Source organism: Nicotiana sylvestris, chromosome 11, assembly GCF_000393655.2.
Source record: "Nicotiana sylvestris chromosome 11, ASM39365v2, whole genome shotgun sequence".
Classification (NCBI taxonomy): Eukaryota; Viridiplantae; Streptophyta; class Magnoliopsida; order Solanales; family Solanaceae; genus Nicotiana; species Nicotiana sylvestris.
The window spans coordinates 104,930,841-105,002,929 of NC_091067.1; the positions used below are offsets into that span (position 1 = coordinate 104,930,841).

Sequence of the window (72,089 nt, forward strand, 5' to 3'; positions counted from 1 at the left end):
AGACACTTAGGAACCCCTCCACATGAGTGGTGATACTCTCCTCGGGGGCGGGGATCTGTACCACAACCTCGTCCCCCCATCCATAATCTCTCTTCATGGCCTCAAGGTTTTTCTCCGTTATCGAGCAAATATATCTCGATACGTGCTCACATCGGCCAGGGATCAGGAGGATATTCTCGACTTTGAAGTCATTCTTTGTGACATAGGGGCCGGGGAAAATCTCATGAAGGGTCGGCGCTTTATCACCGGCCAGCCAGGAAGAAGAGGAGGAAGCTTTCTCCCTTCGAGGAACGGTTTTGGAGGCATTTGCCATTGATTCAGGTTAGAGAAAGCGGAAAGAGGTGGAGTTTGATATTTTTTTGCGCTGAAAGGGTTGGATCAACAGGTAGTGAAAGGGAGATATGAAGAGAGGAAGAGATCAGAAAAGTTTGAAGGTGGAAGCAAAGCTTTTTATTCAAATAAAAAGCTCTGCATTTATAGGCATACGGTGACGGTTTGGCGGCACTAGTGGCCGACCGCCACTGGCAAGCATTTAATGTTTTGGGGAAACAAACTGACGGGACGTTTCGGTCACCTCGAGTGCTTATGTCACTGGGATGACGTCACCATCAGGGTCTCCAGAAAATAAAGGTTCAAGTCATTTCTTATCATTTTATTCTAGGAAATGAGCGGATTATCTGTATACAGTGAAAATTGGGGCTACCCGATTTCGTTCTTTGGTGGAAAAGGTGATACCACATCGAGAGGCCAGAACGCCGAGCTCGGGGTCGAGGTTCCTTTCCAATATCGAGGTCGAGGTCGAAATCATTTGCCAAGGTTGAAAGAAGGCATACCTCGAGATAATACCATTATGATTCAATAACAGAAAGAGCGGGATACCCGCAACGCCCCGAAGATCACAACGGAAATTGCGGAATGGATTGACCCTTGGCGGTTAGACAGCTGTCAAATATGATTTCTTACTGTAATTAGAAGTGTACCTTATTTAGGACTCCCCTATAATATAAAGGGGAGCCCATTCATTTGTAAGACACGTTTTTTGACTGATAAGAAAATACACTACACTTTGTTCTCTAGCTATTTTATTCATTGTTCATCAGAGTTGCTTTGTAACTTGTTATTCTGTCATGCCCCAAAATCCGAGGAGCACGACCGGCGCTCAACTGAGTAAACCCGATTGAGCAAGCATGTTAGATTTCATTCTACCCAACCTAGTTCATGAATAAAGAGGGAATGTTATCCCATTTTATCAAAACACTAAGCAATCTTCCATTAGAGACTTTCATTCCATTTCCGTTAATGACTTCATTCATAGTTTACAAAATATTACAGGTTTACAAGTTTAATGAAAAACATGCTTATCAAGTACAAACTTTTCTAGTCCGGACATCCAACATCAACCACTACCCACAAACAGTCTACGGAGCCTCTAAATACAAGAGAAGAGTAATAGAGAAATGCCGGCAACAAGGCTTTGGCTATACCTCAAAACGTGATGAGAAAATAAACAAAAGATACATGACATGACCCCGAGATGGAGTGGGGCTCACCAAGTCTGTTGGGAAGGGAGTACCGCTATTACTGGTTGATGCCGCCGTTGTGGAACTACCTGTATTGTGAAACGATACAGCGCCCCCGGCAAAAGGGACGTTAGTGCCGTCAAATAGCACTAATATGTAAGGCTAAAAGTCCTCTTTCAAAATAGAATGTCCATATAAGCAGAAACAACACATAAAAGCAGCAAGTCATAATCAACAATATCCAAATAACTAATTGAAACATAACGATTTTCAAGTAAGAAAATAGTGTATATATATATATATATATATATATATTTGGTTGGGAGATCACTAGCACCGATATTACCACCGTCTTTGTTAGCACGGAGTACGATCACGCCCGATCGGCTAGGCCATCTCCCCATGGAACAATGTGGGTTGACATTGTGATGCGAAAGAAAGTTGTCACAAGAATAGTACCACCATGTGCACAACATGGAGTCTGATCTCCACCCGATCAGCTAGGTCGCCTTCCCACATATGCCGTGTGGGTTGGCTTTTCCTTTCAAATTCACAGGTATTGGTTTCATTCCACTTTGGGGGAATAGTCACAAGTTCACCAATATTTCAATTTCGTCCCAAGTCACACTCCTCTCCTACGCCGGCATGTGTAGTTTCAAGTGTGGGCCTTATGACCCACCCTTCCTCGGTATTGCTAATGATACTCCCAAAAATATTTTTGATTCGATTTAATATTGCACACAATTGTAGTATAAATACAAGTATACAAATATAGCATAAATGCAACCATGCTTACCTTAATACCTTTCACATTTTATAGTCTTTTTATTAATGTTCTCAATCTCTCCCGATAACAGTATCTCTTTGGCCCTTTGGGCCTTTCACAAGATTCATCTTTTTCATGGCACGAAGGCCGTATTTGGTTTTTCTACATTTGCATCCTTTTATTTCCAAGGATCACCAACCAATATCAATGTACCAAATATTCCGGGAATCATATATTTTTGAGTCAATAGTAATAGAATCATCAAGCACAAAGGATTCTTCCCAAAGGGGGACATGCCAACCAACAATTGAAATACGCATTAATGTTATAAGCAAGCAATCACCTCAATTATCCTTGAATTACCCCTGGTTCCATCATGACAAATGCAGAACTTCAACATCAGAATGTGTAAGGACTAGCATTACATTGAATATATTTATAAAGAAAAGCATTATCTAAAACAACCACTTGCGAGTATAGTTCAGGTACAAGGCCTTTAGGCCATTCTATTTTTGGAAGTTAGTTCATAAGAGTTGAGTCGAGACTTATTTCATAATTTGCTTCACATGTTGTCATTTCATAGGCATCACTAGGCACAAATATAACTCAAGTCCTTAGCACGTTTTCATTTTCCCCAATTCGTTTAATGCATTTTCAATCATCTTTATAGATTATCAACAAATAGACACATTCAGTCAAGGCATTTAGTACACATAAGAGCAACTAGGAGCATTTAAACAGATCGAATTCTTCTCACCCAATTAGTATACTAACCTTCATATAAAATGTGACTCAAGGCTATACAATCTTGGTAGGCAAACCACACTTAAACTTACAAAACAATATGGAATTCACTTCTGAGAGAGAAAGTTTAGCCTACATACCTTGTTTAAGCTTTCCTTAAGTTACTACGACGTTCCAGAAATTTTAGCAATCCCAATCTACTTTGAGACATAACAAAATTGAACACAAATTAGGAAGGTTTCATGGTTTTAGCTCATTTGAGCATTATATCAAATAATAGTTGAGCATCTTGATTTCAAATCTCTTTTACAAGATTTCCTTCATTCCCCAACCCAATCTTTACTCATTTATGTTCAACAATCTTCCCACAAACCTAATTTGTACATGCATGTATACATAATACTATTACACCCAAGAATCATACCTCAATAACCCATCTCACAATCTCTACAACACCAACACAACCTAGGTTAGGCACTTATGGCTTCCAATCACCATCCCATGAGTTCTAATGTATACATCATACATAAATAATCGCCATAGGGTAGTTAGAGATGATAGACATACCTCTTGTAGTATAAATCTTGAGAATCCCCACTTGTAATGTTCTTGATAAATTTAGGGATTTGAATGGGAATCTTGAATTTTTAAGATCAATACTTGTCAATATAAGTGTTTAGGAGTAGTAATCAACTCAAAATACTCCAAAAACATTACCTTGGATCATAGGAGGAAAGTATGGGACGGATTCTCCTTGATAGAGCAAGTCCTAGCTCAAAAAAATGACTTAGAGACTCTCCATACCCGATCTTGGGGTATATATAGGGCTGTCAGGCGCGCGACCGCGGTCAAACAGCGCCCGGGACGCGGTGGCCGCGCTCTTACTGCGGTCTGGCCGCGCTCGGAGGCAGAAATTATCAGTTTTCCCGCGGTCGCGCCGCGGATGCGCATCTGACACAGGTCCGGTAAAATGGTCATAGCTTTCTGTATACACCTCCAAATGGCAAACGGTTTGATGCGTTGGAAACTAGACTCAAAGAGTTTTAATTTGATAGGTTGTGCATCACACAACACCTTATATAACTGGAGATATGATTGTCAAAGTGAGGTCTTGTGCATACTCATTCACAACTTTAGTCCATTATGAAATTTTCCAACTTGACTTAGACTTAGGTCTCTCCTTAGACCCCAAATCACTTATAATATAACTTATACACTTATTAACATATCCAATTGATATCCATTATATCATGAATCCTCATTTGTACACAAAATAAAATAATTAGCCTACCTTGGCACCACGAAATCTTAAATTACTTAGCAAAATTTTCCGGGACCTTACATACTCCCACTATTCCACCTCGAGACTGTCATAGCTCGAGGTCGAGGTTTGGCTTGCACACTGTAAAACTTATTTTATTCTTTAATTCATATATTTAATTCCTTATTTATCAATTGATATTGGATTAAATCATATATTCTTAAAACTACAATATAAGTTTAATTGTTACTCGGATTTTAGGGTAAACAGAGAGACAGAGGGAAATTCAACCACAAGCTTTTGGATACAAAAATAAGAAAAAATTCATCTTATGTGTGTAAATATATTTTTCTAATGTTGACACAATGTGCCTTTATCAGTTGAAAATAATATAAAATAAAAATTAACTTGAGACAGGAAGTAAAGCAATGAAACCAATATAGTGAAAGCAGCATAACATACTACAGTCCAACACAATCTAATTTATGTACCCAAAAAAAAAGGATAACAGCTATTTCATTGAACACATATAAAGCACCCCAATCTCTGTGTCACGAAACATACTAGTAATGATACAATATCTCTTCCAAATACAAAGGGAACAAACAATCTGAAAAACAAATGTGTAGTCCAAGAAAATGTCCCTGGCGGAAGATATCATTACCTAGTAATTAACAGCCGGTTGTGCCACTGGCACATTGCCATGTCCACCAAAAGGTTGCCCTCTAAACATCGATAAAGTCTCCAGAAGATGATGCTTTGCTTTCTCAAAACTGATTAATCCCATAAACCAAAAGTCATGACCATCAATGGTGACAATCTGAATGTACCTTTCTGATGGATTTTCTCTCATCACTACAGGGTTGATAGTGGCAATGTTTGCCAATGGTATTGCAACCTATATACAAGCCAAAAGCACTTGTTAACTGAAGGAGCAACATCAGTAGTAGTTTTAACACGCAATTGTATGTATATCTCCCATGTGTTTAGTTTCTCTTCTCTTATTCATTTTCATCGCCGATAAATATCACACATAGATAGTGGCAGAGACAAGAATTTATACAAAAGGATTTGACAAAAAAACAAAATGTCATAGTTGAGATTCAAACATGAGAGCTAAAGCAACTTTTGAGCCCCCTTAACACTATACTAGATTATCCCGTTATGTTTAAAGGATTCAATAGTTTATATACAATAAAAAAATTAATCGTTATTGCCCTACTCATACAGTATATTTTTCGATGAGAAGGAGATTCAATTAAACCATTTTCCTCCACCTAACTCTGCCCCAGGGTTAGCACTTTCAAGGAGAACTTAATACAAATATACCCTTTTCTGGTGCATTTATAGTAAGAAATATTCAACTCATCAAAAAAAATACATAGTACCCCATAATGTATTGGCATTCAGTGAATTTATAGTCTAAATTTGCACGACTTAATTACCTTATAGTAGCTCCAAGCCTCCTGTCCAGATGGAGCTCCGAAAGATAAGGGACGATCACTACAGAAAGCCACTTTAGTAGATGATAGGTACAGAGTTCCAGCAACAGGGCCAGTTGTTGTAGATAGGTAACAAGCAAATGTTTTCTTCAACTGCTCATTTGGATCTGTAGCAAAATTCTGCTTGTATAGTGGCTCATATCCTCCCTCAGTTAAAGCCTTAGCTGTCAATTTAAGCTTTCCACATGCAGCTTCGGATACTGATGGCCCAGTTTTCACTACAACATGAAGAACATGCTAGATCTATCAACAGTTGTTAATTTGACACTTGTAAATATATTTGCCTGGTTTAGTTTGGCGAAATAGACATAATCAAATAAATAAATATTTGTATCCGTCATAGTTTAAGCTTTTCGATGAGGTGACAAGACAATATATGTCTCATCTCCACCTCTTACTGAATAAAGTTTCACATGCACTTGTCTAATGAAAAAGAATCAATCTCCCAATTGGAAAGGATGTTGAAGATATAATTAAATGAAGGAAAAGTACGTCTTCTATAGCGAATTAACTAGATAAATAACTATAGCGAGTTGAAGAAAGAAATAAATAACTAGATAAACCTCATGGTCTGAATTACATTGGTGCGATTATAGAACTTTTGAACCTTAGTATTCTTAAGGGATCTTTACATAAATAGCCGGTCATATTCATTTTTTACTTTTTATATTCATATACAAAGATTATACATTAATTATACACAATTATACACATATTTCCACCGGCTATTTTTAGTTTAAGCGGTGGGTGTGCAGTTATTTGGGTTAATTCTTCTATTGTTTCTTAACATACCATAATATTTGTGTGATTATAAAACTTGTTATTTGCTTTGTTATTAATATTAAATGGGAAATTTAAGTTTTTAACGGACTAAATAGGAGTAGGAATTAAGGTCAATCAAAAACGGGATAATAGTTCAGATGAGTAAATCACACAATTCAACAAACAGTTAGAACTCACGGTTATGCCAGACGTTGCGGGCGGTGGTCTCAGCTCTATTACTCCAAGAATTGAGCATATGAACAACAGGATCAAGAGGGTTGTTGCTCGGCCTTTGAACAGGAGAATACACAAGGTAAGGCTGTGGTTGAAAATCTTGGCGGTGATGGTCCTGATCAGCTCTCCATAAGGCAGCCTTCTGGTTGTCTGGATGTGTAGTTGGAACTGCTGGAGGTCCCATAATATGGGTACCCAATTTTGCCCGACCCATATCAGGTGATGGATCTTGTGATCCTGAAGTTGATGAAGGAGCTGCAGGGGGAAATGTTTCGTGGGGTTTTGGTTCTTTAGCTTTAGCTGGTATTTGGTTATTCTCTGGTGTGCTTGTCATAATCGATCGGTCAAAGAAAAAGTTTATACTGTCTGATATGCTAAAGATTGTGCTGAGAATCTGCCTTAGCAGAATGGAGAATTTTAAGTGGAGAAATGGTAATGGGCTATGTTTTTATATAAAGAATTGAAGAAGATGAGAAATAGGATATATTCTGTAAATGCCAACGCGTTTTCTTTTGCTTTGTTATGAAGATTATGCTGCAAATTAAAGCAGTTAGCTAGAGAACATCATCAGCTGAAAGAGACATCAAACTAGTAGAGGTAAGGCTAATTATATAAGATTATCTCCCACAAATATTTTGCAACATACCTTAATTTAGTAATTTTAAATTAGAGATTTATTTAGTAATGTTATATGTTTGGTTGCAATCTCTACCTTCTTTTTTTTTTTTTTTTTTGCATAATTAAAGAGAAACAAGGAAGGGTCAACTGGTGATCATTGGATTCAAACTGATTATTCTTTTATATTTTCTCGGTAGTCTACTCGGTTAAGAAATGGCTCACATTTAGTAAATTTCCTATGTTGCCAGTTTGCACTGTTTTTGTACCCAAATAATTGCTTGGCTTTCTCGTGGTTAAATAGTCTTATTTGACGATATACGACATTTAAGAATATTAGAAGATTTTTGACTTTTGTGCTCGAATAAAGGTGTCTATAATATACTATGTGTTATAAAATAAAAGCAATGCAGTAAAATGTAAACAAGAAGAAATAGAGAGAATGGAGAAGTGTTTTCTTCTTTCACTTTGGTGTAATTTTTCATTGTAATTACATGGCCTTTTATAGACATAAAAAGTAAAGATGATGGACATAAAATAGAAACTTTAATCTTTAAGTTATTCACAACATGGGCATCCAATGTAGCATTCAATGTAGTATCCAATGTAGTATCCAAAGTAGTATCCAATGTACAAACTATTCATAACACTCCCCCTTGGATGTTCATGTAAGATAATGTGTCTCATTAAAAACTTACAAAAAAAATATTGGGATGTACATAGTTATTTATAATATGCATTGCTTGCTACCTCATTAAAAACCTTACCAGGAAAACCCAGTGGGACAAAACCTTGGTTAAGGAAAAGAGTGCAGTGTGTAGTTACTCCCCCTGGTGAAAAATCACTTAATGTATCGAAGACGACGCATTCCAATCTTATATATCAGCTTTTCAAATATTGAGGTTGGTAATGCCTTAGTGAATAGATCAGCCAAATTATCACTTGAACGAACTTGTTGTACATCTATTTCACCATTCTTCTGAAGATCATGAGTGAAAAAGAATTTCGGTGAAATGTGTTTTGTTCTATCTCCTTTGATATATCCTCCTTTCAATTGAGCTATGCATGCAGCATTGTCTTCATACAATATTGTTGGAATATTCTCTTTCGAAGAAAGACCACATGTTTGCTGAATGTGTTGAGTTATAGATCTTAACCAAACGCATTCTCGACTTGCTTCGTGAATGGCTATTATCTCTGCATGATTTGAAGAAGTAGCAACCATAGTTTGTTTTGTCGAACGCCATGATATGGCTGTACCTCCACTTGTAAATAAATAGCCTGTCTGAGATCGACCTTTGTGTGGATCAGACAAATATCCTGCATCTGCATAACCAATCAATGATGGCTTGGATTCATTTGAATAAAATAAACCCATATCAATGGTCCCTTGGAGGTATCTGAATATATGTTTAATACCATTCCAGTGTCTTTGTGTTGGCGAAGTACTAAATCTTGCCAATAAGCTTACTGAGAAAGCTATATCTGGTCGGGAATTATTGGCAAGATACATTAATGCCCCAATTGCACTAAGATATGGTACTTCGGCACCAAGAAGCTCTTCATCATTTTCATGAGGTCGGAATGGGTCTTTCTTTATATAAAGTGATCTCACAACCATCGGGGTACTCAATGGATGTGCTTTATCCATATAGAATCGCTTTAAAATCTTTTCGGTGTATGTCGATTGATGGACAAATATTCCATCTTTCATATACTCAATTTGTAGACCAAGACAAAATTTTGTCTTTCCAAGATCTTTCATTTCAAATTCTTTCTTCAAACAGTCTACTGTTTTTGGAAGCTCCCAAGGAGTTCCAATGATATTTAAATCATCAACATACACGCTGATTATAACAAATTTAGACCCAGAACTTTTTATAAAGACAAAGGGACAAATTGGATCATTCTTGTACCCTTCTTTCAACAGGTATTCACTCAGGCGATTGTACCACATACGTCCTGATTGTTTCAATCCGTATAAAGATTTCTGAAGCTTTATTGAACAAGTTTCTCGAAAATTTTTATATGCTTCTGGCACTTTAAATCCCTCAGGTACTTTCATAAAAATTTCGTTGTCTAATGATCCATACAAATAGGCTGTAACAACATCCATTAGATGCATATCAAGTTTTTCTTGTACTGCCATATTTATGAGATACCTGAAGGTGATAGCATCCACTACAGGAGAATATGTCTCCATATAATCAATTCCAGGCCTTTGGGAAAACCCTTGTGCCACAAGTCGTGCTTTATATCTAACGACTTCATTTTTATCATTTCGTTTTCGCACAAAAACCCATTTATACCCTACTGGCTTTATGCCTTCAGGTGTTCGAACTATGGGTCCGAAGACTTCACGTTTTCCAAGTGAAGTTAACTCTGCCTGGATAGCGTCTTTCCATTTTGGCCAATCATTTCTCTGTCTACATTCATTGACAGATTTTGGTTCAAGATCCTCATCTTGTTGCATTATTTCAACAGCAACATTATAAGCAAAAATGTTATCGATAACAATATTATTTCGGTTCCATCTTTTCCCGGTTGAGACGTAACTTATTGATATCTCTTCATTTTCATTATTTTTAGGTATCTGAATCTCCTCTAAGGTCTTATCATTTGTTGCATCTTGGGGCTCTTTTTGAGCCTCTACCTCTATGTTATGTTCACTTTGATCACTTGCTCCTTTTCTTCTTCGAGGATTTTTATCTTTAGAACCGATTGGTCTACCACGTTTCAAGCATGGATTAGACTCATTTGCTTTAATTAATTGTTCTGTCGGGATATCAACTCGAATTGGAATATGTGACTTAGTCACCCTTGGTAGGTTAGTGAATGCATCTGGTAATTGATTTGCAATATTTTGTAAATGAATAATCTTTTGAACCTCTTGTTCACATTGATTTGTTCGAGGATCTAAATGAGACAGTGATAATGCATTCCAATCTATCTTCTTTTTCAGCTGCTTATTTTCTCCCCTAATGTTGGATATACTGATTCATTAAAATGGCAATCAGAAAATCTTGTCGTAAATAAATCTCCCGTCATCGACTCTAGATATTTTATAATAGAAGGAGATTCATATCCAACATATATCCCCAACCTTCTTTGAGGACCCATCTTTGTGCGTTGTGGTGGAGCAATTGGAACATATATCGCACAACCAAAGATCCTAAGATGGGAAATATTTGGCTCCTGACCAAAAGCCAATTGCAATGGGGAGACTTTATGATAACTTGTGGGCCTTATCCGCACAAGTGCTGCTGCGTGCAAAATAGCATGACCCCATACTGAAATGGGAAGTTTTGTTCTCATAAGCATTGGTCTAGCAATTAATTGGAGGCGTTTGATCAATGATTCTGCTAGACCATTTTGTGTATGAACATGAGCAACCGGATGCTCAATTGTTATCCCAGTTGAAATACAATAATCATTAAAGGCTTGGGATGTAAACTCACCAGCATTATCAAGACGAATTGTCTTAATTGCATAATCTGGAAATTGTGCTCTTAGCTTTATTATTTGAGCCAACAATCTCGCAAATGTCATATTGCGAGTTGATAGTAAGCACACATGTGACCATCTTGTAGATGCATCTACCAAAACCATATAATATTTGAATGGTCCACATGGAGGGTGAATGGGCCCACATATATCACCCTGTATACGTTCCAGAAATGCAGGGGATTTCATCCTAACTTTAATAGTTGATGGTCTAATAATTAATTTTACTTGAGAACACGCAGCACAAGAGAATTCCTTAAATTGAAGAATCTTCTGATTCTTCATTGCATGTCCATGTGAATTCTCAATTATTTTACGCATCATATTAGAACCAGGATGGCCCAACCGGTCATGCCAAATAATAAAATTATCTTGATTAGTAAACTTCTCGTTTACTACGGCATGTGTTTCAATCCTGCTAATACTTGTGTAGTATAAGCCGGAGGAAAGAGCAGGTAACATTTCAAGCACATATTTCTTACCGGACATTATTGTAGTAATATAAAGATATTCAATCTTTTCATCATTTGTAGTCTCAATATGATAGCCATTTTGGCGAATATCTTTGAAACTTAATAAGTTTCTTTGAGATTTACTACAATATAGTGCTTCATCAATAGCCAAATTTGTTCCTCCTGGTAGTAATAAATTGGCTCTTCCAGAACCTTCAATTAATCTTGTACTACCGGATATTGTATTAACATTCGCTTCTTTCATTACCAAATAAGAGAAATATCTCTTATCTTTTAAAATAGTGTGTGTTGTAGCACTATCCAGAAGACATATATCATCTTTATTAATCTTGAGTCCAACTGAAGACTGGGGAATTTTCATATTCTTCATAAAAAAGACAAATAATACATCATAAGAAATATGAAAGACAAGCAGGAAAAAAACATTAAGAAATACATTAGAAATGTAGAAACTAGCAACACATGATGCATTAGGAAAATACACTCAAGAAAAATAAACTAGTTGCAAACATAAACATAACAACTTTTATAGCTTCATTCCCCAGTAAGATGATTAGTTCTTCAGTCAATATCCTCAAAGAAGTCCCCAACTTCTAAATGAGTAATATTTGTTAGGCCTTCAAAATCATCATCTTTATATGCAAGATGTGCCTTAGAATCATATTTATTTGAGGGACCTGCTTCATCATCATTATTTTGAAAGGTCAAGTGTGCCTCCACATTATTTTCTTTTTTCTTGAGGGAGGCTTGATAAAGTTTGACAAAATGTTCTGGCGTACGACAAATGCGTGCCCAATGACCTCTCATACCACATCGGTGACACATACTAGCTTTACCTTTTGAATGATTAATTTGAGAACCCTTATTGTTCTCCAATTTATTTCCACCATAATGACGATAATTGTTTCGCCCCCTGCCACGTCCACGTTTACGACCATGTCCACGACCACGGTAATTATTTTGTTTTCTTTCAAACTTATCATATGTTGCTACAACATTCACTTCCGGAAATAGAGCTGACCCAGTGGGACGGGCTTCATGATTTTTCATTAATAGAGTATTATTCTGCTCAGCCACAAGTAGGCATGTGATTAACTCAGAATATTTCTTAAAACCTTTTTCACGGTATTGTTGTTGTAGCACCACATTTGAAGCGTGAAAAGTAGAAAATATTTTTTCCAATAAGTCCTCATCTGTGATAGTGTCTCCACATAATTTTAATAGAGAACTTACTTTAAAGATAGCAGAATTATACTCACTTACGGTTTTAAAGTCTTGCAACCTTAAATGTATCCACTCATACCGAGCTTTCGGTAATACCGTAAGTTTTAGGTGGTCATATCGATCCTTCAAATTAATCCATAATTCAAGTGGATCTTTTACGGTTAAATATTCAGTTTTTAACCCTTCATGTAGATGATGACGAAGGAAAATCATGGTCTTCGCTTTATCCTGATTTGATGCTTCATTTCCTTGTATAATAGTATTTCCAAGACCTTTAGCGTCAAGGTGAATTTCAGCATCAAGAACCCATGATAAATAGTTCCTCCCGGTGATGTCAAGTGCCACAAATTCAAGTTTTGATAAATTTGACATAGTGAAAACTATCATAAAAGATGAATAAGTTAGAGAAATAATTATAATAATAAACAATTAATGAAAACAAAACGATTAAGGTAAAAGAAATGAAAATAGAGCTATATCATGTTAACAATCTACTATTTCATTTTATTCTTGCCATAAAGTAGAAATTACATACTTGTTTCATTTCACTTTATATTATTGATATATATGTGTTAATAGAATTGAACGTGACTAACATTATTTATATGTTCCAATAAATATAAAGTAATTAAAAAATTATTGCTTGTCAATTCATTTCTCACAGTTCTTCAAAATGCCTTAAAGATATGTTTTGATCCAGGGAGTCCATGACATTAGTGCATAGCTAGTTTGATGACTTTGAGGTCCTCTAAGAGTTGAGCACGGAAGGAAATAGTTATTTAATCACTGCAATGTACTTAAACTATTTAAGATGCCCAAGCGCACAAGTAATCTGCAAACAATGAGCATATGATATGTACTGCCATAAATAAAATGATTATAATGATACATACCTTAATAAAATATGGCTCAACTTAGCGGGAGTTAAGAATAAAATTAGAGCTTCGTGCTGATAACGTGTTATAAAATAAAAGCAATGCAGTAAAATGTAAACAAGAAGAGATAGAGAGAATGGAGAAGTGTTTTCTTCTTTCACTTTGGTGTAATTTTTCATTGTAATTACATGGCCTTTTATAGGCATAAAAAGTAAAGATGATGGACATAAAATAGGAAATTTAATCTTTAAGTTATTCACAACATGAGCATCCAATGTAGCATCCAATGTAGTATCCAATGTAGTATCCCAAGTAGTATCCCAAGTAGTATCGAATGTACAAACTATTCATAACACTATGAACTTTGTGGTCTTAAAAATATTATGTCATTCCTATAGGAAGTGTCATTTACAGTAAATAGGAATATTAAAATAAAAAAACTTACTAAATATGTATAAAAGTAACATTTCTCTTGAAACGAGGAAATACTCGTTTCCCCTCACAGATTTTTAACTCTTTTTATGTGAAATTCATCTCCATATGGAATATGCAAAAAATATCTTTTTTCGAATTCAACGTATAAAATAGTTCACCCTTTTCAATATCATTTAAATATTATCCAAGCTCCTACACATGAATGACGCCTATTTACTTCGACATGTTTGGCCCTTTTCTTAAGTAGAAGATGAGGCCCAAGTCGTAGGTGGACCTGGATTTCATTACAAATTGCATTGGAGCCTCAAAAATCTTCAAACTGGCTCAACAACGGGAAGATTATATTGTATAGCCACTCCTAAAAATAATATATATATGTGAGTGGCTAGTGAATATAATTATTTTTGGCCGACTGACCGTCAATGTGTAACTTACCTAAGTTAAATGTGTAACTTACCTAAGTTAAAACATGATATTAGTAAACTAAATTCTCCAAGTTAGAACTTAGACCCTCTTTTGGCACACCGTGATAACTGCCAACACGTTTTGGCAATATTTTAGCCAAGAATTTGATTTAGCAACATAAGACCAAAATATTAGCATATATGGCCATATTCCATAAAAAGAGGAGAGATAATAGGAGAATATGAAAATTCTCGTCCTAATTTCATGCCTAAAAATATATCTCTCTTTGCAAAAAAGTAAAAATAAAAAGGAAATGAGATTTCAAATTTCTTTTTCTTCTCTCTGCTAAAGCGATTCGAAATCATCCGCGTGATTCAGTTAGTTGTAAATTGCTATCAACTAGAGTCCTAGTTTTACTCTTGTGTAAATAGATATTGTACTTATCTACTTAGATTTGGATTCACTAATCCACTGTATAAATATACGCAACAAAGGCAATGGAAAAGGCATCACTTTCAACAACTATTTGTATTCTTTTATGGTATCAAGAACATCAAAGACTCTAACGAGTAACTGATTTTGGGAACACCTTTTTTTTTTCCTGTCAAACCAAACCAATGACAATGCCCTCTTCAGATACTATTGTTGTTTGCTACTGGTGGCAGTGCCCCTCAAGCAAATTAACTAATCACCATTAATCTTGCATCTCAACTACCTCTCAAACTCACCGGTAGTCACAATTTCTCGACATGGAAAAGCTCAACTTTCCACTCTCCTCATTGGATATGATCTCATAGGTTATGCAGATGGCATGGAACTGTGTCTTCTATAGTTCCTTACTTCAACATATAGTTCAAACAAGCCCAACCTAGCCTACAAAATCTGGACAAGGCAAGATAGCCTTCTTCGACACACAATCATAGCCTCGGTGTATGGCACAATCGCACCAATGATAGCCAATGTCACCACAGCTGCACTTGCTTGGAAAAGTCTTCACACTACATATTCCATCAAATCCCAGGCTTGAATTTTTGGACTTCGTGAACAATTATCCGTGTTGTGAAGAATTTCAAATCTATTGTTGATTTCATGGGTGATATAAAATCCTTACCGGATGAACTGGCAGCCACTGGATCTCCTTTAACCAGCGAAGAGCTGACGATTAAAGTCCTTAGTGGTTTAGGGCCTGAATTTAAGAAAATTTCAGCAGCCATCCGAGCCCGAGACACACATATAAGCTTTGAAAAACTATATGATAAACTACTTGGTCATGAAGTTTTCCTCAAACATGAATATGCCAAGAAGGAACGACTCACTATCACTGCTCAACTCAATCAGAGAAACTCCTCAAACAATCGACCTCTTAGTAACAACATTCAATACTAATCGCAAGTCCTTCTCCACAAAAACACAGTCCAGCAATCAACTCAGACAACAAAATGGATATAATCCGCGACAATCTAACAATCAACGAGTTCAGTGTCAACTTTGCGACAAATTTGGTCATATAACTAAAGTTTGCCGCTCAAAATCTCACTTTGCTGCTAAAATGCAAGCTAACTTCGCTGCTTGTAACAGCATGTCAAATAGCCGGTGGGTGATTGAGTCAGGAGCGTCACACCTAATGAGAATTAATCCACATAACCTCATGTATGCATCAGAATTTCACTGGCACGGATGAGTTCATCATTGGTGACGACGGTAATGATATTCATATTTCTCATGTAATAAACACCACCCTCTCAAATTCCAATTTTAATTCCTTTGTGCTTAATATTGTCTTCCGTGCACCTCACATAAGAAAAAAACTTATTTCAGTAGCCAAGTTTTGTAGACAAAATAATTCTTCCATTAAATTCTTTCCATATTTTGTTCTTGTGAAGGATTTGAGAACGGGGGCATCACTTCTTCAAGGACAAAATAATGGGGATCTATAGGAATGTCCATCAATTAATCGTGTCACCAAGCAGTCACCACCTTCCACTCAGTTTTCAATGTCAACTAGTCATCCACCGCTACATTTGTGGTATGCTCGTTTTGGTCATGCTCAACCCTGCATCACAAATTCAATGGTCTCGTTGTTGAACCTTCCAGTGTCTACATCCAAGTCTTGTACTTTTTGTGATTCTTGCTTATGTAATAAGAGTCATTGTCTCCCATTTGGAATAAATACTTTGCAAAGTGTTAGATCTCTTGACATTTTGTATTCATAATTGTGGGGACCCTCTCCTGTTCCTTCGTTTGATAGGTCTCGCTACTATGTTATTTTTGTCGACCACTTTACAAAGTATTCATGGCTTTTCATAATTAAACAAAAATCTGATACCATGGCCATCTTTGATAACTGTAAAAATAGGTTGAACGATACTTTAATACATCAATTCATCTTGTCTATAGTGATGGTGTTGACGAATACATTGACCTACTTTTTTTACTTAGTCACTTGGGCATGCAACATTTCACCAGCCCTTCGTATACTTCCCAACATGTTGGGATGGCTGAATGAAAGCATCATCATATCATAGAAGCAACTCTTACTCTATTACACCATGCATTTGTTCCACTTTTTTTTGGTCACTAGCGTGTCAAGCAGCCATATACTTGATCAATCACATGCCCTCATCGATTTTAAAAAATAAATCACCTTATCAAACATTATTTAATATTGCTCCCAACTGAAACTCTGTGTCTGCAGTTGTTTATGCTATCCATGGCTTAGGCCATACACAAGCCACAAATTAGACAATAAATCAAAATCATGTATTTTCATGGGGTACGAAAGAATTTCAAGCAGTTACATTTGCTACGATCCTCAAAATCACAAATTTTACTTTTGTCACCATGTCATTTTTGTAGAGTCGGTATTCCCCTTCAAAAACTAACAAAATAATCTACCTCGTGCCAATCTTACACAACTAGATCCCTGGATAATTCATCCTGTAGAATTTTCTCCACCTACTGGAGAAGTTCAAACTCCTTCTGAAGCTCTCTTATCTGATGAGATAAAAATGGCACCGATGAACAGAGATTCCCATTACTCTGCATTGATCAGTTATGAGCCTTCTGCATCACCATCCTAGCTAACTACTTCACCTTTCTCTTCTTCTTTACCATCTTTGCTCCTGCACAACCCAATCCAACACTTACTGTTAATATTACTGGAAACTACACCTGCCGATCTCAACCTCAAGACTCAACTCATTCCTTAACTACTTCTTCTCAAATAACCATAACTCCACCAATGTCAACTAACCAATCTCCTTTATCACCCAACCAAATTCGACTAGTAACAAGGTCAATGAATAATATTTTCAAACCTAAAGAAGTCTTTGATTATTTAGCCACAACAGGATCATCTCCTCTTCTATTAGCTCCTAGTTCATATCGTCAAGCTTGCCAACATCCTCAATGGCGTAATGCAATACAAGTAGAGTTTGATGCTCTACACCGCAATCAAACTTGGTCCTTGGTACCCCCATCCCCTCATCATAATGTCATAGGATACAAATGAATTTTCAAAATCAAACACAATCCTGATGGCACTGTGGAGCACTATAAAGCGCGCCTTGTCGCCAAAGGATATACCCAACGACCATGCTTTGATTTCGATTCCACATTTAGCCCTGTATACCACAGTCCGTGTTATTATCTCCATTACTGTCACCTTTGGTTGGCCTATCCACTAGTTAGACATCAATAATGTCTTTTTACAAGGTACTTTGCATGACGCTGTTTTTATGAAACAACCTAAAGGCTATGTGGATTCTCGATTTTCAGTTCATGTCTGCCTCTTGAAGAAAACTATTTATGGTCTACGCCAAGCTCCCCATGCATGGTATTTGGAGCTTCATTCTTACTTGCTTTCGTGTGGTCTTACTAATGCTCATTCTGATACCTCTTTGTTCATCTATCATTGTGGTGAGACTCTGCTATTTCTTCTAGTGTATGTAGTCGATATTATTATCACCGGTAACTCGAGGTCTGCTGTTCAGTCTATTATACTATATTGGCCTCTCGGTTTTCTCTTAAAGATTTGGGTAGCCTACACTACTGCCTCGGTGTAGAAGTTACTCCATACAATGGTGGCTTACTTTTGATGCACCTCAAATATATATATATATATATATATATATATATATATATATATATATATATATATATATATATATATCGCCACTACATGTTATATGCTAAAGAGGTGTCTACTCCACTGTCTACTTCATCAGTGTTGTCTCTCAGTGATGACTCTACTCCAACAGATACAAAAGAGTATCGAAGAGCTATTGGCGCTTTACAATACTTTTCACTCTGTCGTCCAGATATTTGCTTTGCGATAAACAAGTTAGCTCAATCATGCACTCTCCAACTGTTAAGAATTGTCAGGCTGTCAAAAGGCTTCTTCGATACCGGAAGCACACTATAACTTATGGCTCAACTTCAAGAAGTCTTCTTTTTTGTCCTTGACTGGGCTGACAACCACGATGGTCACATGTCTACATCAACCCACTTAATTTTTCTTTGCTCTTATTCGATCAGTTGGTTATCCAAAAAGCATCATACAGTTGCAAGATCATCTACTGAAGCAGAATATAAAGCAGTGGCTATTGTAGTGGCTAAAGTAAACTGGTTCTCTAATCTTCTTCGTGAACTCTCTCTAACGCAGCTCAATTTACCAGTTATATATTGTGACAATTTTGGTGCTACTGATCTTTGTAAAAATCCTGTGTTCCATAGTAGGATGAAGCATGTAGCCATTGACTTTCATTTTGTTCGAGACCAAGTTTCCAAGGGAGAAATTGTCGTGCGATATATACCAACAGGTGAACAATTCGTGGAGGTCCTCCAACAAGTCAACAAGATTGGTCTTCTTTCCATCCAGCCCTTCTTACGGGTCATGATAAAGGGATTCCAAATCATAACAGCTTCTCATTATCCACGTGATTCAGTTAGTTGTAAATTGCTATCAACTAGAGTCCTAGTTTTTGACATTTTAACTCTTGTGTAAATATCTATTGTGCTTATCTACTTAGATTTGGATTCACTAATCCATTGAATATATGTACGCAGCAAAGGCAATGGAAAAGGCGTCACTTTCAGCAACTGTTTTTGTTCCTATACTCTCTTCGTCTTCTACCTTTTTTTTAGATTGAACAAGAGTGTGTGAGACATGTAATATATGTATATCACATTATATATTATGTATATCATATACGTAAATTTTTAATGGACAATACCGCTGTATATTATGTTATATATTCTTATGTATATCAGTATACACATACACATTTTTTTCATGAATATACACAAATTTGTATGTTATACATGAGATAAACTAATATAAAATGAGATATACATTGTATGTGTATGGATATTTCTGCTCTCTAGCAAGGTAGGATCGAATGGTACCGCAAGCAACACGGTTGATAATTCTCCAATCTTCTTCTCCAATAACATCTGGTTTCTTTTCTTCAATGGCCAGATCTAGCCCTTGTTGAAAAAGGACATCTAGAACCTCGCCTTGCCACATCCCAAAATGTCCGGACCCGTCAAATATTTCGACCGCAAATTTCGCATTTGACACAATTCTTGTCATAAGCGAAGATGCCAATGATGACGTATTGTTGACACTTGATGTAGATTCTTCTTGTTTATTGTCTCCCATCTTTGACACAAATATTATTTAATAGCTGACGACACAAATCAAGATTATTTCCTTTCTGGTGTGGAAGATCAGACTAAGCTGCAACCACAGAGCATACTCAGACAGAACCTTGACTCAGTTACCAAGATAAATCTTTTCTGATGTGGAAGATCAGACTATGCTGCAACCACAGAGCATACTTAGACAGTACCTTGGCTCTGATACCAATTGTTGCGGAAGCCAAATGTATATAGTGTGAATAAGTCACAACTACTATACCAAAAATTATGACAGCCACCAAATAATAAATAAGACAATAAAACAACAATAAAGGGAACACCAGAATTTACGAGGTTCGGCTAATTTTGCCTACTCCTCGGACACAACCAAATATTTTATTCCACTCCAAAAATACAAGTGAAATAATACTAAAGAGAGAAGATACAAATGCCTTAAACAGATGAGAAGGCAAATGAGAGGTGTGTTTCAATCCTAAACATTAGGCCTTCTTTTATAGGGGAAAAATCCCCTCCAAACTTAACTCCCAACCAATGTGGGACTTTGGCATTTTGCCAAACTTCAACAAATCTCCACCTTGGCAAAATTCCACATTTTCAATTCTCTCTCAATAACAAATTTTGGTTGTGTCTTCATCTTCAATCTTCAGTGTTCAACAATGTTGATCAAATCCAAACAATGTTGAAACTTGACCGCAGTCACCACCTTTGTCAGCATATCAGCAGGATTCTCTGTAGTATGAATTTTCTTCACCGTGACTCCACCTTCTTCTATGATTTCTCGTACAAAATGATACCGAACATCAATGTGCTTCGTCCTTGCATGATAAACTTGGTTCTTCGCTAATTGAATAGCACTTTGACTATCACAAAAAATTGTGATACCTTTTTGTTCAACACCAAGCTCCTTTAGCAATCCTTGAAGCCAAATTGCCTCTTTCACAGCATCTGTAATAGCCATGTACTCTGCCTCTGTTGTAGACAAAGCAACTGTTGACTGCAAAGTAGACTTCCAACTAACTGGTGCCTTTGCAAAAGTAAACACATAACCAGTAGTTGATCTTCGTTTGTCCATATCACCCGCAAAATCTGAGTCACAATATCCAACTACAGACTGATTGTCTTCCTGCTCAAAAACTAACCCGACATCTACAGTATTATGAATATACCGTAGAATCCACTTCACAGCTTGCCAATGCTCCTTCCCTGGATTGTGCATATATCTGCTAATAACTCCAACAGCTTGTGAAATGTCAGGCCTTGTGCAAACCATTGCATACATCAAGCTACCAACAACATTTGCGTATGGTACCTTTGACATATACTCTCGTTCAGCTTCATCCATTGGCGACATAGTAGTACTTAGCTTAAAATGGGAAGCAAGTGGAGTACTAACTGGCTTAGTCTTGTCATCTATGCCAAAACGTTGAAGTACTCTCTTCAAATATTCCTTTTGAGATAAACAGAGTTTCTTTGAACGTCTATCTCTAATTATCTCCATGCCAAGAATTTTCTTTGCCTCACCCAAATCCTTCATCTCGAACTCCTTCTTCAGTTGAATCTTCAACTTATCAATTTCTTCCAAATTCTTGGAAGCTATCAACATATCATCAACATATAGGAGAAGATATACAAAGGAACCATCTTTAAGCTTGTGCAAATACACACAATGATCGTATTTGCTTCTCTTGTACCCTTGCCGCAACATAAACTCGTCAAATCGCTTGTACCATTGTCTAGAAGATTGTTTCAATCCGTACAACGATTTTTCAAGTTTGCACACCATATTTTCTTTTCCAGCAACTTTGAATCCTTCTGGCTGAGTCATGTAGATTTCCTCCTCCAAGTTTCCATGTAAAAACGCAGTTTTTACATCCATCTGAACTAGTTCCAAATCCAATTGTGCTACCAAAGCCAACATAATTCTAATGGAGGAATGTTTTACAACTGGAGAAAACACTTCATTGTAATCAATTCCCTCCTTTTGAGCATATCCTTTGGCCACCAATCTTGCTTTGTAGCGAACATCTAATTGGTTAGGAAATCCTTCTTTCTTTGCAAATACCCATTTGCACCCAATTGCTTTCTTTCCCTTCGGGAGATTGGCCAATCTCCATGTATGATTCTGATGAAGGGACTGTATTTCATCATTCATGGCAATCCTCCACTTATCTTCTTCTGAACTTTGGACAGCGTCTTTGTAAGTAGTAGGAACATCATCAGCTACAATTGAGGTTGCACAAGCAACCGTCTCTATGAGACGAACAGGTTTCGTTATTGTTCTTTTTGGCCTGCTGGTTGCTATTGATTCAAGTTGTTGTTGAGATTCCTGAGTTGGAATCTCCTCTACTGGCTCTCCTTCCAGAGGGTAATTTTCATTTGTTTCCTCCTCTGCTTCTTGTGTAGGAAAAATAAATTTTCCCTCAAACTCCACCTGCTTAGAAGCACCTTCATTTTGTTTGGTATCTTCTGTTACCTTATTTACCATAGCAAATTCATCAAAGGTAACATCTCTGCTGAACATTACTTTCTTTGTCATAGGACACCATAAGCGATATCCTTTGACTCCAGAAGTAATTCCCATAAAAATAGCCTTCTTTGCCCTTGGATCCAATTTTGACTCCGTCACATGATAATATGCAGTTGAGCCAAACACGTGCAAAGAGTTATAATCTACAGCAGGTTTTCCGTACCATTTTTCAAATGGTGTTTTGCCATCAATAGCAGCAGATGGTAGACGATTAATGAGGTGGCATGCATATGTAATTGCCTCAGCCCAAAATTCTTTGCCCAAGCCAGCATTGGACAACATACACCGTACCTTCTCCAGCAAGGTCCGGTTCATACGTTCTGCCACTCCATTCTGTTGTGGTGTATGTCTAACAGTGAAGTGTCGGATGATGCCATCATTTTCACAGACCTTATTGAAATGATCATTTTTGTATTCACCTCCATTGTCTGTGCGAATACACTTGATTCTCCTGCCTGTCTGATTCTCCACCATCATCTTCCATTTGAGAAAAATTCCCAACACTTCATCTTTGCTCTTCATTGTATACACCCATACTCTTCGGGAAAAATCATCAACAAAGGTTACAAAATAGTGCTTCCCACCCAATGAAGGTGTTTTGGAAGGACCCCAAACATCAGAGTGTACATAATCCAAAATGCCTTTAGTATTATGGATCGTTGTACCAAATTTAACCCTTGTCTGTTTCCCTTTAACACAATGCTCACAAAACTCCAAGTTGCAAGCCTTTACTCCTTTTAACAATCCTTGATCTGATAGAGTTTTCAAGGATTTTCCTCCAGCATGTCCCAAGCGCATGTGCCATAGCTTGGTTGCTTCTGCCTCTTTGTCGTCACTGGATGTTACTGTCGCTGTCCCAATAACTGTACTGCCACGATAGCGGTACATATTATTATTCTTCCGATTAGCCTTCATTACCACTAGTGCACCAGAGCATACTCTCATCACTCCATTTTCTGCAATGATTTTGAACCCTTTTGATTCTAGGGCTCCCACAGAGATGAGATTCTTCTTCAAATCCGGTACATATCGAACATCTATCAATGTTCTGATCATTCCATCATGGTTCCTTAATCGTATTGAACCAATGCCATATGAGGTAAGAGGGCTGTTATCCGCTGTGTGGATGACTCCATATTCTCCTTCTTGAAATTCCACGAACCAGTCCCTGTTGGGACACATATGATAGCTACAAGCCGAGTCCATCAACCATATGTCTGATGATGTTGATGACTCTGTTGTAACTAATGAGAAGTCTGAATCATCACAATCAGCTACATTTGAATCCATAATAGCCTTTCCATTGTTATGTTTGGCCTTATTCTTCAACTTCGGACAGTCTTTCTTCCAGTGCCCTTTTTCTCGACAAAAGGCACATTCATCTTTGCTGGGTCTGGATCTTGACTTGGATCTTCCCTTCTTTGTCCTCGTTTGATTTTGAGGACGACCCCTCACAAACAGTGCTTCTCCTTCTCCGCCCTTCTGTTTTTCTCGCTTTCTTTGTTCATAGCTGTACAAAGCTGAACAAACTTCTCTGAGAGAAATTTCGTCATTTCCATGGAGTAGAGTAGTTTCAAGGTGCTCGTACTCATCAGGAAGTGACGCCAACAACATTAAGGCCAAGTCACCATCATCATAAGTTGTATCCATATTTTGCAAATCTGTGACCAACTTATTGAAACTGGTGATATGTTCATTCATCGTGGTACCAGGAACATAGGTGAAGTGAAACAGTCTCTTCTTCATGTACAATTTATTTTGACTGTTTTTCTTCAAAAATTTATCCTCCAGTGCTTTCCATAATTTACTTGCAGAAGTTTCCTTTGTGTATGGATATTTCTGCTCTCTAGCAAGGTAGGATCGAATGGTACCGCAAGCAACACGGTTGATAATTCTCCAATCTTCTTCTCCAATAACATCTGGTTTCTTTTCTTCAATGGCCAGATCTAGCCCTTGTTGAAAAAGGACATCTAGAACCTCGCCTTGCCACATCCCAAAATGTCCGGACCCGTCAAAAATTTCTACCGCAAATTTCGCATTTGACACAATTCTTGTCATAAGCGAAGATGCCAATGATGACGTATTGTTGACACTTGATGTAGATTCTTCTTGTTTATTGTCTCCCATATTTGACACAAATATTATTTAATAGCTGACGACACAAATCAAGATTATTTCCTTTCTGGTGTGGAAGATCAGACTAAGCTGCAACCACAGAGCATACTCAGACAGAACCTTGACTCAGTTACCAAGATAAATCTTTTCTGATGTGGAAGATCAGACTATGCTGCAACCACAGAGCATACTTAGACAGTACCTTGGCTCTGATACCAATTGTTGCGGAAGCCAAATGTATAGAGTGTGAATAAGTCACAACTACTATACCAAAAATTATGACAACCACCAAATAATAAATAAGACAATAAAGCAATAATAAAGGGAACACCAGAATTTACGAGGTTCGGCTAATTTTGCCTACTCCTCGGACACAACCAAATATTTTATTCCACTCCAAAAATACAAGTGAAATAATACTAAAGAGAGAAGATACAAATGCCTTAAACAGATGAGAAGGCAAATGAGAGGTGTGTCTAAATCCTAAACATTAGGCCTTCTTTTATAGGGGAAAAATCCCTCCAAACTTAACTCCCAACCAATGTGGGACTTTGGCATTTTGCCAAACTTCAACAATATATTTAATATATAAATATACTTATTGTGATGTAATTTATAAATAGTTCTTAAAATTTTTCATAATTTTATCTTTTAAAGTATTATTTCAAGGTTGGACTTAGAACTTTTGAATGTTCCAATAAATTTTATAGTCATTAATATTAGTAAATAAATAATGCTAACAAAAATTCAAACCAAAAATCAAATCAATACTAATACTAACAAAAGACATTCAATTCAATACCACGAATGGTAATGTATTGAATATCTATGTTTTGTTTGCAAGAATTTAGAATAAAATGCATAATATATTTTTATTTTTTCTTTAGCGTTTAGTCATGTAATTAATACTCCCTTATTAGTCTACTTATTTTAGCACGACTTAGTACTTTTAGATTATGTTTATTTTTATTATGCTTTTTTAATTAGCATATTTATATTACATAATTTTATTGTCTTTATTGTTGAATATTTTAGGATAATGCCATGACATATCTCATATTTTGTATTATTTTCTTGGAATTGTATCTTACTAGGATTAAAGAAATATTTTGAGCACAATTTATATGTTTTGTTCAATAAAAAAAACCCCCGAAAAAACCCCCGAAAAAACCCGAAAAACCTGAAAATCCGAGAAAATCCGGGAGTGAAAAACCCGAGTTTTATTAGTTTGGTTTAGTTTTTAGATTTAATAACCCGACACAATTGGTTTGGTTTGATAATTGTAAAATCCGAACCAACCCGACTTATGTACACCCCTAGCCATGTAAAAATAGCACGGTCTAGCCAGTTTTCGGATTGGTCATTCAAAAATAGCCAACATTTACCAAGTCAATAAAAAATAGCCACTATTTTGCTGCAATAGAGACCGGTCCAGTATAATATACTGTAGTTCGGTGCACCTGTGTATGAACTTACAGCATATTATGCTGGACCGGTATACTTTGCTGGCTCCAGTATAATATACTGGAGACTGGAGCACCGGTGCTTCAAACTCCAGTATATTATACTGGAACTCCAGTATATTATGCTGGAATATTTTTCCAAATTTTGAACAGTGTTTTCGTTCAGATTTATCTTTACATGAAAAATGGCTAAATTTTTGTTACTTTTAAAATTGGGCTATTTTTGAAGGACTACTTATAAATCTGGCTATTTTTGAATTTCTCCCGGGTATAATAATAGAGAGATTTGGCAATAAAGATTGAGAGATTTGGGAAAGCAATTAAAAAAAGAAAGGTTAGAAGAGAGAGAAGGGCGGGCAAATATTCTGAAGCTATTTTTAAGGACAAGGATTTTGGTTATAACAATTAATTTTTAAAGGTAAAAATCTGATGTAATATGACAATAACAATAAAATGACTATTTTTGCAATTTAATGTTGGCAGTTGTCACTGTGTGTCAATTTTTCCTTGAAGAGATCAGTTATGCGTATGGGTCAAAATCTGATCGTAGTGGGCGCCCCCAATAGCAATGATGGAGGGTCAATCAAGTTGGGATCCCGCTCAGATAGCGAAATAGCGAAGAACACCTCGGCCATCCTCGAGATCAAATCATCGAAAGCATACATCAAGTTAATACTGTGTTCGAGTGATGACGAAAGAGACAGTCGCAAGAAAGCATGTTGGTCAAAGACCATTGAATAAAAGTTCTAGGAACTATATATATATATATATATATATATATAGGGGGGTAAGCTCAGAAAAAGGGGGAATTTTTTAAGGAAAAAGAAGAGCAATAGATGGGAGGAAAAACATAGAAAATAAGAAGGGGAAAGAAGGATCTCTTGCGGTTGAACAATTGCCTCACCATTTCCTCTTTACTCCTTCATTTACAATTCTTTTTGGCTTCAGATGTACGCTCATCTCGCGTGTTTGATGTAAGATTATCGCATCAATAAATCTAATAGGTTTCTACCTTTCGTTGTTTCTCGTTGTACATGTTTGGATCTGAAGTTAATTATGTTCGGCTAAGATTTACCTTCCTTATTATTGATAATTGAAGTTGGCAAAAAAGTTTTAAATTTTTTGTTCAAATACGTTGGAGGCCAGCTTTTAAATCGGTAACTACAGTTTAGCCACTATTTTAAATAAAATATGAAAAAAAATACTTTTTAATGTGAAAATAAAATTTGAACAAAAATATCCTTTCTTAAAACATACAAAAACTTTAGAAACCACTACTAAAGTTTGAATATTTACTGGTTCTACTTCGATGAATAATTCCTAAAATTCGAAATTTGTAGCTGAAAATCGAGGATAATTACTGGAGTTTAAATTTTTTCTGTTCAAACTCCAAGAACATTTGGGTAGTTTGAGTTTACTGTTTTCCTCGATTTATTTTTTATAATATAATACCATGACAAGAGCATATGAATTCAGCAAACGCTGTTGATTGCTTCAATGTTGTATTTGTGTTGTCTACGTGGTTGTGTATCTTGTGCTACTTCAAACACATTAAACTTGCATTTTCCATCTCAACTATTTTCGATGTCTAAAAAGAAGAGAGTAGCAGACAAAATAGGGGTTTTTAGTAGTTGGAGACTTTCTAGCAAAGTATGATTAAAGAAAATGACTACACATAGAAAATCAAATAAAAGGATAAGTGCATCAGTAGCTACTTTTAATTATGCTATTTAAATATATTCACAATTTATGATGTATTTAAAAATTAGCCAATTTACTCAAATTTCAAAATTAAGTATTCTGAATTTTTGTATCCTAAAATTTGAGCTACTAATTTGAAATATAGGACTTAGTGTCCTGAATGTTTGAACTGCTAATTTAAAATTCAGGATATAAAATTCGAATTTCTGAACACAATTCTAAACTTTAGGACACAATGTCCTGAAGTTTAAACTTTGAAATTTAAATACATTGGTTAATCATCAAATACATTATAAATTGTGAATATATTTTAAACAACATACTTAAAAGTGGCTACCTTGTGTCATTGGTTGCAAAGACTAAATTGAGAGTTCCATGTAGTTGGACTTTTGGGCTGCATTGGAGATGCCAGTTGAGTGAAGAAAAAACTGAAAATCAGTCAATCATTTATATGTTCAAACTCTAGTACTTTTTTGTGGAGTTTATTTTGTCAATGTTTAGAACTTCAGCATATGATGTTGGAGTGACGCATATAGGGGAATTTGAAACTCTAGGAACTGTTTCCGAAATTTGAACTTATAACTATTTAAATTAGTAATCGTACATAGAGTTTTTCGTATTATAACTAGGTTATTTTGATCCAACTATTATTTCGTACCAAAAGAATCGCAAAATACTACTACTAATAACTTTTTAAATGTCAGCTAAATTGGGGTTAAATTGGCTATTTTTCAATATTTTCCTACCCTCTTCCCTGGATCATGATTATCACGTTTTGAAGCAACGCCATTTGCTGAATCATAGACCCCTTAACTTTATCTGCTGCTAACACGTGAACGGCTATGATAGTGAATAGTGATAGCGACCCTTAAATTATCTTTTTAGATTAATCTTCTGACGTGCCTGTACTATGTTTCCTCCACCTTAGCAGCTAAGTTAAAGTCGCTGTATTTAGCCGATCTACTCTCCTCTCTTCATTTTCAGTCATCAAATCACCAAATTCTCTCTCAAGAACCAGCATCTCTGACACCAAATGAGTTACCAGCATGTTCATGAAGGTCCCTACCCACCCCCAGGTATGTTACTATTTCAAATACCCAATTTCAAGATTACCCCTTTTTCAACATTTGTCTATTGATCGTTTTAATTCTACCTGTCTGTTCTTGTATTTTTCTCTTCTTTTAGGCAAGGTATAATATCAATAACAAGATCACCAAAGATTCAACCTTTATTTACCAAAGACTTCACCAGTAAATTGGTCAACTTGATTGTTCTAGTTCTACTTGTCTGTTCTTGTGTTTTTCATTTCTTTTAGGCAAGTTGCAATAACAATACAATTTCAAGAACACCCAAGTTTCAACCTTTGTCTACCAAAATTACTCTTTTTTAAAAATAAAATAAAAAATTGGTTATTTGATTATTTTGGTTATTTGACAGTTCTGATTTTACGCTTGTTTGTTCTTCTAATTATCACTTTTTTTGGGGTAAGTTACAATACGAATGCCTAATTGCATGATCAGTACCCGAGTTTCAATTTTTGATACTAAATTACTACTACTAGTGGATTGGTCAATTAACTGCTGTAAATTCAACTTGTCTGTTGTAATTTGACAAATTTTTAGGGTATGGACCACCACCACCTCAACCACAAGGATACCCTCCACCGGGGATGCCATCACCACCAGGGCTTTACGGTGGAGGCGGCTACCCTCCTCCACCACCACCTCCTGGACCCCACAGTTATCAAGGCTACTTTAATGATCAATACCCTCCACCACCACCTCAGCACATCTACCATGACCAGGGTGGTGGCTATTATCATGGTGATGACAATGGCTGTTCTTCATTCCTAAAAGGGTGGTATGTCATCTCTCACTCTCTTTCTCCTATATATTTGATTTTTTGTTTGTTTATAACACTAGTGTCCGGGTTAGTTGATATTAGATGTTTCACCATTTTGCTTCAATGTGTTGAATGTTGACTAGATTTCCCTTTACCGAACATTTTCTATCATGGGTTATATCTGAATGAGGATTCATATGCCCGACCGCAACTTTCTTAGGACTGAGGCATAGTTGTTGTTGGTTATATCCATACGGTTTTCAACTGATTCTAAATGGATATTTTCTACAAGAGATATTTGGGCTTGTTCTTAAAAGAAGAGGTCTTGTCGAATCATAAAACAACAAATGGGCCAGAGTAATAAAGATGCCTTTTGGGGAGAAAGTGATATGAAGGAAAAACAGCATATTATTCCTGTATCTGGTCATGGAACTTCGTCATCAGTTAAAATCTGTGCTACCAGACCAGAATAAACAATTCGATTTATCTGACTAAACCTTTCAGGTTCCATTAGAATTTGAATTTTTTTAAGGTCCAGCTGCTACCCTCTTCTCTCTATTTCAATTTGGAAAATTAAATTTTATTTGAAAGGCATTAATGCAACATATTCTGTACTCCTGCAATTGATGGCCAGAAGACAAGCTAGAGTTGATAATATGTGGGGATATTGCTTCATTTGTGATCATTTTGTATTGGGGAAAATAGTGATGTATGTGCAATTTTCAAGTCGTAGAGAACTTGGTGTTTGGAGGATAGTCATCAGGAACTGGAGTTAGTGGTGAACCCATATAAATGGAGGATGAGAGTTTGAAAGATGATTAACTGAACGCTAACATGAGAACCATTCTTTCTCTTAGGTGTATTTGGATTTATTGATATCAAGTTCTGTTTTGTGGCAAAGGGGTATTAGATTGGTATTCACAAAACTCGCTTTAGTTCAAAGTAGAAGAAAGAAAGCTAGGAGGGCCCCGTCACCTGTGCTGGTCCACATGGACTCCTTGGGGCATGATTCTTAGGTTCCTTGAATTTCATCCAAGTTTTTTAGTCTAAATTTTGTCTCTACATATGTTGCTTATATCTGCTATTCTTTCGCCGCATAGGCTGCTTTTGGTAAAAATGCAGTGGGTGAACAGTGGTGGTATTGAGTTCAATAAAATAATTCTTCTGAAATCTGCCCACTCTTACTAAATAGCAAGTTGACTGCAGAGAAGTCCTTATGAAATATGCACCTGTTTTGCAAAAACGCGTCATCATTATGATGAATTACTTCTGATGTCAATTAAAAAGGGGATAGAATCTAAGTATAGCTGCGAGAATAAGGATCTCTCTCCGTTGTAAATCTTTTCATGTTATTCAGTCATCGTATAAGAAAAGAGTTCAATAAGTAAACAAATAAACGAACATAAAAAGATAAGGGGAGGCTATTCTGCTATTCTTGAAATGAATAGGTATGTTCAACTAGTTATTTGAACTATTCAATAAGAATAGGGATCTTCAATGCTAGAAATGACATAACTCTCTTTCTGAATGTCTCGACTTTCTTTCTCAAACCACCACACAGGGATGCGGAAATAGCAACAATTAATGGTAGAGCGGAAATTGCTTATGATTTGATTTCGCCTGAAACGAATCCCTCGCTTTGATAAGAAATATCTGAGTAAACAACCTTTGAGCTGAGGTAATATTCCATTTTTAGTGCTTACTGAATGAGTTGTTCAAGCAAGCAGACATTGGGGACCTAGCTCTTTTTTCGGGTCATCCTCATAAGTGTAGCCATCAGCTCATATGTAGTATGAACATCAAGTTTTGGTTAATGACAAGCTGCAAAAATGAGTGACATGCATTCTTTCCATTTTTCCTGGTCTGAGACATTCTACCACATTCGGTGCAACTTAAGCTTTCAAGTCTTTGGGAACTTGTGTTTGAAGAGTAGTGGTGAGGAGGAATTAGATTGCCGATCAACCCATGTAAAATGAAGGGGCTGAACTTTGGTTAGGTTGACTAGATCCCGTATGATTAACCTATTAACAACAGAAGAATCATTTTATTCTTTTGCGTTGGAGGGTTCTAGATAGGTTCATGATGGAACCCACATGGATCAGCCTAGTTGAGGTTCTAGTTACGAACTTATATAGAGGGAAGTGAGGAGAAGAGCTCCATCACTTGTTGCGTCCCACATCTACTTCTCTGTGCCTTTTTTTTACTTCTCTGTGCCTTTTTTTTGGCAACATACGACTTCTAGGTAAACAATGCATTTGCTGAACTGTATTAGTAATGAGTACAAAAACATAGTTCTGCGGCCTACTCTTAGTTGGTAGTGAGTCACAATTGCTGGAATATGCTTATAAACTATGCATCTGATGTCTGATACATGACATATTATAATTAATTCCTTCTGATGCAAATTAGAAACAGGGTAATATTGTGAGCATAATCTCTTCTAATGTGGAGGTTTTTTCTCATGTTATTCAGCTATCGCATAGAAAATGAATTCGACAAGTAAATAATACAGGGAATAGTACTACCTGAATGAAAATGTTCAGGCAAGCAGATTCTCGGAACCTAGTTTTCTTGTTTTTCCCCCTCACATGCATAGGCATCAGTTCATTAGTTCTACAAGATTTGTTTATTCCTGGTTGCAAACATTGTCGACCTACAAGCAAAACTCAGTTGTCATTTCTATCTTCTTCTGTTTAGCAGTTCAACATAATTGTCAAGGTGTTTTAGTTCTTTCTTGATTAAGACAGCCATTATTGGTTTGATAACCAAGAAATCTCCAAGTGTCAGCCAGCGGCTAGCGCACAATATGAAGCTTGGAGAATAATTGCCCATTCTTCCTCTGCCCTTGTTCACTGAAATACTAGTTTTTTTGGTCTGAGGTAGAGTTCGAGCTCGTGAGGTGTGCCTAACCCACACTTGCGCGCTGCGCTCTTGCCACTGGACCAGAACCTCGGGAGCTAATTAAGATGGCCATTATTGCTGTCATAGAGAACCATTTTCCTCAGACTTCAACTATAATGCCCATACTTAGAGTTTCTTACTTGCACTGGGATATACATGAAGAACGTCAATCCTGTGTTTGCGTATGAATCAGTCAGCCATTTGTTCATCTTGTAGCTACTAGCACCAATTACTTTTGCCCCTCATTAGTTTTTCGTGAAACTACAAGAGGTTTTTATTTCTATTTTACTCATTGTTCATGAAAAAAGGGCAGCCCGGTGCACTAAGTTCCCGTTATGCGCGGGTTCCGGGGAAGAGCCGAGAGGGTCTATTGTACGCAGCCTTACCCTGCATTTCTGCAAGAGGCTGTATCCACAGCTCGAATCCGCGACCTCCTGGTCACATGGAAACAACTTTGCCAGCTACGCCAAGGCTCCCGTTCATGAGTGCTTTAAAATTCTTTCATCTTGTGGCTTAAAGCTGCATCTAGTGCTGTTCATAAATTCTTTGTGAACCTGTCAGGGGCTTCTTTTTTCCTACTCCTTTTTCTGTTGCAAACTTTAGCTTCAGAATTGGTGTCCGATTTATTTCTTAAACTCTTTGTTGATATGAGCGGGAGACTAAATTCCAAGGAGTAAGAAGAATTTAATCGGCAAAATATAGCATTACAGAGAGTTCCTAAGGTTGCCCTTGGATCAGGTAGAAAGAGGTATCCAAGTGCATTTTCAAGGTTTAGCTGCAGAAATCTTTTCTTGAATTAGTTACATCTCAACCTGTGACCATACTTATAGCGCGAGTTAAGTGAATCTGCATAGGCTACTGCAATGCTCATGCTCTATCTCTTATGCGTGTTTGAATTCTTGCTTTTCGAGAGAGCAAGAGCATACAAAGCCAAAACGTAGAAGAAAAATGAGAAGATAGAAAGGAGAAGTTGGCTAAGAAAATGTTGAGCATCTCACATGCAAAATAGAGGGAAAAACAAGGTAATAAGGTGATACTTGATAAAGATGACGAAGAAGATGACACACACACACACATACACACCAGGAGTATATATTTCTGGGTTGTGAAGGCTTGTTCTTTACATTTCATTTAGTCGTGTCATTCATAGTATGTTTTGAAAGCTGATCGTTTCTGCAGTTTGGCTACTCTGTGTTGTTGCTGTCTCTTGGAGGAGTGCTGTAGATGCTTCTAGTTGGCTGGTTGCCGGCTACCAAATGCTATTGGTTTGTCAAATTGCTGTTGATTGTGGATTTCTTAAAAATGTCAGCAGACTCCGCTCTTAAAACTTTTATATTACATATGCACGAAGAACTTGTACTGCAACACTTCTATTGTTATCTATTTTGTCCAGTTGTTATCTGAAGAATGCATCCCTAGCTCTTTGGCAAAAGTAATATTATGATACAAGTATGTAATCGACAACTTTTGGCTTCTGTATTTCGAGCTTTTCTTAAGGTGTAATCTTCTTCTTACAATATCAAAACTATTTAAGTTAAAATACTATTAGAATGATTTATTTTGTACTTTGTGCGATTATCAGAGGTAGTGAGTTTATATCTAATCAAAAAGTAGAAAATTGCCAATAAAATAATGTTAGATACAACTTTTTTATGGATATTTTAGCTGTTGAAATATTCTATAAACTTTTTTTTGCTATGCTATCAATGTTGGATTGATTCGTTGTAAAATCTTTTTACAATTCTAGAATACGTTATTATAACATTAGTGGCTCCTTCTTGCTGGTTTGTGTACAGGTTCAACAACCGCCTATTTTGCTAGTTCTTTTTTTTTTAATTTAATTATTAATTATTAATTTTTAGCTAGGGTTTACATTTCACATTTTAAAATTATATAAACTAAAGCACAAAAAGACCTAATACATATAATTTCGAACAGCAATAGATGTATGCCTTGTATAGGAACAATCTATATGCTAAATATAATCTCGTATTTAAGATAGTTTACTTGTAAGTAGTGTCATAACCACAATTATTTGTTAGTTTTATTTTGCTTTTAATGAAAAGAAATTGTCTTGTTTGATTTTCAGAAACACAGACAGAATTGTTTGACCACCAAAATAATGTAATGTTAAAACTATATAATCCAGTGGCGAAGCCAGGAAATTCAATAAAGGTGTTTAAATTTTGAGCATCCTTTGTCAGTAGGTTATGTAACGGTGTTCAAAGTCTATTTTTAATCAATAACTAGTATTCTATTTTACCTTATACGTAACCCTTGGGCCAACCTATCTTCGCCCCTGAAATAATCTTAAGAGGGGAATTTATTCGTTTTTAACTTTTCAAATCATGAAATCCCAATATCAGATATGAATAGAATAACAATGATAAAAAAGGAAATTAGCAACAGTGGGATTACCTTCGACACTCAAATACTACGTTGTTACTTGGCCAACAAGTTACTTTTTTAGATAAATGACACAGGTCAGCAAGTAAATTTTTCCTATAAAGTCTATCATCTCTGTTGAAAAAGAGGTTTCATCCTCTCCTACTTCCAGTCCTAAGTTACACTCATTTCAATGAAGAAATCAACACAATCTCTAAAATCCATAGTGTCTTCACTTATTGGCCCTCCAGAAATCTATGTTAAACAAACATCTTCATCCACCATTCCACAATCTGCAGCCTACACTGTAAGCAGTCCCTTTATGGACTTGATGGTTTCAAATTTCAACTCCACAAAAGCACAACCCCCTAATATGGGCTACACTGAAAATATGTCACCTACCTGTCTTTCTACTATTAACCCTTGTTTAGATTTCTTCTTTCACGTTGTTCCTGATACTCCACCTCCATCCCTTACTAAATATTTGCAATGTGCATGGGATCATGATTCTTTAACCGCCTTGAAACTAATATGCAATTTGCGCGGTGTTCGTGGCACTGGCGAATCTGACAAGGAAGGTTACTACACTGCTGCCTTGTGGCTTCATAGTCTCCACCCTAAGACCCTTGCCTGTAATTTAGAGTCGATGGCGAATTTCGGGTATTTCAAGGATTTGCCTGAGATTCTATACAGGCTACTTGAAGGAGCTGATGTGAGAAAAAAAAACTAAAAAAGAATGGAGAAGGAGAAAGTTAAACGGAGAACCGTTTAGACTTAGAGCTCAGAGACCATTTGGAGAACCTAAATTATCTTATGAGAAGACAGTTGAAATTAAGAAACAGAAGAGAATAGAGATGGCCAAAAAAGTTGTTGAGAGGTATAGACATGATCCTGATTATAGATTCTTGCATGAATGTGTATCTGATCTTTTTGCGGATTACCTGAAGTTAGATCTTGAGTTGTTGAGAACTAGGAAATGGAGACGGATCAGCCTTGCAGCTAAATGGTGTCCTTCTCTAGATTCGTCTTTTGATAAGAGAACACTTTTATGCGAAACCATTGCAAGGAAGGTATTTTCAAGAGAGTCATATCATAAATATGAAGGAATTGAGGATGCACATTACGCGTATAGAGTGAGGAATCGATTGAGGAAAGAAGTTCCAGTGCCCTTATGTGAAGCTCTGGAGTTGCCTGAGGTTTATGTTGGGCAAAATGATTGGGGTTGGATTCCTTACAATAGGGTGGCCTCAGTTGCTATGGAATTGTACAAAGACAAGTTTTTGAAACATGACAGATATAACAGTATCTTGAGAAAGTAAAACAAGGAAAGGCCAAGATTGTTGCAGGTGTGCTGCTGCCTCATCAGATAATAAAGAATTTTTTTGGTCCGTGGAAGTGCAAGGACGAGCAAGTTACTGAGTTGCAATGGAAGAGAATGGTAGATGACTTGTCCCAAAAGGGGAAACTGAAAAATTGTCTTGCTCTTTGTGATGTCTCGGCCAGCATGCGGGGTAGTCCAATGGAGGTTTCAGTGGCGCTAGGAGTTCTCGTTTCAGAATTAAGTGTCGAGCCTTGGAAAGGGAAATTGATAATATTCAGCAAGAAACCAAAGCTTCAACTAGTTGAGGGGGAGGATTTAAGGTCCAAGGTTGGGATTGTGAGAAAAATGGATTAGGGAATGAACACTGATTTTCAAAAGGTGTTTGATCTAATACTACAAGTAGTTGTGGATAGGAAACTAAAGGAGGATGAGATGATAAAGAAACTCTTTGTGTTTAGTGATATGGAGTTTGATAAGGCCTTTGCTAATCCATGGGAGACAGATTATGAAGCTATTGTTAGAAAATTTAGTGAGAAAGATTATGGGAATTGCATGCCCCAGATTGTGTTTTGGAATGTCAGGGATTCAATAGCTACACATGTGATTGCAAACCAGAAAGGAGTTGCACTAGTGAGTGGGTTTTCAAAGAATTTGCTGAAACTATTCTTGAAAGAAAGGGACTTTCATCCTGAAGCTATCACGGAAGCAGCAATTTCTGGGAAAGAGTATCAAAAACTAGTTGTTCTTGATTGACGTATCAAACTTGAGAAGGTTAAAGTGCATGGAAAATAATTCAATTGGACAGATTCTGTTGATGAAAGCTTCTACAATTGACTGGATACTTTGTTGATGTTGTTAGGACAGTTTTCTTTGTGGCATTATCGCCAAGAACTTGAAATTTAGCACACTACAAGATGGTTATTTCTTGTGAAGAAAGTGAGTATAAGCTTCGGTTGATTTTAATCCCTTTTCTGTCACGACTCCGATTCGCCCTCCGTGAACCATCGTGACGGCACCTAGTCCTACGACTAGGTAAGCCTAAATTGCGGAAGATAACCCAAGTTGCGGAAGTAAAATAATTTAAAATAGAATTAAAAAAAATAATACAGTTTTTAAAAGTGCCGCTCGGCATACATAACATTTAACTCTCAGAAACCAATACATATCTCCAAGAACCGGAAACCCATGAACAATCTAAGGATCACTGCACAAACTAACTCTAGAATATCTAACAAGGGAAAGAAATACAAAAGGGCAAATGTTTAAAAAGCTAGAATAGAAAGGGACTCCTCGGTCTGCGGACGCGGCAGATATACCTTGAAGTTGCTGGAGCAGTCGCCTCGCCTCAAGGGTGATAGTACCGAGTCGCAGTACCTGGATCTGCACATGAAAAACATGCGCAGAAGGGGTATGAGTACACCACAGCAGTACTCAGTAAGTGCCAAGCCTAACCTCGGTCGGGTAGTGACGAGGAAAGTTAGGGCCCTACTGATGTTAAATAAAGTATAAAGTTTGACAGTGTAGAGCAGGACAGTATAAATAAATACAACAGTGAAAGTAACAGAGGATATAAAAAGGGAAACAACAACTATTAAAGAGACAAGTCAAAACACAGAAAGAAATGCGACTTAGCACCAAAATAACAACCGAGGATCATACATAACATTTAACTCTCAGAAACCAATACATATCTCCAAGACCCGGAAACCCATGAACAATCTAAGGATCACTGCACAAACTAACTCTAGAATATCTAACAAGGGAAAGAAATACAAAAGGGCAAATGTTTAAAAAGCTAGAATAGAAAGGGACTCCTCGGTCTGCGGACGCGGCAGATATACCTCGAAGTTGCTGGAGCAGTCGCCTCGCCTCAAGGGTGATAGTACCGAGTCGCAGTACCTGGATCTGCACATGAAAAACATGCGCAGAAGGGGTATGAGTACACCACAGCAGTACTCAGTAAGTGCCAAGCCTAACCTCGGTCGGGTAGTGACGAGGAAAGTTAGGGCCCTACTGATGTTAAATAAAGTATAAAGTTTGACAGTGTAGAGCAGGACAGTATAAATAAATACAACAGTGAAAGTAACAGAGGATATAAAAAGGGAAACAACAACTATTAAAGAGACAAGGCAAAACACAGAAAGAAATGCGACTTAGCACCAAAATAACAACCGAGGATCTCCCAGGATACCATCATGTAGTTCCATATGTATATATCCAATGGATCTCCCGGGGTCCCGTCCCATAGTCCAACTCATAGTGCGCGGAGATCTACCAAAATTCCGTTCCGTAGTCCTAAATGTAAATACCCAGTACTAGAAAAATCTACTAGGTGCATTCCCATAGTTCAATATAACTGTGCAGGGGGATCTACCAGAATTCAACATTCGTAGTCCCAAAATAAACAGACAATGGGGAGCTATCAGAATCCCACATCCGTAGTCCCAAAATAAATACACAGCAGCAACGGAAAAATATACAGAAATGACAAAATTTCATATTAAGGAAACAAGTGATTCTAGCCTAGCATGGTACACAGAATTCAGGTAAGGCAGTTTGAGCAAGTAAAGCAATTAAGTCACTTAGACATGCTTTCCTAAGCTAACAACATGCTTAATAGTGCAAGTAATAACAATAGGAAAGGAAACATACTAGTAGTTACTTAAAGAAAATGGATTTTCAACAATTAGCACAAGTATGCACTCGTCACCTCATGTACAAGGCATTTCAATTACCAAATATACCAAATCCTAAGGGGAAGGTCCCCCACACAAGGTTAGACAAGCCACTTACCTCGAACCGGCTCAATAATCAACCCGAAACCACGCTTTTGCCACGAGTACTCGACTCCAAATGGCCCAAATCTATTCAATTCAATTGCATAATATAAATAACACTTCAAGTAACTGATTCTACAAAGAAATTCTAAGCTAATACGCGAAATTAGGTAAAATGACCAAAATGCCCCTCGGGCCCACGTCTCGGAATCAGGTAAAACTATATTTTTAGAATCCTCATACTCCCATGAGTTCATGCATACCAAAATTATCCAACGGTCAAATTCCCAATCAAAAGTCGAATTCTGGGTCTAAGAACTTTCTTCCAAATTTTCCCCAATTTTCATCTCCAATCCGAAATTAAATGATGAAACTAACTATAGATTGATGGAATATAACTAGAAAGGGTTAAAGAATCGTTACCTAATGATCTCCTCTTCAATTTCCTCTCAAAATCGCCCTCTCCCGAGCTCCAAATCGAATTTCCAACTTTTGAAACTAAACCTTCGATATTTCATATTTTTGCCCAGCTGTTTCCGCATCTGTGGTCCTGTGACCGCTTCTGCGGTCCCGCATTTGCGGAACAATGGTCGCATTTTTGACTTTTCACTTAAGGCCTAGATTTCCGCATCTGCGGCTATCCTTTCGCAGATGTGGGGCCGCTTCTGCAGTGAAGACCCCACTTTTGCGGTCCCTGCTGCCTTTCCTCCTTTTCCGCTTCTGCGTTAGATCCGTCGCTTCTGCCGCTCCACACCTGCGGTCCCACACTCACAGGTGCAGTTATGACAGAAGAACAACTGAAGCTGCAACTCCAAAGTCCCAAAATCATTCCGTCAACCATCCGAAATCATCTCGAGGCCCCTGGGACCTCAACCAAACCTACCAACATATCCCATAACTCCATTAAAACTTGTTCCAACCTTTGGAACATGCAAAACAACATCAAAACACCTATTTTTCATCGGATTCAAACCTAAGAATTCTAAAATATGTCACCTACCTATCTTTTTACTACCAACCCTTGTTTAGATTTCTTCTTTCACATTGTTCCTGATACTCCTCCTCAATCCCTTACTAAATATTTGCAATGTGCATGGGATCATGATTCTTTAACCGCCTTGAAACTAATATGCAATTTGCGTAGTGTTCGTGGCACTGGCAAATCTTACAAGGAATGTTACTACATTGCTGCCTTGTGGGTTCATAGTCTCCACCCTAAGACCCTTGCCTGTAATTTAGAGTCGATGGCGAATTTCGGGTATTTCAAGGATTTGCCCGAGATTCTATACAGGCTACTTGAAGGAGCTGATGTGAGAGAAAAAGCTAAAAAATAATGGAGAAGGAGAAAGTTAAACGTAGAACCGTTTAGACTTAGAGCTCAGAGACCATTTGGAGAACCTAAATTATCTTATGAGAAGACAATTGAAATTAAGAAACATAAGAGAATAGAGATGGCCAAAATGGCTATTAAGAGGTATAGACATGATACTGATTATAGATTCTTGCATGAATGTGTATCTGATCTTTTTGCGGATTACCTGAAGTTAGATCTTGAATTGTTGAGAACTAGGAAATGGAGACGGATCAGCCTTGCAGCTAAATGGTTCCCTTCTCTAGATTCGTCTTTTGATAAGAGAACACTTTTATGCGAAAACATTGCAAGGAAGGTATTTCCAAGAGAGGCATATCCTGAATATGAAGGAATTGAGGATGCACATTACGCGTATAGAGTGAGGGATCGATTGAGGAAAGAAGTTCTAGTGACCTTACGTGAAGCTCTAGAGTTGCCTGAGGTTTATATTGGGTAAAATGATTGGGGTTGGATTCCTTACAATAGGGTGGCCTCAGTTTCTATGGAATTGTACAAAGACAAGTTTTTGAAACATGATAGATATAGATTTGAATGGTATCTTGAGAAAGTAAAACAGGGAAAGGACAAGATTGCTGCAGGTGTGCTGCTGGCTCTTCAGATAATAAAGAAATTGTTTGGTCCGTGGAAGTGCAAAGGCGAGCAAGTTGCGGAGTTTCAATGGAAGAGAATGGTAGATGGCTTGTCCCAAAAGGGGAAACTGAAAAATTGTCTTGCTCTTTGTGATATCTCGGCCAATATGAGGGGTAGTCCAATGGAGGTTTCAGTGGCGCTAGGCGGTCTCGTTTCAGAATTAATTTTCGAGCCTTGGAAAGGGAAGTTGATAATATTCAGCAAGAACCCAAAGCTTCAACTAGTTGAGGGGGAGGATTTAAGGTCCAAGGTTGGGATTGTGAGAAAAATGGATTGGGGAATGATCACTGATTTTCAAAAGGTGTTTGATCTAATACTACAAGTAGCTGTGGATGAGAAACTAAAGGAGGATGAGATGATAAAGAAACTCTTTGTGTTTAGTGATATGAAGTTTGATAAGGCCTATGCTACTCCATGGGAGACAGATTATGAAGCTATTGTTAGAAAATTTAGTGAGAAAGATTATGGGAATTGCGTGCCGCAGATTGTGTTTTGGAATGTGAGGGATTCAATAGCTACACCTGTGATTGCAAACTAGAAAGGAGTTGCACTAGTGAGTGGGTTTTCAAAGAATTTGCTGAAACTATTCTTGAAAGAAAGGAACTTTCATCCTGAAGCTATCATGGAAGCAACAATATCTGGGAAAGAGTATCAAAAGCTAGTTGTGCTTGATTGATGTATCAAACTTGAGAAGGTGAAAATGCATGGAAATTCAATTGGATAGATTCTGTTGGTGAAAGCTTCTACAATTGACTGGATTTTTTGTTTATATTGTTAGGACTGTTTTCTTTGTGGCATTGTCGACAAGAACTTGAAATTTAGGACACTACAATATGGTATTTCTTGTGAAGAAAGCGAGTATAAGCTTCGGTTGATTCTAATCCCTTTTCCGTCACGATCCCGGTTCGTCCTCCGTGAACCATCATGACGACACCTAGTCCTACTACTAGGTAAGCCTAAATTGCGGAAGATAACCCAAGTTACGAAAGTAAAACAATTTAAAACAGAATTACAAAAATAATAAAATAGTGTTTAAAAGTGCCGCTCGGCATACACAACATTTAACTCTCAGAAACCAATACATATCTAATGATCACAAGCTAAGGATCACTATACAATCTAACTCCAGAATATCTAACAAGGGAAAGAAATACAGAAGGGCAAATGTTTAAAAAGCTAGAATAGAAAGGGACTCCTCGATCTACGGACGCGGCAGATATACCTCGAAGTAGCTGGAGCAGTCGCCTCACCTAAAGGGTGATAGGACTGAGTCGCAGTACCTGGATCTGCACATGAAAAACATGCGCAGAAGGGGCATGAGTACACCACAGGGTACTCAGTAAGTGCAAAGCCTAACCTCGGTGGGGTAGTGACGAGGAAGGTCAGGGCCCTACTGAGGTTAAATAAATTAGAAAGTTTGACAATGTAGAACATAGCAGTATAAATAAATACAGTAGTGAAAGTAACACAGGATAATAAAAGGGCAACAATAACTATTACAGAGACAAGGCAAAATACGAAAAGAAATGCGACTTAGCAGCAAAATAACAACCGGGGATCTCCTAGGATACCTTCCTGTAGTCCCATATGTACATATCCAATGGATCTCCCGAGATCCCGTCCCGTAGTCCAACTCATAGTGCGCGGGTATCTACCAGAATTCTGTTCCGTAGTCCCAAATGTAAACACCCATTACTGGGGGAATCTACCGGGTGCATTCCCGTAGTTCCATATAACTATGTAGGGGGATCTACCGGAATCCCACATTCGTAGTCCCAAAATAAACAGACAAGGGTGAGCTACCGGAATCCCACATCCGTAGTTCCAACATAAATACATAACAGCAACAGAAAAATATACAGAAATGGCAAAATTTCATATTAAGGCAACAAGTGATTCTAGCCTAGCATGGTGCATAGAATTCAGGTAAGGCAGTTTGAGCAAGTAAAGTAATTTAGTCACTTAGACATGCTTTCCTAAGATAACAACAGGCTTAATAGTGCAAGTAATAACAACTGGAAAGGAAACATACTAGTAGTTACTTAAAAAATAGGATTTCCAATAATTAGCACAAGTACGCACTCGTCACCTCACGTACAAAGCATTTCAATTACCAAATATACCAAATCCTAAGAGGAAGGTCCCCCACACAAGGTTAGACAAGTCACTTAACTCGAACCGGCTCAATAATCAACCTGAAACCTCGCTCTTGCCACGAGTACTCAACTCCAAATGGCCCAAATCTATTCAATTCAATTGCATAATGTAAATAACACTTCAAGTAACTGATTCTACAAAGAAATTCTAAGCTAATACTTGAGATTAGGTAAAATGACCAAAATGCCCCTTAGGCCCACATCTCGGAATCGGGTAAAATTTATATTTTCAGAATCCTCATACTTGCATGAGTTCATGCATACCAAAATTATCCAAATATAAGGTAAAATTTCCAATCAAATGTCAAATTTTAGGTCTAAGAACTTTCTTCTAACTTTTCCCCAATTTTCATCTCCAATCCGAAATTAAATGATGAAACTAACTATAGATTAATGGAATATAACTAGAAAAGGTTAAATAATCGTTACCCAATGATCTCCTCTTCAATTTCCTCTCAAAATCGCCCTCTCCCGAGCTCCAAATCGAATTTTCCACTTTTGAAACTAAACCCTCCAAATTTCATATTTCTGCCCAGCTGTTTCTGCATTTGCGGTCTTGTATTTGCGGAACAATGGTCGTATTTGTGACTTTTCACTTAAGGCCCAGATTTCTGCATCTACGGCTATCCTTTCGCACATGCAGGGTCGCTTCTGCGGTGAAGACCCCGCTTCTGCAGTCCCTGCTGCCTTTCCTTCTTTTCTGCTTCTGCGGTAGATCCGCCACTTCTGCCCCTCTGCACCTGTGGTCCCACACTCACTGGTGCAGTTATGACAGAAGAACAGCTGAAGCTGCAACTCCAAAGTCCCAAAATCTTTCTGTCAACCATCCGAAATCATCCCGAGGCCCCCAGGACCTCAACCAAACCTACCAACATATCCCATAACTCCATTCAAACTTGTTCCAACCTTCGGAACGCTCAAAACAACATCAAAACACCTATTTTTCATCGAATTCAAACCTAAGCATTCCAAAAACTCTAAAAATACGCTTTCGATCAAAAAGTCTATCAAACCACGTCCGAATGACCTGAAATTTGCACACACGTCACATTCAACACTATGGAGCTACTCCAACTTCCGGAATTCATTTCGACCCTCGGATCAAAATCTCACTATCGAACTGGAAACTTCAAAAATCAACCTTTCGGCATTTCAAGCCTAAATTAGCTACGGACCTCCAAAACACAATCCGAACACGCCCCTAAGCCTGAAATCACCCAATGGAGCTAACGAAATCATCGGATTTCCATTCCGAGAACATCTTTACACTGTTCCGACTACGATCAACTTTCCAACACTTAAGCTCTCTTTTAGGGACTAAGTGTCCCAAAACTCAAAACCGAACATCCCGGCAAATCAAAATAGCAGAAATAAACTCGAGAAAAGCAGTTAATAGGGGATCGAAGCGTAAATTCTTAAAATGACCGGCCGGGTCATCACATCCCCGTACACTTAAACATTCGTTCATCCTCGAATGAGCATAGAGACATACCTGAAGTAGTGAAAAGATGAGGGTAACGACTGCGCATATCCTGCTCGATCTCCCAGGTCACCTCCTCGACCGGCTGGCCTCACCACTGAACCTTTACTGATGCAATGTTCTTTGACCTCAGCTTTCTAACCTGCTTGTCCAATATTGCCACTGGATCATCAACATAGGATAGATCCTTATCCAACTAGACTGAACTGAAATCCAACACGTGCGACGGATCACCGTGATACCTCCGGAGCATCGAAACATGGAATTCTGGATGAACTCCGGCCAAGCTGGGAGGTAAGGCAAGCTCATAAGCAACCTCCCCAACACGCCTTAATATCTCAAAAGGGCCAATAAATCTCGAACTCAATTTTCCTTTCTTCCCGAATCTCATAATGCCCTTCATAGGCGAAACCCGAAGTAGAACCCGCTCTCCAACCATATAGGAAACATCACGAACCTTCTGGTCCACGTAACTCTTATGTCTGGACTGGGCTGTACGGAGTCTATCCTGAATCACCTTAACCTTCTCCAAAGCATCCCAAACCAGGTCTGTGCCCAACAATCTAGCCTCACCCACCACAAACCAACCCACCGGGGTTCTATACCGTCTCCCATATAAAGCCTCATATAGTGCCATCTGAATGCTGGACTGAAAGCTGTTATCGTAAGCAAACTCTGCCAATGGCAAAAACTGATCTCAAGACCCTCAAACTCAATCACACACGCATGAAGCATATCCTCAAGAATCTGAATAGTGCGCTCAAACTATCCGTTCGTCTAAGGGTGAAATGTTGTACTCAACTCCACTTGAGTACCCAACTCATGCTGAACGACTTTCCAGAACCGTGATGTGAACTGAGTACCTCTATCTGAAATGATGGAAATCGGAATACCATGCAGTTGAACAATCTCCTGGATATAGATCTCCGCCAACCTCTCCGAGGAATAAGTAGTACACATAGGAATAAAGTGAGCGTACTTGGTCAGCCAATCCATAACTACCCAAATAGCATCAAACTTTCTCAAAGGCCGTGGGAGCCCAACTACAAAGTCCATGGTGATCCTCTCCCACTTCTACTCCGGAATCTCTATCTGCTGAAGCAACTCACCCGGTCTTTGGTGCTCATACTTCACATGCTGACAGTTGAGACACGGAGCTACGAATCCAACTATATCTTTCTTCATCTATCTCCATCAGTAGTGCTGCCTCAAATCTTGATACATCTTCGCGGCACCCGGATGAATGGAATGCCGCGAGCTATGGGCCTCATCTAGAATCAATTCTCGAAGTCCATCAACATTAGGTACACAAATCTGACCCTGCATCCTCAATATCCCATCATCACCAATAGTCACATCTCTGGAATCACCTTGCTGAACCTTGCCCTTGAGGACAAGAAAATGAGGGTCATCATACTGCCGCTCCCTGATATGATCAAATAAGAAATACCGAGAAACCACGCAAGCTAGCCTGACTGGGCTCCGAAAGATCTAATCTCACAAACTGGCTGGCTAAGGCCTGAATATCCATCGCCATAGGCCTCTCCGATACTGGTAAATAAGCCAAACTCCCCAAACTCTCCGCCCGACGACTCAAAGCATCAGCCACCATATTGGCCTTCCCCGGATGATACAGAGTAGTAATATCATAGTCCTTCAGCAACTCTAACCACGTCCTCTGGCGCAAATTTAGATCCTTTTGCTTGAACAAGTGCTGCAAGCTTTGATGGTCAGTATAAATCTCACAAGGCACACTGTATAAGTAATGGCGCCGAATCTTCAGGGCGTGAACAATGGCAGCTAACTCAAGGTCATGAACATAGTAGTTCTTTTTATATATCTTCAACTGTTTAGATGCATAGGCAATCACCCTACCATCCTGCATCAACACCGCTCTGAGGCCAATCCTTGAGGCATCACAATAGACCGTATAAGACCCCGAGCCTGTAGGCAATATCAAAATTGGGGCTGTAGTCAAAGCTGTCTTGAGCTTCTGATAGCTCGCCTCACACTCTTCCGTCCACTGAAATGGAGCACCCTTCTGGGTCAACCTGGTCATTGGGTCTGCAATCGATGAAAACCCCGCCACAAAACGACGGTAGTAACCCGCCAGGACAAGGAAACTATGGATCTCGGTAGCTAAGGATGGTTTGGGCCTACTCTGCATGGCCTCTATCTTCTTCGGATCCACCTGGATACCCTCAGTCGATACCACGTGGCCTAAGAATGCCACTGAATCCAACCAAAACTCACATTTCGAGAACTTAGCATATAACTTCTTCTCTCTCAAAGTCTGAAGCACAATCCTCAGGTACTGCTCATGATCTTCCCGATTCCGGGAGTACACCAGAATATCATCAATAAAGACAATGAAAAACGAGTTAAGATACGGCCGGAACACACTGTGCATCAAATGCATAAAGGCTGCTGGGGCATTGGTGAGCCCAAATGAAATAACAAGGAACTCGTAATGACCATACCGAGTCTTGAAAGTAGTCTTCGGGATATATGGCTCCCGAATCTTCAACTGATGGTAACCTGAGTACAAATCAATCTTAGAAAACATCCATGCGCCCTGAAGCTGGTGAAACATATCATCGATACGAGGCAAAGGATAACGATTCTTCACTGTAGCCTTGTTCAACTGGCAATAATCAATACACATAAGCATATAACCATTTTTTTTCTTCACAAACAAGACAGGAGCACCCAAGGTGATACACTAGGCCGAATAAAACCCTTATTAAGCAATTCCTATAACTGATCCTTCAACTCATTCAACTCAGGAGGAGACATACGATACAGAGGAATAGAAATGGGCTGAGTGCCCGGCAACAAATCAATGCCAAAATCAATATCTCTATCAGGCGGCATGCCCGAAAGATCAGCAGGAAACACATCGGGAAAATCCCGTACTACTGGAACTGAATCAACTGAAGGGGTATCAATACTGACATTTCTCACATAAGCTAAATATGCGTCACACCCCTTCTCAACCATACGCTGAGATTTAAGAAAAGAAATAACTCTACTTGGGGGTGTGATTTAAAGTACCCCTCCACTCAACACGCGGTACACCTGGCATAGCCAACATCATGATTTTGGCGTGACAATCAAGAATAGCATAATGGGGCGACAATCAGTCCATGGCCAAGATAATATCAAAATCTACCATGCTGAGCAACAATAAATTGGCTTTGGTCTCAAAACCACTAAGAACAACCAAACACGACCGATAGATGCGGTCCACAACAAGAGAATCTCCCACAAGAGTAGAAACATAAACAGGGGAACTCAAATAATCTCGAGATACACCCAAATGCGGAGAAAAATAAGAAGACACATAAGAATAAGTGGAGCCTGGATCGAATAGAACCGATGCATCTCTGTGACAAACTAGTATAATACCCGTGATGACAGAATTGGAGGCAACAACCTTGGTACGGGTAGAAAGCGCATAGTATCTGGCCTGGCCTCCCCCTCTAGGGCGACCTCTACCTCTAGCTGGCTGAGCAGGTGGGGTAGTAACTAGAGCTGTAACCATAGCCTGAGAACTCTGCGGGGCACGCTGTGGATGAGAAGCCTGTGGAGGTGCACCCCTCCCAAGTCTGGGGCAATCCCTCACCATATGACGTGTGTCACCACACTCAAAACAAGCTCTGGGAGGACGTGGTGGCTGTGATTAGCTCGGACCAGGTCTGTTGGACTGACCTCTGAAAGCACCCTACGTAGGAGGCACGCTAGATACCGGAGGTGCATAATAAGGCTCCTGAGGTCTAGGAGGAGCTGGAATACCACTGGCTGCTGGAAGAGCTGAATGAACAGGGTGAATCATATAACCCCTACCATGACGACCTACTGCTAGGGCATGGGCACTAGAGAAATGGCCCGACTCTCGAGACCTCTTAGCCTCCCTCTCCTCTCTCTCCATAACATGCATACCCTCAATCCTCCTAGTAATGCTCACCACCTGTTGATAAGAAATATCTATCTCTAACTCACGAGCCATGCTAGACTTGATGCTAGGAATAAGACCCTTAATAAACCGACGAACCCTCTCACAAATAGTAGAAACCAAGGCTGGTGCATGCCTATCCAAACTGGTGTAATGGACAGCATACTCTGAGACAGTCATAGCACCCTGGTGCAAATGCTCAAACTCGGTGTGCCATGCGTCTCTGAGGCTCTGAGGAACATACTCTCTCAGGAACAGATCTGAAAACTGAGTCCATGTCAGTGAAGCAGCCTCATCCAGACTGTCTAACTCATAGGTGCGCCACCATTCATAGGCGGCTCCTCGAAGCTGGAAGGTAGTGAAGGAAACCCCTCTCGATCCTGATATACCCATGGTACAGAGAATGCGATAACTCTCATCTAGAAATCCTAGAGCATCCTCCGATGTTAGACCGCTGAATAGAGGAGGCTTGTACCTCTTGAACCTCTCAAGCCTCAGCTGTTCCTCCTTGGAAATCGCTGCCTTGTCCTCGGGTTGATCTCGGACTGCAGGCTGTACAAGAATAATCTCAAAGACCTGCTCAACATGTACTCGCTGCTCAGGAGTGCAGACGGCGGGAGTCTGTGCTCCTGCCCGGCCTGAGACATAGCTGCAGCAAGGGGAAGCAACCCTATCTGAGCCAGAGTGGTATACATACTCATGAACTGTGCCAGAGTGTCTTGACAAGCTGGAGTAGTAGTAGCATTAGGCGTGTCAGGTGCCTAGACTCCGGCTGGTACTGCTGGTGGTACCTCGGCGGCAGCTCGGGTAGGTGCTCTAGCTGCACCACGTGCGCGTCCTCGGCCTCTACACCAGCCCCGGCCTCTAACGGTTGCAGTAAGGGGTGCGGGTGCCTGATCATCTCGGGTAGCACGTGCCCTCACCATCTGTAAGAGAATAGAAGACAAAAGTTTAGAATTGTGATGTCAAAATATCGCATGACAAGGAAATCGAATAAAGTGGAGTTTTCCTAACAGTTACATAGCCTCTCGAAGATAAGTACAGGCGTCTCCGTACCGATCAGTGAGACTCTAATAAATCGGCTTGTGATCCATGACTCCTATGAACCTAGAGCTCTGATACCAACTTGTCACGACCCCGATTCGCTCTCCGTGAACCATCGTGATGGCACCTAGTCCTACGACTAGGTAAGCCGGAAGTAAAACAATTTAAAACAGAATTAAAAAAAATAATAAAACAGTGTTTAAAAGTGGCGCTCGGCATACACAACATTTAACTCTCAAAAACCAATACATATCTCCATGACCCAGAAACCCATGAATCACAAGCTAAGGATCACTACACAGTCTAACTTCAGAATATCTAACAAGGGAAAGAAATACAGAAGGGCAAATGTTTAAAAAGCTAGAATAGAAAGGGACTCATCGGTCTACGGACGCAGCAGATATACCTCGAAGTCGCTGGAGTAGTCGCCTCACCTCAAGGGTGATAGGACTAAGTCGCAGTACCTAGATCTGCACATGAAAAACATGCGCAGAAGGGGCATGAGTACACCACAGGGTACTCAGTAAGTGTGAGGCCTAACCTCGGTGGGGTAGTGACGAGGAAGGTCAGAGCCCTACTGAGGTTAAATAAATTAGAAAGTTTGACAGTGTAGAACATAACAGTATAAATAAATACATATGTGAAAGTAACACAGGATAATAAAAGGGCAACAACAACTATTACAGAGACAAGGAAAAACACGGAAAGAAATGCGACTTAGCACCAAAGTAACAATCGGGGATCTCCCAGGATACCATCCTGTAGTCCCATATGTACATATCCATTGGATCTCCCGGGATCCCGTCCCGTAGTCCAACTCATAATGCGCGGGGATCTACCGGAATCCCATTCCGTAGTCCCAAATGTAAATACCCAGTACTGGGGGAATCTACCAGGTACATTCCCATAGTTCCATATAACTGTGCAGGGGGATCTACCGGAATCCCACATTCTTAGTCCCAAAATAAACAGAGAAGGGAGAGCTACCGGAATCCCACATCCATAGTCCCAAAATAAATACACAGTAGCAACAGGAAAATATACAGAAATTGCAAAATTTCATATTAATGCAACAAGTGATTCTAGCCTAGCATGCTGCACAGAATTTAGGTAAGGTAGTTTGAGCAAGTAAAGCAATTAAGTCACTTAGACATGCTTTCCTAAGCTAACAACATGCTTAATAGTGCAAGTAATAACAACAGGAAAGGAAACATACTAGTAGTTACTTAAAGAAAATAGGATTTCCAACAATTAACACAAGTACGCACTCGTCACCTCACGTACAAGGCATTTCAATTACCAAATATACCACATTCTAAGAGGAAGGTCCCCCACACAAGGTTAGACAAGTCACTTACCTCGAACCAGCTTAATAATCAACCCGAAAACCACGCTCTTGCCACGAGTACTCGACTCCAAATGGCCCAAATCTATTCAATTCAATTTCATAATGTAAATAACACTTCAAGTAACTGATTATACAAAGAAATTCTAAGCTAATATGCGAAATTAGGTAAAATGACCAAAATGCCCTCGGGCCCACGTCTCAAAAACGGGTAAAATTTATATTTTCAGAATCCTCATACTACCATGTGTTCATGCATACCAAAATTATTCAAATCTAACGTCAAATTCCCAATCAAAAGTCAAATTCTAGGTATAAGAACTTTCTTCTAACTTTTCCCCAATTTTTATCTCCAATCCGAAATTAAATGATGAAACTAACTATATATTGATGGAATATAACTGGAAAGGGTTAAAGAATTGTTACCCAATGATCTCCTCTTCAATTTTCTCTCAAAATCGCCCTCTCCTGAGCTCCAAATCGAATTTTCAACTTTTGAAACTAAACCCTCAAAATTTCATATTTCTGCCTAGTTGTTTCCGCATCAGCGGTCCCGCATTTGCGGAACAATGGTCGCATTTGTGACTTTTCACTTAAGGCCCAGATTTCCGCATCTGCGGCTATCCTTTCGCAGATGCGGGGCCGCTTCTGCTGTCCCTGCTGCCTTTCCTCCTTTTCCGCTTCTGTGGCTCCGTACCTGCAGTCCCACACTCGCAGGTGTGGTTATGATAGAAGAACAACTGAAGCTGCAACTCCAAAGTCCCAAAATCTTTCCGTCAACCATCTGAAATCATCCTGAGGCCCCCGGGACCTCAACCAAACCTACCAACATATCCCATAACTCCATTCAAACTTGTTCCAATCTTTGGAATGCTCAAAACAACATCAAAACACCTATTTTTCATCGGATTCAAACCTAAGAATTCCAAAAACTCTAAAAATATGCTTTCGATCAAAAAGTCTATCAAACCTTGTCCGAATGACCTGAATTTTGCATACACGTCGAATTCATCACTACGGAGCTACTCCAACTTCCGGAATTCCATTCTGACCCTCAGATCAAAATCTCACTATTGAACCGAAAACTTCAGAAATTCAACTTTTCGGCATTTCAAGCCTAAATTAGCTACGGACCTCCAAAACACAATCCGAACACGCCCCTAAGCCCGAAATCACCCAACGGAGCTAACAGAACCATCAGATTTCCATTCCGAGGCCATCTACTATTCCGACTACGGTCAACTTTCCAGCACTTAAGCTCTCATTTAGGGACTAAGTGTCCCAAAACCCTCCAAAACTCAAAATAGAACATCCCGACAAATCAATATAATAGAAATAAACTCGGGAAAAACAGTTAATAGGGGATCGAGGCATAAATTCTTAAAACGACCGTCGAGTAGTCACATTTGCTTTTGGCAGTTCCCTTGTAGATGCTTTGCTTTGTTGATAGAACATGCTCTCTTTTTGTTATTTTTAATAATGGCATTGTTCCCAAGTCGAAATGAACAAATTGAACAACTTTACTGGCAATGCATATGTAGAAGCTAATTTATGGTTTTCTTCCATAGCTTGACAAATTCTAGCTTGTTCAATTCTTTTTTTCCGAGTGTAGTAACTTAAATATTTCCTTTTACCACTCAAACGCGAAGTACCGAATGCAAATCCAATTAACAACTATAGTGGCCTAGTTAAGTTAAGATAAACGGCTCTTATGATAAGTCTAGCCAATGGACCCGCCGGACGGCTCCATTTCGGCACGTTTAGGAGGTCAATCTATTCCAAATCCAACGACAAATACTAGTAATGAAACAATTGATGGAAAACTCTCTTATGCGGCGAAAATTGCCACTTCCACTCACTTCTTGGCTCCGCCAACTCATCAGGAAAAAGAGGCTGTAATAGCAACACATACCACACACAATGGAATGTTGCAATGCTCTTTAAGACATCTGATTACTATGGCGTCACGGAGGCTGAATGCGGACTTACTATTGTTGGGAGATTTCTTAAACCCAGACCCCAAATTGACCAAATTAGGTCAAAATTCAAGGAGTTGATCTCAATTAAGGGTACAGTTAAAATTAGAGTATTTGATAACTACATCGTGTTTCTTGACTTCACTAATGAAGATGATTTCAACATGGTTTGTTACAAACGTGTACACTAAGATCCAAGGACAACAAATGGGGCTACAGAAGAGGTCTCCCAATTTCAAACTAGAGGAAGATCTTCCCGTAGCTCCGGTATGGGTATTTCTCCCTGGCCTCCCTTTTCACATGCATACAAGGTATTATGTTAAAAAAGTAGTTAGCTCGATTGGTATACCACTGAAAATAGATTTGGCAACAAAGGAAAGAACGAGGCCAAGTATGGCTAAGGTAAGAATCAAAATGACTTGCTAAAGCAACAACCATAGACTGTCTACGTGGGTTAAGTCTATGTGGATGCTCCACAAAAAGGCTTTGTCCAAAATCTATAATACGAGAGCATCCCAAAATATTGCAAATTTTGTAGGAAGATTGGGTATAATATGACTAATTGTAGAGTTTTAGAGAGGAAAAAGTTGGCAGCGAATAAAGAGCAAGACAACAAAAAAGAGAATGAGGAACATGTGGAGAACGTACAACAAGAGAAGGAGGGGGAAAGTACGAATGAAACATTGAAGCAGGAAAGCAACATTAGGCCGGGACAAAAGCACCAAGGTCAGAGCAAATGCTATGAACAAAGAGCATCCAAGTGGCTATATAGAATATAGTGTTGCTGCTGGGATGGAAAATTAAAGAGGAGAAGTCTCAAAATATCAAAGCTAAAACCTCCAAAAAGAAGAATATTCTCAAAAATAAGAAACTTCTGAAGAAAAAATCCAAGCAACAATAACAACAATAACATACCCGGTAATATCCCACACCGTGGGGTCTGGGGAGGATAGTGTGTACACAGACCTTACCAAGAAGAAAAAATCTAAGGTGAACTTTAGACCAATCTATCAACAGGCAACTGGTAGAAACAAGGATGAAAAGTGTCGAGGGATGGCTATAGCTATGCAGGAATATGATAAAACTATTGAACAAGAGAGAGGCAACGTAAGATAGATTAAAGGAACTCATGGTTCAAGAGAGATTTATCAGAATCATGGTTTCAAAGACAATACTCAGGAATATGCTAATGGATGTCAGAAATCAGGAAATTTCAATTTTGCAGGAATATGCTAATGGATCTACTAGTATCACATCAGGAATCAAGGCTATGTCGGAAATTGATGTGGTAGTGGATCTAAACCCTAAAAAAGAGCAAAAATATATGAAAAGATGTCAAGACTTCCAGGTACCTCAACAATAGATAGAAGTCACCTCCCCAAATAGAGTAACTGTAGTGATTCCTGAATATCACAGTGCAAACTGAACTAGGAAATGAGGGTGAAGATGATGGATTCTCTCCAGTTATTAATTGTGTGTGTGTGTGTGGGGGGGGGGGGACAGTAGCAAAAAGAATGGCAAAAAAAAAAGCAAAAAAAAGAGACAAGAACTATGTTCCTCCAGTAGGAGGAAAATCAAAATAATCCCCCTCTTTTCTTCCATGATAAGTGCTATCTTATGGAATATAAAGAAGTTAACACCAAATAAGCCTGGCCAAGGATTAAAAACATTGTCATCATAGAACCTTTTGTTAGTAGATTTCAACACCATATCTCCAACACCAAAGGAAAAATATGTCTTATGTGGTCAGGGAACAACCAGACTAGTGTGGTTGAGAATGATGACCAACAGATTACCATCAAAATACAAAATAGGACTACTAGTGATAATATTTTTTAACTTCTCTATATGCTAAATGTACTGCAGAAGAAAGGAAGCATTTATGGTGTAGTTTGGAAAATATTCATGCGCAAATATATGTACTATGGTGGATCAGAGGAGACTTTAATATTATTTTGGATCCAAATGAAAAAAGAGGAAGCATATCTCACAAAATTTACAAAAGCCTGAATGTTAGTAATTGTATGGATAATTGTGAAGTTATGGACTTAGGGTTCGTTGGGCCTAAGTTCACTTGGTGTTATAACTAGGAACCAAAAAGAAGAATCTGGAAAAGGTTGGATAGAATTTTTATTAATGATCAATAGTTCCAGCTTTTTCAAAACAATATGGTTAGATACCTACCAAGAACAGATTCTGACCACAAGCCACTTCTGATCAAATGTTACATCAATAGCCAGAGTGGGATAAAGTATTTTAGATTCTTGGACTTCTGCGCAGAGCAGCCTTTTTTATACAACTGGTGGAGGAATTTTGGAATACTCAGATAAATAGAAACTCTATGTGGAGACTACAACAAAAGCTGAAACTGCTTAGTAGAAGACTTTCTCAATGGTCCAAAGAGGATATAGATAATATATTTGATTAGATTCAGATATGGAAGACAAAAGTACACGATCTAGAGGAATTGGACCTAGCCAACAACATAAACATATCAAGAGAGGAACTGAATAAGGGCTAGGCTGAATATATCAAATGAATGAGTATACAATATGCTCTTTTGAGGCAGAAAACTAGAATAAAATTGTTCAAAGAAAGAGACTCAAATACCAATTATTTTAATAGTATCATCAGAGACGGGAGAAGGATGCTTTAACTTCGTAGAATCAAAGATCACATAAATAGATGGGTCGAAGGTGATGACAACATATCCAAAGTTGCGATTCATCATTTTCAGAAGTTGTTTAACATCAAGCATCAATTCAATAATTATGACATTCTCAATCCTATCCCTTAATGCATCACTGATGAGGACAATGCTCATCTTACTGCCATTGCAGACATTGAGGAAATCAAAGAATCTGTTGTCAACATGAGTGCCTCTAGTGCTACTGGACTAGATGGTTACAATGGCACTTCTTTTCGTAAATATTGAGAGATCATTAAAGAGGATATCAAAGGCTTTATCCAGGATTGTTTCAATGAGAAAAGAATTTTTTTCACACTTATCTGGTCCTTATACCCAAAGTGGATGCCCAAACTAATTTCTCTGAGTTTAGACCTAATAGTCTGAGCAATTTCACTAGCAAGATCATATCCAAAATTCTCTCAAGGAGGCTTAATCCTATGCTTGGAAAACTCATTTCAAAAAATCAAAGTTGATTTGTACAAGGAATGATGATTACTAAAAAAATCCTTCTTGCTCAAGAGATTGCCCATAATATCAACAAAATCAATAGACGAGGAAACTTGATTATAAAGCTAGATATGGCTAAGTTTACGATATAATATTTTGGATTTTTTATGTCAATTATGAGGAAGTTTGGGTTTTCAGAAGAACGGATAGATATTATTTGGGGTCTAGTAGATGAGGTTTGGTATTCAATCATTATCAACGACACCAGAAAAGGTTTCTTTACCTCCTCACAAGGTCTCAAATAAGGTGATCCTCTATGGCCATCATTCTTCATCATTGGAGCTGAGGTCCTTTCAAGATCCTTGAATAGTCTTACTGGACATGTAAACTTCACACCTTTTATCATGGATCACAGAAATTCTATCATTAATCACCTCGCCTATGCTGGTGATATAGTTATCTTCTCTAGAGTCAACAATGCCTCTATCAAACTTATCAAGAAACAGATCTGGAGATTTAAGAAAACATCTGGATAATAAGTCAACAATAATAAAAGTTTCTTTGTTACTACGCCAAACATTGCCTCTACCAAGATTAACAGAGTGAGACAAGCCTCTGGTTTTATGGATAAAAGTTTTTCTTTCAATTATCTTGGATCTCCGATCTATTATGGGAGAAAACTATCGGTCTTTTTGATGGCATGTTATCCAAGATTGTGAAAAAACTCAAATGGTTGGCAGGGTAAGATAATGTCCATGGGAGTAAGAATCACCCTTATCAAGCATGTTCTTCAGTCACTTCCTACCTACATCCTATCTGCTATGACTCTCCAAGTCACTATAAAACTTATGGAAAAGTATTTTACTAACTTCTTCTGGGGTGCAAATGAGGGGAAGAACAATTTTCACTAGATCTCGTGGCATAAGATGTGTATACCCAAAGATGAAGGTGGTATTAGAATCAAGAAAATTGAAAATGTTATTGAAACCCTTAGTATCAAAAGGTGGTGGAGATTTAGAACTCAACCATCCTTATGAATACAACAAAAGATCTCAACCGGTGAACAAAGTTTCAATCTCATCTGATTCTAACATATGGAAGAACCTCATGAAAATCAAGGACAAAGCAGAGCCACATATCTACGGGAAGATTCAAGTTGGCGACTCTAGCTTCTGGTGGGACAATTAAATTGGTAAAGGTCCTTTACTTAGTCTGGTTCAAGGTCCTAAGAAATCGGCTAAAGTCCATGTGAATAATTTCATCCACAATGAAATTTGGAACATCAATAAGCTGGGGAAATTCCCTCCCCTCAATATCATTGACATCATCACCAACTTGGATATTGGCAATTGCCACATGGATCAATTTTCCTGAGTGGAATATCTCTAAGGATGATCACTTTTCTAGCAAATCTTCCTGGCAGTTAATTAGAATGAAAAGACAGAAGAATATTTTCATGAGTAATATTTGGCAAAATCCTACTCCTTTTAAAATTTCCTTTCTTACTTGGAAGCTTTTTAAAAGAAAATTATTTTTTGATGACATACTTGGAAGATTTGGTACTAACATCATTTCTAGATGCTCTTGTTGTTCTAATGCGCAGGTGAAAACTATGCAAAGTGTATTCACAGACAGTGAAGCACTAATTTTATCCGGAATGAAATTGGCAACATGCTAGGAATCAAAAATCAGCCTAATCCATAGGGATCTTTAAGAGATGGTGGGACGAAAAGACAAATAACAGAGCGTGCAAATTGATGCTACAAATTTCTTACACTGTGATTTGTTGGAAAATTTGGAAACAAAAGAGGTCATGTAGATATGACAAATAGAAGAAATTCCATCTTAATTCTATGAAGCACCAAAGTATTTGGACAATCAAAGCTGCCATTTGCAAACTGATGCCAGGATTTGATATACAACTCCAATGGCCAATTTTATACGGCAGAATAGAGAGATTCAGACCAGTACAAAGATGGAAGCATGTTTTATGACAACCTCCTATAAGGGGCACCTTCAAAGTCAATACTGATGGCAGTTACATAAAGGATAGTGGCAAAGCAGGTATCAGAGGCATTGCTAGGGACAACAATGACAACTTAATTATGGCATTTTTAGTGCCCATTAGTGATAGCAACAATATGGTAGAGGCAATGGTTGCAGAGTTTGGAGGAAAATAGTGCAATCAACTAGGATGCACTAATTTCACTCTCGAACTGGACTCTATGGTCATCACCAACATGATTTCAAATAGAGACACTAATAACTTGAAGATTAAGATGGTGATAGACAAGATCATTGGTATTATACAACTTGCCAATGTGACTGCAACATTGGTTTAGAGAGGGAAACTAAGTAGCAGATTCTTTGGCTAAATTTGCAGCCACTACTAATTAGAGTCTAATTTGTCAAACCTATCAACATTTGCCTACAAATGCTAAAAGCCCTTTCTTATTAGATAAGTGGCACATGCCTAGTATAAGGACAAAGAATGATAAATTTATTTTTTTGTTAGTTGAAGTCTTTACAATTAATTTTGTTTAGAATGGAGGACATAGTGTTATACCTCCTTCTAACTTCTAGGTAATGGAATTACCACTGTTGTATCTTTTTGAGGTCAGGTCTTAGCCCCATCAATGCACTTTTTTGGTAATACAACACAATCCAAACTACTGTTTGGGTAACTTTAATTTAAAAAAAAAAAACAAGTTAAGATAAAGGTCTTAGGTAGCTGAATTCGCTAACATGTTCTAGCTTGGTAAACACACAATAAGGCGCTGTAAATTGGAGGGTTTTAACAATTTTTAATTACCTCATAAACTTTTAGTCAACTAATGTTGTTTTCAAAAGACAATTAATAGTTGACTCAAAAGTGAAACAACAAACATATGCATAGATTCTTCTAACTTCTAAGCTTTGATTCAATTCCAAAAGTCAGGTTCACTAATAGCTGATATTTCATTACATTTTATTAAATCAGTAATAGAAGTGAAAGATGAGCACATCAACTAAAGATCGTTCTAATGCAAGAAAGAAAATAATGCAGAAACTAAATAAATAAGGTAAGCAAGAGAAGAATGGACAGAGATTTATCCTGGTTCGGCCCAACTCAATGTTAAGTCCCAACTAAGAGCCCGTTAGCCAAGCTGTCAAAAACTACTTATTTTGAAAAGTATTTTATTCAAAAGTACTTTTTGAAAAAGTACTTTTGCAAAATAGTATTTTGTGTTTGGTCAATTCATTTGAATAGTGCTTTTTACAAGCTCATTGTGTTTGGCCAATCTTTTAAAAAAACACTTTTAAGTATCAAATTACGAAAAAAGACATTAAAGGATCAATTTGTGATTAGTATTATTTAGAAAAAAAATAATTTTAAATATTTATTATAAAAGAATTCAATCAAAATATAAAACATAAAGTAAAAATATAAATTAAAAATTTCAATAAATAAAAAATATAGATATTCCAAAGCAATAACATTGAGTGTTTGGTAATATTACTTATTGTTTATATGATAATTTAAATATGCCAAAATACATCAGTCAATATAAATTTAAAATCTACTCTTAGAAATAAGAGAAAAAAGAATAAAAATATAAATAAAACAAAAAAGAGAAGAAATGTATAGGAGAAATAAAAAGAAAAAGGAAAAGGAAAATATTAAATTAATGAGAAATAATTTGAAAAAATAAATTTATTGTAAGGTTATTTTTGTCTTGAACAAGTTAATTTTCTTTTTTTTGCTTCTACATCTACTTCTTGGAAGAGGCTAGAAATTGTAGCTTCTCCCCAAAAGCAGAAAAACTGCTTCTGGTGCTGCTCAAAAGTACTTTCTCATTTGGCCAAAAACCTTAAATTTTCCAAAAAATAATTTTTTGACAAAAAAAGAGGTACTTTTGACCTTCCAAAACCTTGGCCAAACATGCTCTAAATATTATCGGTGCAATTTAATCTGCTATAGCAAATTACAACAACAACAACAACCCAGTATAATCCCACTTAGTGGGGTCTGGGAAGGGTAGTGTGTACGCAGACCTTACCCCTACCCTAGGGTAGAGAGACTGTTTCCAAATAGACCCTCGGCATCCTTCCCTCCAAGAACATCCCACCTTGCTCTTGGGTAGACTCAAACTCACAACCTCTCGGTTGGAAGTGGGGGTTGCTTACCATCAGAGCAACCCCTCTTGCTATAGCAAATTACTTAGTATCAATTTGTTGTAGGTTATTAATGCATATTTATTAAACAGAATTTCCTGCAATATCTTTTAAGTAACCTACAAGTCTGTTTTAAGTGGACACATATTTGACTATTTTTACTCTTCAACATCTATTTTTTTTGGTCCGATTACAAGAAACAACTAGTTTTCCCGGGATAAACACAAATGTATGATTTAAAACACGTTTACTACTATTTCCTCCGGTCCAAAATAAGTGATTTTTTGGGTTTTTTTCATATGGTCCAAAATAAGTGATTTTTTCAGATTTCAAGAATGAATTAATTATTTTTTTCCTACATTGCCCTTACAGTAATTAATGTTGGAATATGTGTTAGGAGTGTTTATGTGAAGAGATAGTAAAAGTTAATATGGTCAATTTCATTGCTAATTAATGTTAAAATGTGAATTTCTTAATATGTGTGAAAACAACCAAAAAATCACTTATTTTGGACCGAAGGAATTAACATTTAACATTTTCAAAGATAGTCTTCACTATGGCTGTCCAACGAGACGGGCCGTCCCATCCCATCCCCGTCCCATCCTGTCCCACTTCAAGTTAAACAGGATGGACCAGTATTAAACGGGACATGGGATGGGACGGGATGGCCATTTCGCCCCGTTTCATCCTGCGTCTTGTCCCGTGTCCTGCTTGATTTTTTTTAAATCTAGCCGTTGGGCAACAACTTAAATTGAAAAAATAGCCGTTGCCAGCGGCCAAAAAGGGTAAAACACCCCCTACTCCCCCCGCTAAACACCCCTACCTTCCCCAAACTTTTAATATAACCCCTAAGTTTATTAAATTACACTTTGGCCTTATTTTCTACTATAAATACCCTCATCCTTCTTCATGTTTTTCCCACAAAAAATTAATCTTCTCTCTCAAATCTCTTACATTCTAATATTCTATCTATATTATTCTCTCAATTTTGTTACTATCAAGTATCAACTATCAAGTGATAACTTTCAAGTTTCAAGTATTTGGGCAAATTTTTGGAGCAACTTTCAAGCTTCAAATTAATTCGTCAAGTATTTGGAGCATATTTTGGCAATTTCTTCAAGTTTCAATATTTAATCGCGGTGCACTCGTTCCATTTCCTAATTTTAATATATAATTTTTGCGTATTCTTTTAGTGCTTAATTTTTGTGTTTACTTTACGTGTTCAATTTTCGTATTTCATTTGTGTGTTTAATTTTTGTGTTAGGTTTTTTGATTTAATTTCATGTTTAAATTATGGCACCTAAAAATGTGTTTGGCATGTTTAAGAAAGTAGTAAAAAAAATAGTAAAGGTGAAAGTAGTAGTAATCCTAATCCTAGTCCGAATCCTAACCCTTCTCATAGAATTAGAAAACATATAGATGAAATGACTCATGTTGATGAAACTTCATTTTTCCAACCCCCCGCATTTTGTGATACTAATGTCGGAGAACAACTAGATCATGAAACTTTAGAAAGACAATTTGGCAATGATATTTTTTTTTGAGGATGAATAAAATGAGGATGAAGGAAATGATGAAGAAGAATTAGATGAAACACCCACTAGTCCCGCAACGCAAGCTCCAACTCAGAGTCAATATCGGTCTGGAGCTTTACCCCCTGTACCCCCCTATAAGGGGTAAGCCTAAGGCTGAACATCCCAAAACATCACTTGTATGGAAAATTTTAAACATGATAAAGTCAATCATCATACTATATGTGAAAAATGTAAGCAAGTGTTTGCACACACAAAAAGTGGTGGGACGGGGGGGGGGGGGGGGTTTAACTAGACACTTACAAAAGGATCACAAATCTTTATGGATACAAGCTAACATAGAAGCCGGAAAAATTATAGATCCTACCAACGATACTGGCACTCTTAGTGGATCTGGTTCTAATCAAATTCAACAACAGCTTGACCTTGTTTCTGGTCATGTTTTGCGCCCCTATAACAAAGATAGAGATCGTGAGAATTTCGCAAAAATGGTGGTTGTCTGTGACTTTCCTTTTACTTTTCCTTCTCACCCTGCTTTTGTGCATTATATACAAGAAACTTATAACCCTGCTTTTCAAGGTTTTCCTAAGACCACGGTTAGAAATGATGTTTTTAAATTTCAAACCGAACTATCACGACCCTAAAATTGACCCGGTCGTGATGACGCCTATTGTGAAACTAAGCCAGCCGACACAACTCCCGAATTAACCATTTATCAATAAAAGTCATTTTTAATCTTTAATTAATCAAATATCTCAAAATAAAAGTCTAAATGTGTAAGGTCATCACTTGTTTTAAAAGTGAATTCTGCATTCTAAGGCCTTAAAAAACCTCTTTCGACATCAACTCGATTTGCGTGCGCAGTGCGAGCGCGTAGCCAGAAAGCCATTTTGTGAAAATCTGTGAAAAATGATGAATTTTGCATTTAAAATGAGTTTAAGTTGACTTCGGTCAATATTTTGGATAAACGGATCCGTACCCATGATTGGACGGTCCCGGAGGGTCCGTAGGAAAATATGGGACTTGGGGGTATGCTCGAAATCAAATTCCGAGGTCCCAAGCCCGAGAAATGAATTTTTAAAGAAAATTATTTTCTAAAATTGTTTATGAGTTTTGGAAATGAATTGTGATTAAACTTGATGGTATCAGATCCGTATTTTGGTTCCGGCGCCCGGTACAGGTCTTATATGTGAATTAAGATAAGTCTGTGAAATTTGGTAAAAAAACGGACTTGAAACGACGTGAAACGAATCGCTTTTGAGAAAATTTAAAATTTGAAGTTCTTAAGAAAATTTCATGATTTTGATGCTAAATTCATAGTTGTTGATGATATAATGGTAATTTGAATGCACGAGCGAGTCCGTATGATGTTTTTAGATTGGTGTGCATGTTTGGTTTGAAGCCCCGAGGGCTCTGGTGAGTTTTGGATAGGCCACGGGGTGGATTTTGGACTTGGGAATATTGCAGGTTTCAGCTGATATGAACAGGTCTGCAGGCTTCGGAAATGCGAAGCCTAGCTCGCAAATGCGAGACCTCCATTGCAAATGCGAACAAAGACCTGGGAAGGCCTGATCGCAAATGCGACCACTTGGCTCGCAAATGCGATCACTTGGCTCGCAAATGCGAAAGGCCCCAGTCGCAAATGCGACGCCTGCTTTGCAAATGCGACGCCTGCTTCGCAAATGCAAAAGTCTCATTTAATGCCATCTATCGCAAATGCGAGCCCTTTTTTCACAATTCCCAACATAACAGAGGTCGGGGTTCGCAATTGCGAACCCTGTTCGCAATTGCGAACCCTGTTCGCATTTCCCATACCGGTGACCTACAACTTTTTATACTTAGCCGAAATCAACCATTTTCACATCTTTTCAAAACATAAACTCCCTAGGGCAATTTTTCAAGAACAACTCTTCTTCCAAATCGATTGTAAGTCAATTCTAACTCGTTTTCTTCAATCATTAACATCTTTTAACATTATGTTAACTCAAAATCAATGATTTTCATGGGGAAAATTGAGTGTTTTGGGTAGAACCTAGGTTTTTCAAAAATCTGGGGATTTGGACCTCGATTTGAGGTCCGATTTAAAAATAAATTTTATATTTGGGTTCGTGGGGGAATGGATAATCGGGTTTTGGTTCGAACCTCGGGTTTTGACTAAGTGGGACCGGGGGCAATTTTTGATTTTTTGGGTAAAACTTTAGAAAAATCATTTTCATGCATTAGAATCGATTCATTTAGCATTTATTGATGTAATTAAGTAACTTATGACTAGATACGAGTGAATTGGTGGTGGAATCAAGGGGTAAAGCGATAGTTGAGACATGAATTGTGTTAGTGGCATCGAGGTAAGTGTTTGGCCTAACCTTAGCTTGAGGGATTAGGAGTCGAGTCCTATTTGCTATGTGGTATTTGTCGAGTATGACGTATAGTCATGGTGACGAGTATCTATACGTTTGTGTCAAGCATGCCCGTGAGTCTTATATTGTGATTATTATGGCTTCGTTGTATTATTCATGCTTTGTTGAGGATTTCTATTGTTGGACAAAGTTTGTGGAAGTAATTGTGAAATTTGAACATTGTGGAGCGTTGGCTCAAGTTGTACAATGAAATCTGAAATTATAAGTGAAAATTGAACCTTTTAGAGTATTGGCTCAAAGTTGTGAAGTAAAAGTGAAAAAAGAGAGAAGAGAATCATTATATTATCTCCCTTGTCGGGAATTTGTTATTTTTGATGTTATCTCCCTAGCCGGGATGTTGATGCTTCTTTTGATGTTATTCCCTTGTCGGGACTTGATTGTTGAACTATTGTTCCCTTGCCGGGATTCTTATTGTAATTTCATTTATTCCCTTGCCCTATTATCTGTGATTATTGTTTGGGCGAGGAAGAGTGTTAAAGCACGAAGGGTGATGCCGTGTATGATTTGTGAGGAAAGAGTGTAAAGCACGAAGGGTGATGCCGCGCCGCACAATGTACCATTCCGTGCCTATTATATTGATTTTATGGTGAGGATGAGAGTAAAATCACGAAGGGTGATGCCGTGCAGTTTGTATTGATTCTTATGGTGAGGACGAGAGTAAAAGCACAAAGGGTGATGCCGTGCACTTGTCCTTGATTTTCCTGATTCTTGCTGATTATTGAGTTATGTTGTCCTTTACGTATATTTACTGATTTTCTGTTGTTACTTGATTTTATTTCGATGTTATAGATTCCCTTACCCTATTTGCCTTGTGTTTGTTGCTTGAGTGAGGAAGAGTGTAAAGCACGAAGGGTGATGCCGTGTATTGTTTTGATGAGAGAGTGTAAAGCACGAAGGGTGATGTTGTGTATTATTTTGGTGAGAGAGTGTCAAAGCACGAAGGGTGATGTCGTGCACTTGTCTTTGGTTTTGTGATTTTTATTGATAACTGATTTATGGTTTCTCTACATTTAATTACTGCTTTCCTATTGATACTTGTTGTACCCCGCAACATGATCCCCCCTTTCTATTTTCAATTAAACTGTGGTGATCCTCATATTTATTTGTTGTTCTTCTATTATTATTCGATGTCCCTGCAGCATGTTCCCCCCTCCCATACTTAAATGTACATGACTATTCTTCTTTTCCATTGTACGTGATTTAACTGCACAGGTCTATTTGGTAGTCAGTCCTAGCCTCGTCACTACTTCACCGAGGTTAGGCTAGGAACTTACCACCACATGGGGTCGGTTGTGCTGATACTACACTCTGCACTCTTTTGTGCAGATCCTAGTGCTGTAGACTTCAGACCGTAGTGAGATTGCTGCTTCTTGTTCATCAGGCGACCCGAGGTAGTCCTGTAGGCGTCCGCAAGCCTTGGCGTCTCCCTCTATCCCTTTACTTCTGTTTCATTTACTTAGTTCAGAAATAGTGTATCTTTTATTTCTTTCAATTTGTAGTACACCTAGACAGTCTATGAAGCTATGACACCACTCTTGGGTAGATTTGTTATGGATTGGTATTAGCAGTGTCACACCTCCTTTTTCCGCACTCGGGGGGCGCAGGGGAGTTTTTTCCAATTAAAGGACAATCGAAACGGGATTGGTTTATTTATTTCAGAGTCGCCACTTGGGAGATTTAGGGTGTCCCAAGTCACCAATTTTAATCCCGAATCGAGGAAAAGAATGACTCTATATTATGGTCTGCGTACCAGAAATCCGGATAAGGAATTCTGTTAACCCGGGAGAAGGTGTTAGGCATTCCCGAGTTCCGTGGTTCTAGCACGGTCGCTCAATTGTTATATTCGGCTTGATTATCTGATTTTATACAAGTATGAACTTATGTGCCAATTTTATCTTTTAACCGCTTTTATCATTCACTGTTATTTTTATAGGACTTGCAACGTCGTGAAAACATATCTCGAACCACGTTACATCAATGCACCCGTGGTTATTGATATATCTCGACTCGGTTGAGATTTGGATTTGGGTCACATAAATGTGCACCCGAATTAAGAAAAATAAATTATTTAAGACGCGCCTAAAGCAACTAACGTATGGTTGTTTTGGGGAAGGCCGTAAAATTTGCTAAACGGCATGTCCCGAATTCTAAGTATTTTTAATATATATGCATTTAGAGGGCCCCGCAGCTTCTACATTTTTGTTTGTCGAGGCTCGTCTCATTTATTATTAAAAGGAATTTACAACGTCATGGAAATGCATCTCGGGCCACGCCACAATCAATGCGCCCGTAACTAAAGACATATTTCGACTCCGTTGAGATTTGGATTTGGGTCACATAAATGTGCACCCGAGTTTAGGGAGATAACATTATTAAAGGCGCGCCTAAAGCAACTAGCGCATTATTATTTTTGGGGTAGGGCCGTGAAATTTGCTAAACGGCCCGTCCCGGAATCTAAGTATTTAATACATATATTTTTTGTGAGGGCTCCGCACTTTGTACATTTTTATTTGGCGAAGCTAGTCTCGTTTTTATTATTATTATTCATTTTTATTTTTTTTATATTTTTTTAAAAAAAGATACCATTTTCACGCCGTTAACAATACTAAACCTTACGGCTTCTTTACAACTAAAATCTCATAACTTGTCAAAATTTAATAAAATGAATCTAGTGAATGGGTGTTTCGGAAGTGGTAACAACAAGTACTAATGCTAATTTTGTCCGAACGAACTAAGCAAAGGACCACGAACAAATTAACGTCAAACTTGTGTCAAGAACAACTAGCCCAACTTAATTAAATGACATCAAAAAACAAGAATAACACAACGCAAAAATGAATAAAATGCATACGGTGAAACATGGGCAGAAAATTACCATACCAATTTCTATATTGCATTTTTTTTGAACATTCCGTAACATTTCCTTGTCTAATGCTTGAAGTTTACTAACCTGAACAAACAGAGACGGATAGAGCCATGGACCAACCCTCAACACCGACCTCGACGGATAACCTCGAACGGGAAACCATAGAAAAGGTCGTCAGAGCTCGGACTGAATAGCTCGCGCCGGAAACTCGAACACGAACGGACCAAAATGAGTCACGGCTGGGACTGGTTTTTCCAGGTGGTCATTTGGACATGAGGGGGCTGAACGGAAAGCAGCGATGGTCGGATTAACTGGAGGGTCGTCGAACTGTTTTTCTTTTCTACGACGAAGGAGAAGAAGTCGTCGTGGCTAGTAGTTCGGCTGGCCACTGGACGTGAGGTCGAAGAGCTGGGGTCCGACGTGAGAGAGGGTGGTGTTTGGACTGTGTCGCTACTGGTTTTAGGTAGTGGTTTTGGGTGTAGGGTTGAAGTCGACGGGACTGGGGCTGCGACGGGGGGGGGGGGGTGCGACGCGAAAGCATGCAGAACCAGCTGCTCGGAAATGCAGCGAAGCTTGAAAATGGTGGAGGTGACGGGGTGGACAACAATGGAGGTTTGTTGATGGTTGTTTACCGACGGGGGTGGTTGGACGACGGTGGGGCTGCCGGGGAAGTTGACGGGTTGAGGAGGAGTGAGCTCGGACGTGTCGATGGAGGTAGTTGTTTGGACAGGAGGAGGAGGAGGTTGCCGGTGGGAGTTGGTCCGGTGCTGGGGGGAAGTCTAGTAGGGTTTTTCTTCTTCTCTTTTGAGAAGAAGATGAATAGTTGCCCCTTTTTTCCAAAATTCAAAAGTCCTTCCAAGTCTGTTCCATCCGTGTATTTAGCATGGGTTTTGCCCAGAAAAATGAGCCCACGCGTGGTGGGGTTTAAGGCATATGTCCCCCACGCGTGGTGGGGTTCCCCATGTGTCCTGGACACGGTTTATTATGGGCTAGGTCCGAAAATTAGGCCTAGAACCGGGTAGTTTGAACCCGAATATTATTCTTTTGCCCGGACCCGAGAAATAGGAACACGTTGTTTAACTAGTCCTATGTAAGCAAAATAACTACCAAAAATAAGACTAGTATTTAAACAAAACTATATATTTTTAAATATTTTTCAAGATTTTAAAATAGCTACAAAAATATTAATAAAACTATTTTTTTGTAATTTTCGTAAATATTAAGATAAAATATGAAGTACTATTTTTGTATTTTTTCAAAGTTAAAACGACTATAAAATATTAATAAAACCATTTTTTTGTAATTTTCGTAAATATTAAGATAAAATATGAAGTAATATTTTTTGTATTTTTCAAAGTTAAAATAACTATAAAATATTAATAAAACTATTTTTGTAATTTTCGTTTTTTTTTAATAAAGACAAAAATATGAAACAATATTTTTTGTATTAAAATGACTTCAAAACATTAATAGAATTATATATATATTTTTTGTTAATTTTCGAATTTATATAAAGTACCAAAATAAAGTGCAATTTTTGATTTTTTCAAGTTTATGAGGGATACATAAACTAAAATTTATATATATACTTTTTTTGTAATTTTTCTTTTTGCAACGAAATAAAGTAAAAATAGTTAAAATAGCTATACTAGACCCAATTTCACATATTCACACTAAAAATGTGAAAATTCTCGGGGAGGGTCAAAAATCACGTGCTTACAGCTGCCCCTCTTTGACTGGAAACACGAAGAGTTTTCCGACAAAGAACGACTAAACGTGTTTTTGACCCGACCATTACTTGGACGGACTACACTTAAGGAAAGGGAGGGAATGTGACCGAGCCCTGGTATCTGAGCTGCCTACATATCCTTGGTTATACAGGAATCAGGCCACGTGTAGTTCGGATATGAGAGAGATGGTAGAGTGTACCGAGGTGAAGAGCCGATCGAGGTTCTGTTCCGTTGAGGTTCCGGTCCGCGGTCCTGTCATTACAACAAAAATGAAAACTGAAAAAGACTAACTAAGCCTATCAGCTACTAGTTACAAGGATTCCTATCTCTTAAGTCTTCTGAAACTTGGTCTTGAGTCTTGAATGGTGCTTCATACAGACTTTGGATTTGAACCTTGATACTTGCTAGTTGTAGGCGCTAGTTCTTGAGCAGATCACATCTGTTCTCCACTTCAGTGCTTCGGATTCATTCATTTTTCTCTTTTTTCTTTTTCTTCTTTTTCTTTTTTGTTTTTTGTGACTAGCTTTTGTTAACCCTCTCAGACTGTTGACTCGCATTCTTGGGGCGAGCTTCTTGTTGCTTCTATCTTGGATTGAGTGCTGGGGATTTTTGTTGTAGCCTTCTGCCTTCCAATGGGTTACGGCTTGACTTTGAACGATCCCGCTGTTCTACAGGCGGACCCCTAACTTCTTCAATCTTTGACATATAACAATCTTCTGCTCTACAGGCAGGCCCCTGACAATCAAAACAAACAAAACAAACAAAATTTCCTAACCCAGTTTGCACTGGGAAGGTTTGTGAGTCGTTAGCAAAATCGTAGCCCACTGATACTACTGATGCAGTGCTGAGAGTGAACTAAATACTAGATTAGGATGTATTCCCTTGTTATACAGGTGGGCGCCTAACTTCAATGCTTGAAATGTAAGGACTGAAATGTATTCCTCTGTTCTATGGGCGGGCTCCCAATTTCAACACTTGAAAGTAAGAACTGAATGTATGCCTCTGTTATTATGGGCGGGCTCCCAATTTCAACACTTGAAATAAAAACTAGAATGTATTCCTCTCGTTATACAGGTGGGCGCCTGGATTTAGGAAAATGACTCTTTTTTCTTTCTTTTTTTTTCTTCTTTTTTTTCAAAAATGTTTTTTTTAGCATCTTAGGAGAAAGATTCATCGGACTAAGATTTTGATTTTTGGTTATCTTAGGAGAAAGATTCATCAGACTAAGATTTTGATCCTAGGAGAAGGTTCGTCAGACTAGGTCTCTATCTTAGGAGAAAAATTCGTCGGACTAAGATTTTGATCCTAGGAGAAGGTTCATCAGACTAGGTCATTTTTTTTTGTTTTTGGTTATCTTAGGAGAAAGATTCATCAGACTAAGATTTGGATCCTAGGAGAAGGTTCGTCAGACTAGGTCTCTATCTTAGGAGAAAAATTCATCGGACTAAGATTTTGATCCTAGGAGAAGGTTCATCAGACTAGGTCATCATTTTTTTTTTGTTTTTGGTTATCTTAGGAGAAAGATTCATCAGACTAAGATTTCGATCCTAGGAGAAGGTTCGTCGGACTAGGTCTCTATCTTAGGAGAAAAATTCATCGGACTAAGATTTTGATCCTAGGAGAAAGTTCATCAGACTAGGTCATTTTTTGTTTTTGGTATCTCAGGAGAAAGATTCATCAGACTGAGATTTTGATCCTAGGAGAAGGTTCGTCGGACTAGGTCTCTATCTTAGGAGAAAAATTCATCGGACTAAGATTTTGATCCTAGGAGAAAGTTCATCAGACTAGGTCATTTTTTGTTTTTGGTTATCTTAGGAGAAAGATTCATCAGACTAAGATTTTGATCCTAGGAGAAGGTTCGTCAGACTAGGTCATTTTTTTTTTTGTTTTTGGTATCTCAGGAGAAAGATTCATCAGACTGAGATTTGATCCTAGGAGAAGGTTCGTCAGACTAGGTCTCTATCTTAGGAGAAAAATTCATCGGACTAAGATTTTGATCCTAGGAGAAGGTTCGTCAGACTAGGTCTCTATCTTAGGAGAAAAATTCATCGGACTAAGATTTTGATCCTAGGAGAAGGTTCATCAGACTAGGTCTCTATCTTAGGAGAAAAATTCATCGGACTAAGATTTTGATCCTAGGAGAAGGTTCATCGGACTAAGATTTTGATCCTAGGAGAAAGTTCATCAGACTAGGTCATTTTTTGTTTTTGGTTATCTTAGGAGAAAGGTTCATCAGACTAAGATTTTGATCCTAGGAGAAGGTTCGTCAGACTAGGTCTCTATCTTAGGAGAAAAATTCGTCAGACTAAGATTTTGATCCTAGGAGAAGGTTCGTCAGACTAGGTCATTTTTTGTTTTTTGGTATCTCAGGAGAAAGATTCATCAGACTGAGATTTTGATCCTAGGAGAAGGTTCGTCAGACTAGGTCTCTATCTTAGGAGAAAAATTCATCGTACTAAGATTTTGATCCTAGGAGAAAGTTCGTCAGACTAGGTCGTCATTTTTTGTTTTTGGTTATCTTAGGAGAAAGATTCATCAGACTAAGATTTTGATCCTAGGAGAAGGTTCGTCAGACTAGGTCTCTATCTTAGGAGAAAAATTCATCGGACTAAGATTTTGATCCTAGGAGAAGGTTCATCAGACTAGGTCTTTTATTTTTTGGTTATCTTAGGAGAAAGATTCATCAGACTAAGCACTTAGGAGGAAATGCATCTCCTACGGGTGAAACTAAAGTGAACTTAGGAGGAAATGCGTCTCCTAGGGTAAAACTTAAACTTAGGAGGAACTGCGTCTCCTATGGGTAAAACTTAAACTTAGGAGGAAATGCGTCTCCTATGGGTAAAATAAACTTAGGAGGAAATGCGTCTCCTATGGGTAAAAGTGAACTTAGGAGGAAATGCGTCTCCTATGGGTAAAATAAACTTAGGAGGAAATGCATCTCCTATGGGTGAAAGTAAACTTAGGAGGAAATGCATCTCCTATGGGTGAAACTAAAACAATATTAGGAGGAAATGCATCTCCTATGGGTAAAACTCAAACTTAGGAGGAAATGCGTCTCCTAGGGGGTAAACTTAAACTTAGGAGGAAATGCGTCTCCTATGGGTAAAACTAAAACAAACTTAGGAGGAAATGCATCTCCTATGGGTAAAGACACAAAATGTATTCCCTTATTATACAGGTGGGCGCCTAATGGTAAAGACACAAAATGTATTCCCTTATTATACAGGTGGGCGCCTAAAATATGAAATGCGCAGACAAAAGTATTCCTCTCGTTATTCAGGT

At 38.1% G+C, this 72,089-nt stretch overlaps 2 protein-coding genes and 2 pseudogenes across 3 annotated transcripts; 3 read left to right on the plus strand and 1 right to left on the minus strand.

Annotated features, from left to right (window-relative positions):
- Window positions 1–1,267: 1,267 nt before the first annotated feature.
- Window positions 1,268–7,301, minus strand: LOC104236588 (GEM-like protein 5). Of its 2 annotated transcripts, XM_070162461.1 has the most exons (5): window positions 6,754–7,301; window positions 5,737–6,011; window positions 4,956–5,189; window positions 3,171–3,227; window positions 1,268–1,609 (listed from the first exon to the last, which is right to left on the minus strand). In XM_070162461.1, exons 1-3 carry the CDS (start codon window positions 7,121–7,123, stop codon window positions 4,956–4,958), a joined length of 879 nt encoding a protein of 292 aa, XP_070018562.1. In that variant the 5' UTR covers window positions 7,124–7,301; the 3' UTR covers window positions 1,268–1,609; window positions 3,171–3,227. The 2 variants fall into 2 exon arrangements, with proteins under 2 accessions (XP_070018562.1, XP_009788846.1); XM_009790544.2 differs by lacking the exon at window positions 3,171–3,227.
- Window positions 7,302–28,515: 21,214 nt separating this feature from the next.
- Window positions 28,516–34,095, plus strand: LOC104238710 (cysteine-rich and transmembrane domain-containing protein WIH2). The gene is made up of 3 exons (XM_009793162.2): window positions 28,516–28,863; window positions 29,410–29,647; window positions 33,710–34,095. The coding sequence occupies exons 1-3, from the start codon at window positions 28,821–28,823 to the stop codon at window positions 33,762–33,764; spliced, it is 336 nt and encodes a 111-aa protein (XP_009791464.1). The 5' UTR covers window positions 28,516–28,820; the 3' UTR covers window positions 33,765–34,095.
- Window positions 34,096–35,108: 1,013 nt separating this feature from the next.
- On the plus strand, window positions 35,109–36,989 carry LOC104238716 (uncharacterized; annotated as a pseudogene).
- Window positions 36,990–40,002: 3,013 nt separating this feature from the next.
- LOC104211801 (uncharacterized) lies at window positions 40,003–41,691 on the plus strand (annotated as a pseudogene).
- The last annotated feature ends 30,398 nt before the right edge of the window (window positions 41,692–72,089 follow it).

Bases quoted from the DNA above. Each gene is read 5' to 3' on its own strand.
- LOC104236588 (XM_009790544.2), bottom strand. From the start codon at position 7,123: ATGACAAGCACACCAGAGAATAACCAAATACCAGCTAAAGCTAAAGAA. The intron at 6,012-6,753 runs GTGAGTTCTAAC...TTCATGTTGTAG, and splicing joins CCGCAACGTCTGGCATAACC to TGAAAACTGGGCCATCAGTA. The intron at 5,190-5,736 runs GTAATTAAGTCG...GCTTGTATATAG, and splicing joins AGGCTTGGAGCTACTATAAG to GTTGCAATACCATTGGCAAA.
- LOC104238710 (XM_009793162.2), top strand. From the start codon at position 28,821: ATGAGTTACCAGCATGTTCATGAAGGTCCCTACCCACCCCCAG. The intron at 28,864-29,409 runs GTATGTTACTAT...ACAAATTTTTAG, and splicing joins AGGTCCCTACCCACCCCCAG to GGTATGGACCACCACCACCT. The intron at 29,648-33,709 runs GTATGTCATCTC...TCGTTTCTGCAG, and splicing joins TCTTCATTCCTAAAAGGGTG to TTTGGCTACTCTGTGTTGTT.